The sequence below is a fragment of the Pelophylax lessonae genome (genome assembly GCF_965119305.1).
Source record: "Pelophylax lessonae genome assembly, chromosome: 7".
NCBI lineage: Eukaryota > Metazoa > Chordata > Amphibia > Anura > Ranidae > Pelophylax > Pelophylax lessonae.
The window spans coordinates 198,649,303-198,721,391 of record NC_138774.1 but is presented as its reverse complement, the minus strand read 5'-3'; the positions used below and the strand labels follow the sequence as shown (position 1 = coordinate 198,721,391).

General features: G+C 44.2%; 1 protein-coding gene across 1 annotated transcript; it reads left to right on the top strand.

The window, feature by feature from the left end:
- Positions 1-18,363: 18,363 nt before the first annotated feature.
- On the top strand, positions 18,364-47,741 carry LOC309560571 (beta-1,4-galactosyltransferase galt-1-like; the record flags this gene model as incomplete). The annotated part of the gene is made up of 2 exons (XM_082264196.1): positions 18,364-18,446; positions 46,320-47,741. Exon 2 carries the CDS (start codon positions 46,380-46,382, stop codon positions 47,739-47,741), a length of 1,362 nt encoding a protein of 453 aa, XP_082120322.1. The 5' UTR covers positions 18,364-18,446; positions 46,320-46,379.
- Positions 47,742-72,089: the final 24,348 nt, after the last annotated feature.

Sequence of the window (72,089 nt, the reverse complement as noted above, 5' to 3'; positions counted from 1 at the left end):
GCAGGAGGGCCAGGGCCAGGGCCATGTGGCCCATGAGCAGGGTGGCCAGGATCATGGGGGAGCAGACAGGAGTGAAGAGGAGGAGGAGGACAGCTGCCCTCAAATGGAAGGTAAGTACTCTACATGTGTTTGTGTCTTCAAGGGGTCCTTGTAATTGTAAGTGCTGGAATGTATGTTTTTGTCTTTGTTTGGGGTTAGGTAGCAGCAGACATCTATGATGTTTGTTGTGGAGGACAGAGGAAGAGGGGCCACTGCTTACCCAGTCCACTGTAACTACTACCTTCAATGTTTAGGGCCTACTTGCTGCGTCCCTTTTGAAAATAGCTGTTGTTAAATGATTGTATTATTGTCTTTGTGTTTCTAGGATCTACATCATCACCCAGTGCAGGGTGTGCACAATTGTCACCCTGTGCAGGGGTGGAGGAGGATAATTCTCTGGCAGTGTTGCCCGGCTCCCCTGAACCACACTGTAAGTACATTGAACGTGATTCTCACATGTATTGTGTGTGCTAGGGTGATGTGTATCTGTGCTAATCTAAGTTGTAGGCAAATCGAGTGCAGTTTAGCTAGATGTGACAGGAAGGTTGATTTGGAGTTAGCATGGAGGATTGGGAAGGTCAAGGAGGGAGAATATACCATAATGGTCAATGTAAGGCTGGCCATCTTCTTTTTTGGGATCTTCTAAGACTGACCAATATTTGCAAGGTTATTTAGCACAACACTGTCAGCGGTCAGCGTGGAGAGACTAGTGCTTAGCTTTCACATCTGGAAGGTGGTATTGGGGAGCATTACTGGAAATTTTAGTCTTTATTCACTTTCTGAGGCCACACTCCTCTAATTTTGTGTTCTTTTCACTACAAAGGACATGGCGTGGTTTGTAATTTTATTGTCTTTGGGGCCATGTTAATTTAATCTTGTCCTGATCTTTAGAACATTTAAAATGGGGTTGACTTGGCTTGAACATTGTGTATGTTGTTCAAAATGTACAAAATGCTCAAACCCCTGGAATGTCACAAATTGGAGTTCACATTTTGGTATGTTTTTTTGGCAGCTTCAGATGACCAAAGGCCATCCTCTTTGGAGGCCCAACGCCAATTTGTTCATGGTAAGTAATGTGTGCTTTTGCTCTAATGTGTCAAATTTGTTAGAGTAGCAATTCAAAATGTGTATGGCCTAGAGCAGACTTAAAGTAGTTGTAAAAGCAGCAGGTTCTTTATGTAAATGCATTCTAGGCACTAGGATTACAAGTCTGTGGTGTTCATCTGCCCCCTTATACTTGCCAGGGCCCTTTCATACTCCAGAAATGTAGCATGAGACACTTGTCTGGTCCTGACTCCCCCTCCTCCTTAGCTGAGATGACAGCATGCCAATATTGCCTCCTGATGCTGTCAGTCCAAATCATTGAGACTATCGGAAGAGAGGGGTACCAGCCTGGCTCACAGCCTAGTGCCTGAACAGACACAGGGTGCTTGGCTTCATCTCAGGTTCTTCCGTAGCAAGCTGCCTGCTGTGGGGGCAATCAACAGGAGGGAGGTGCCCAGAGGGGTGTAGAGGGACCACGTGAAGAGGAGGATCAGGAATGCTCAGTGCAAAACCACTAAACAGGCAACAGCAGGTAAGTCTAACCTGATCCTTTTTTCCATGCATCGAAAAAGAGATGGTCCAAACACTTTGAAAAGGCAGGGCTGAGGCACCAACAACATCTGAGAAACACCCTCAGCACGAAAGCATGGAGTACTTATCTTTAAGGCTACAAGCTTCACCCAGAAGTACAAAGCTTGCAGTGTAGAAATCAGCCTCACCACATAAAACATTCAAAAAACACCCTTTCAGGGGAGTGTGGAGGGGGAAGGAGTGGGTGTTTGAGGTTTTTCCTGACTGCCTAACCTACATTTTGTGTTTGTAAATTCCTAACCTTTTTACTCTCTCTTAACACAGTTGTGCTGGACAGAAGTGGGTCTGGGGAGGAGAGGGATCAACCCCTGCCACCACTTGCCGTCTGTGACAGGAGTCACTTTGGGCATGAGGGTTGTGGACCCCAAATTTCTTTAAAGAGGCTGGGAGACACCATGTCCAGCCTTGTGTGGCTTTTTTATGTTTAAGTCACCCTGCATCTTTTATGGATGCAGGGTGACCGGGAGGGTGGTGTACACTGAGAATATGGTTTGGACTATTTAAAATGGGACAGTAATATGCATTACCCATATCTCTCAGGAAATATGGAGATCTACCTTATTCCTGTACACTGTAAGGCACAGGAAGTACAACGCCTAATTTGGGCGTCCAGGAAATAGGAGAGACACCGTGTCTGCTAATACATGTGTATTAGCTGCAGAGAGAGGGGGGGATTGTTTCCAGCAGCCCCTCCTAAAGAATGTGCTTTTGTCTAAAATAGGACAGTATGTTAATTGGGTCTGAGACTATTGATAAGCATGTTAATGAGCTCACCTGGCTGACTACTAAGGGAGGTAATTACACAGTCATTGTTCATGTGGTATTCTCAAAGTATATATAAATGCTGTGTTTTTTTAATAAAGGAGAAGAGAGTTACTCTTGATCGAACCTCACTACAGAGCCTTGTCTCGTACTTGGGGGGGAATTAATGATGGGCTTCATGTATGGCGGATTGGAGTGTTCGATAGCTGTCCTGGTGTTCGGGAGCGGATTATCCTAGACGACTGTAACCCCTGTTATATATGGGGTGTCGTAACACCGTCCATCTTCCAAGGGGTGAGTCTCTACAATGTGTCTTTTTCGATATATAGACAGTAAGAGGGAGAGAGAACGCAATCCAAATTCTGATGTGATAGAGAGAGATATGTGCACATGTATCCTGGGAAGCAATTGAACACACCTTACATTGTTCCAAATGTTTGGTTGTGTTGACATGGAAAGCCTTTTACATTGCTTTGGTGGAACTGCTACTAACATTCCATGGCATCTTGTGGAACCTTTTGAACAATTTGCCATGGAAGTTTGAGTTCAAGGTTTAGGTCCTCTTAAAGCTGGAGCACCTAGGAATTATCTGTTAACACCAACAAAGTGCTTCCTCCACTGTAATCTCTACCATCTTCAGGCTTCAATGATAAGAGATGAAAGACCACACCTAAGCTTGCTAGGAGCTAGGCCTCCTCCCTTCCCAAACGTGTGATTACTCAAACCATCAGCCCAATAGGGAAGCTCTGTTCCTGTGTGTATGCAATTGGATAGCATTCCCAAAAAAGCTATATCCAAAGAGGGTGAAGTAAAAAATATCTTCTGGTGGACCATGGAATTCACCTTACAGCTGCCCAAAACATGTTTGTGTATTAAGCTTTTGAGTGTAACTATGTAGACCAGCAATCTATCATATTTGCTCTAGAATGTCGAGAAAAGCCGGCCAATATACTCCAATGCATATTTGTTGATGCACGTTTTCTACAATCCTTGTTTGCATCATTTTGCCTCAAGGTAATTATCCTGTCTTTTTCTACCTAGGGCACACACACCTCACAATGGAGGTGGCCATTTGTTACCTTCGGTGGTGCGGGGCTCGGCTAGCCATCTTGGAGCGGAGGTTTGGGGTTGATCCCGACCCTGAAGACCCCTTTATTTGGGAGTATTCCCCATTGGAATATGTTTTTTATTTTATTTTTTTTTATTGTTTTAACTTCAAATTTTAAAAGTTGCACATTGCAACAAAAACTGTTTTAACTTTGCAAAAAAATATAAATATTTTAATTCCGAAAAAAAATTCATACAAAATAAATATTTATGTTTTCTAGAAAAAATTGTTTGTGAGTTTTTCCACATTTAATCTGTTGTGTGTTGTATTTGTTTGGTTTATTCTGAGTGGTGTGGTCTGTAATTTTTTGCATGTTGGCTTTGGTTTCTATTCTCTATGAGAACTGAATTCTGGTTAAATTTCAAGGGAGAACGTTTTGTATTTCATTATGTGAAGATTGAGTTTAGCAATTAGAAATGTAACCATATGTTTGGAGATAGAGAAGCACCTGTGTAGAAAGACCTACATTAACTAGGCAGGGCCATTACTTGTCCAACATCACTCAGAAAATACAAGAGATCAAAAACAAAGAAATCAATTGTAAACTACATTTATTAAATATCAATATCCATATGATAAACACAAATGGGAAACAAATATACACCCCCCCCCAAAAAAAAATAAATAAAATAAAAAGGGTCAAAACATTTTGGCCATTTCCAGAAAAAAAAGAACAAAAAAGAACAAAAAAGAAAAGATACAAATAAACGTAAAAGAAAATAACATGAAATTAAACTTAAGGTGGTGGCTCAGCAGGTGCGGGGGGACCCTGCTGATGAAGTGCCATCAAATCTTGTAAGATTGCAAGATCTGTGGATTATCCTGCAGCATCTGCAGGACCAATGTCAGGTAAGGCTGCTGTGGCTGCTGGTGGTGGTGCTACTGCTGTGGCTGCTGTTGCTGCTGTGGCTGCTGTTGCTGTTGCGGCTGCTGTGGCTGCGGCTGTGGGTGCTGTGGCTGTGGGTGCTGCTGCTGTGGCTGCTGCAGCCAGGGGGACATTCTGCTGCTGCTGGGGGTGCGAAGTGAGTGAAGAAGAGTGAGGGTTTGTGAGGTGTAGTTTTGAGGTGCGGGGCAAGGTGGAGGGTTGACATAGGAGGGGCTGTGTTGGGTAAGAATGGAAACGGGCTGGGGAGGAGTGGTGAGAGGAAGCTGAGGAAGGCGTGGAGTGAATGGGGCTGTTTGGAAGGGGGAGTGTGGAACCAGAGGAATAGGTATATGGGATTGGGGGTTGTGAGTAAGTGGTGGGGAAGGAGTCTTGCTGGTTGAGGGGTGGAGGATTGGGAAGGGTCTGTGAAGTGCTGGGAGCGGCTATATGAGAAGGCGTCACCTCCCCAGCTGGCTGCCCAGTGGGCAACACTGCCATTCCCCTCCCACTAACACTACCCGCAGGGGCAACTGATTGTGCTGGTTGGGAGGGCTGTGAAAAGTGGCATCTTGAGCTCCAAACAGGCGGCGGCGGATGACCAGCAGCTGAGTATCGACATGTCCCTGATCCCGCTGTTGCTGGTCTCCCAAGATGATCAGGCTGTCACGCACATCCTGTTGAACCTGTAGCAAAGCGTTGTGGCTAGTAATCAGAATGTCCTGATTATGAATTACTTCAGCCTGATTATTTGCCAAAGTTGCTACAGATTCCTGTATGAGCCCCAGCAACCGTACCAACTCACTTGATTCAGCAAGCCTCCTTGTCTCATTTCGGATCTCAAGCTGGGCATCCAGCCTCTCTGCCACATCATGCAGAGATGGACGAGGTGGGAGAGGTGACAATCCAGCTGCACCCCGTGCTTGCTAAAAGACAAACATAAAGAACATCTTTAGAAAGCTTCATTCAAAAAGAATGAAAGATAAGTTACACAGCATAAACACCCCAAGCAGACATAGGAACAGTTGGATGTCCTTCTAATAAGCACTTGCTTAACTTAGCTTGTTAACTTAGATCACATACCCCAGCATCGGATGCAGATTCCTCGCCAGCTCCTGTTCCAGCTCCAGCTGCTCCGTCACTAGGGGCCAGATGTTCTTTAAAAAAGAAAAAGCTTAGGAAGTAACCTCATGCTGTAAGGATTTGGGGCCAGTTTCAATCCTAGCTTTGTGGATTAGGCAGTGAGGCCAAACATTCCCAACTGTTTCCCCGGCTCATAGGACACTTGCTAGCACCCTCCCAAAGGCTAAGGCGGCATGGTCTGAATCCAAAATAGGGCACCCAGGAATGACATCTCCTGTCTTTTTTTTTGGGTTATACATATAAAGGCAAAACTATTTCCAAAGAAATGACATTTGCTTCATCTGCATTTACAATAAGATTCCAAAATATACACATTAGCAATACATACCAACACCTTCCTCTGGGCCTTGCTGCAGTGGGGGTGTTTGCTGCTCCTGATGATGTTCTTCTGTAAAGAGGACATAGCAACATTTGTCAAGAAGAGACTAGTCTTCTACATTGTTTAGCACAGGAAGAATTTGGACTTACCAGGAGGAGGCTCAAACACAATGTCGCCAGCCGTGAGGCTGATCGTGCCGGCAAAATCCATGGGCTGCGGAGGGGCTGAGGCTACTGCTGTAGAGGACTAAATAGTGGGTGGGGGGAAAGAGGCAAATCAAAGTTGCAGACAAAGTCAAAAAGTATAGTCACGTCACATATAGGGTACTAGTTAATAATTTCAAAACAACACACAAGTAACAACCAAGTTAGTTACTTACCTCTCTGCAAATCATCTGTATCAACTCCTGCCATTGCAAGGATGGTGTCAGGGCCGATGATTGATAGAAACATGCGCTGGTAAGCAGGCAGTAACCGCACTTGCTCAGGATCCAGACCGCGTTCCCGGGTATAAAGCCCCTCCGCAGCCATGAACGTAGCCTTTTCCGGACGGCCCCACAGATGTCATTGAGCCTCTTGTTGATACTTGTCTGGGAGCATGGGTGGGTATCATCCACTGCATTTACAGCATCCCGGATTTCACCCCACAGGCGTTTCCTCTCCGTGTCACATGGGCCCTGGTCCCTGCTATCTGCTGATAGCGTGCTACGTAAGCCTGGACCAGGACCCGGTTCTGCCTGTTGGTGAAACGGGGAAGCCAGGAGACAGTAGACACACTGCTTCTCCTCGAAGGGCCCTCTTCCACCCCCGGGCTGGAGGGAGTTGACTCCCTTCTGGGAACAGCTGGAGCCTCCCTCACACCCGAGCCAGACAACATGCCCATCTGGGCCCCCCTAGCTGCTCCCCTTCCCCTTCTCCTTCTACCTCGGGGTCGGGCCATGGGAGAACTAGGTGGGCCGGTAGTCTGGCTGTCTAGCAGCAGCAAAGTTCCCCAAGGCAGCAATCTGCAAAGGAAAGAGAGAAAACGCAATAAGTTGCAGAATTCTAAAGGCTACAGTGCAAGTCGAGAACAATTATAGAAGAGACACTTACCCAAACTAGCCACTGATTAAGCTTCAAGCCACTTTGGTGGTGGTGGTGGAGGTGGTGGGCCAAAGGAAGGCTGAAACAGGAAAAACACACAAGAGAAATCGCATCAGATAGCCACATGCACATGGGGACAACCAACACTTACCAAAGCAGATTCAAAGTGGTGTTGGTGGTGGTAGAGCAAAGGAAGGCTGAAAAGGAAAAACATACATGAGAAATCGCATCAGATAACCACATTCACATGGGGACAACCAACACTTACCAAAGCAGACTCAAAGTGGTGGTTCTGGTGGTGGTGGTGGGCCAAAGGAAGTCTGAAAAGGAAAAACATACATGAGAAATCACATCAGATAGCAACATGCACATGGGGCCAAGCGACACTTACCAAAGCAGACTAGGAGGGATTCTTGATGGTAGGGAGATGGGGTGGCCGACCTAGGCCAAATAGCAGCTGCAAAGGAAGACTAAACATGAGAAATCGCATCAGATAGCAACATGCACATGGGGCCAAGCAACACTTACCAAAGCAGACTAGGGGGGATTCTTGGTGGTAGGGAGGTGGCCGGCCAACCTAGGCCAAATAGCAGCTGCAAAGAAAGACCAAACATCAGAAATCGCATCAGATAGCAACATGCACATGGGGTCAAGCGACACTTACCTAAGCAGACTAGGGGGGATTCTTGGTGGTTGGGAGGTGGGGCGGCCGACCGAGGCCAAATAGCAGCTGCAAAGAAAGACCAAACATGAAAAATTGCATCAGATAGCAACATGCACATGGGGCCAAATGACAATGACCAAACTACTCAAGTGGGGTTTCTAAAGGTGGTGGGGGTGGGAGTGGATTTCCCAGAGACAATTGAAGCACACCGAGAGCATTTAAAAGTGCCAAAGGGCAGACTTATGTAAGCAATAAGGGTAGACCAGAACACATATATAGATAGATTGCCTTACCCGAAGATAATGTGCAGACAACTCCAAACTCCAACTTCCTCTTTCTCTCTCTCTGCCATATAGCACACAGCAGTCATCTTGGCCATGTGCTCTATTTATAGCTGGCTCAGGCTGCGCTAATTGGCACGAATGTGTATATATATATATATATACCTGCGCCAGTGCGCTGGCCAAATCCCTTTCTCAAAATGGCGGATGATGGGGAAGTGATGAGGTTAGCCATATTAGCATTTGTCGGTGCCCTCTATGAGGAGACTGCATTACAGTAGGCAGCAGCACTGGACATATCAGCAAAGGGAGCAGCTGAAGCAGCAGGGGGAGCAGCATCTCCAGTCCCTGTGCATTTACTGCGCCAGCCACGAATCTTTGCTGCATGGCTATATTTGGACAAGATGCGGGATTCGGGTATCAGGAGCAAGTTCCGCCTAGAGCGGGAAGCAATTCTACCCCTCAACCAGCTCATAGAGGAAAAAATAGCACCTGAGACACAGCGCTGCCATGCGGTGCCCGGCATGGTCAGGTTGCTGGTTACTTTGTACATCTCAGGGCGTGGCAGCTTCCAAGCCACTTCTGCAAATATCATGGGCATTAGCCAGCCCACAGTGTCCAGGGTGTTTATGTCGGTGATTGACGCCATTGGGGAGTTTGCGGCTCAATTTATCCACTGGCCACAAAATGAAGTCGAGTGGAATGTCGTTATGGTAAGTTTCTACCAGCGGGCCCAGATGCTCCAAATCCTAGGGGCAATAGACTGCACCCATGTGGCAATCAGGCCACCCAGGAGCCATGAAATGAACTATCACAACCGCAAGCAGTTCCACTCCCTTAACATCCAATTGGTGTGTGACGCAAGATAGCGCATTATGAGTGCCCACACAGGTTTCCCCGGGTCGTGCCATGATTCCATGATTTTGGAGGAAAGCGACCTCTACAGAAAGTTTGAAAGTGGCCAAATACCCCCCGGGTGGCCTATTGGTAAAGCATTATTTGCGGGGGACAACATAAATTGTAAAGTTACATACAGACATGGTTTTTTACGTTAGTGTTTAGAGAGGGGGGAGACATATTTCTAATCAACATATGTCCACCCTGCTTAAATACAAGCCTAGATGAGAATGTGCTTGTGTGCACCCAACCTGCCAGCTCCCAACAGAAACATTATAGAGGTTAGCTAAAGCACGCCAAATTAAGGTGGGTACACAATCTGAAAATGCTCTACTAACACCACACCAGCTAAATACACAAGTAATTCCAATGGTTTGAACATATCAACAAAGAGTCCTTTTCATAAGTGACTCAATATTTGTTGCCTCAACATAGTGTAAGATATCTTCCAGAAGTAATGCCTATGCTAATATACAGGTCCCTCTCAAAAAATTAGCATATTGTGATAAAGTTCATTATTTTCTGTAATGTACTGATAAACATTAGACTTTCATATATTTTAGATTCATTACACACAACTGAAGAAGTGCAAGCCTTTTATTGTTTTAATATTGACGATTTTGGCATACAGCTCATGAAAACCCAAAATTCCTATCTCAAAAAATTAGCATATTTCCTCCGACCAATAAAAAAAAAAGGGTTTTTAATCCAAAAAAAGTCAACCTTCAAATAATTATGTTCAGTTATGCACTCAATATTTGGTCGGGAATCCTTTTGCAGAAATAACTGCTTCAATGCGGCGTGGCATGAAGGCAATCAGCCTGTGGCACTGCTGAGGTGTTATGGAGGCCCAGGATGCTTGGATAGCGGCCTTGAGCTCATCCAGAGTGTTGGGTCTTGCGTCTCTCAACTTTCTCTTCACAACATCCCACAGATTCTCTATGGGGTTCAGGTCAGGAGAGTTGACAGGCCAATTGAGCACAGAAATACCATGGTCAGTAAACCATTTACCAGTGGTTTTGGCACTGTGAGCAGGTGCCAGGTCGTGCTGAAAAATGAAATCTTCATCTCCATAAAGCTTTTCAGCAGATGGAAGCATGAAGTGCTCCAAAATCTCCTGATAGCTAGCTGCTTTGACCCTGCCCTTGATAAAACACAGTGGACCAACACCAGCAGCTGACATGGCACCCCAGACCATCACTGACTGTGGGTACTTGACACTGGACTTCAGGCATTTTGGCATTTCCCTCTCCCCAGTCTTCCTCCAGACTCTAGCACCTTGATTTCCGAATGACATGCAAAATTTGCTTTCATCCGAAAAAAGTACTTTGGACCACTGAGCAACAGTCCAGTGCTGCTTCTCTGTAGCCCAGGTCAGGCGCTTCTGCCGCTGTTTCTGGTTCAAAAGTGGCTTGACCTGGGGAATGCGGCACCTGTAGCCCATTTCCTGCACACGCCTGTACACGGTGGCTGTAGATGTTTCTACTCCAGACTCAGTCCACTGCTTCCGCAGGTCCCCCAAGGTCTGGAATCGGTCCTTCTCCACAATCTTCCTCAGGGTCCGGTCACCTCTTCTCGTTGTGCAGCGTTTTCTGACACATTTTCCTTCCCACAGACTTCCCACTGAGGTGCCTTGATACAGCACTCTGGGAACAGCCTATTCGTTCAGAAATTTCTTTCTGTGTCTTACCCTCTTGCTTGAGGGTGTCAATGATGGCCTTCTGGACAGCAGTCAGGTCTGCAGTCTTACCCATGATTTCGGTTTTGAGTAATGAACCAGGCTGGGAGTTTTTAAAAGCCTCAGGAATCTTTTGCTGGTGTTTAGAGTTAATTAGTTGATTCAGATGATTAGGTTAATAGCTCGTTTAGAGAACCTTTTCATGATATGCTAATTTTTTGAGATAGGAATTTTGGTTTTTCATGAGCTGTATGCCAAAATCATCAATATTAAAACAATAAAAGGCTTGCACTACTTCAGTTGTGTGTAATGAATCTAAAATATATGAAAGTCTAATGTTTATCAGTACATTACAGAAAATAATGACCTTTATCACAATATGCTAATTTTTTGAGAGGGACCTGTAAGCACACACATAGACACACAGATGACTAGGTTGGGCCCAAAAATTCCTCATTGCCTGCTCAAGTCCCTGTTTCTCTGCTTGGCCCATCCCTGGGGGGGAACTCCTGTACTCTCCACTGAAGGCTTCCAGGATCATCCTGGCGTGCTGCGTGTTGCATAACATGTGCATTGTTCGGGATGAATCCTGGGAGCTGACAGAGGAGAGGGAGCCAGAGGTCCGTCAGCTGGTGGTCCCCAGGCCGCGGAGCACCGCTGCAGGGATGGCCACTCCAAATCAACTGGTCGCTAGCCACTTTACATGTACATACTGGAACCGCTCGAGATACAGAATGTGTAGTAACTTGCTACTTTGTAGAGTTGTCACTCACAGGGAGACAGATGGCAATTAACATCTGCCAATTACACTTGACATTCTAGCCAACGTGTAGTCAACATTCCAAAACTGTTTACTTGACCAATAACACTAACCTCAAATCCAAAACGTGTTGATATTTGAAACAGTGGAGAGGGATGAGAACACCTGGCAGGTGTTTAGTTGTGTCTGTGCCACCTGTGTAGTTATTTTCAACATGAAAGCTTGCTTGGTATCTTATGGTGTATGTATTCTTAAGAATATTCCCATCTTGGATGGGAATCATGGCACGTACTCTGGGAAGCCTGTGGTGATGGGCTGTCTTGCGTCACAGGTGTGTATTCAAATCTTTGCGTAAATGTTTTATGGTTTGTGTAAGTTGTGGCAAAATGTGTAATTTCACTCCTGATGTAGAAAAGATTGAAAGAAAAACTCAAGCTAGCGTGCAGTAAGATGTGATTGTCATCATGAAATGGCTTATCCTTTGATGTCATTTTACAGGAGTGGTACTGCTTGCGGTTGAAACTGGTAGAAACATACCTTCATGGCCTCCACTCATCTTCATTTGTGGCCAGTGGATATTTTGGGAGGCACAAGCCCAGAACTGGCCTCGACCACCAACATGAACACCCTGGCACATCAGAAGTGGCTTGGAAGCTGAACAGCAACCTGGCCATGGCTGTCCTCTATGAGCTGGTAGAGGTGCAGAATTGCTTCTCGACTCTGCAAGAACCTGCTCAAGATATCCGTGTCCTGCATCTTTGCCAAATCTTGCCATGGAGCAAAGATCGTGGGCTGGCGCAGTAAAGGCACAGGGACTGGAGACTGTAAATATGACCTTGCTGCATCCCTCCATACCTCCATATGCTGTAATAAAATAAAAGCTGATACATTTGCTAAGGAACATGTATTTCATGTCTTTCTTGTGCTTCAGACTTAAGCTGCCAATGCCGGGGCCTTGCACTTTACATGGTGCTTCTGCTGGTGATGTGAGGGGTTTGAATATAGGGTAGGGATGGGACAGTGTTGTGTTGAGGTGTGAGGCACAGTGGAGTGTTGGACTATGAGGGGCTGTGTTGGTAAAATATGTAGAGGGTCCAATACCAGACACATATTTGCTTGGTGTTCATCAAATTATCCAACCATTGTAATCTGTGAATGATTGCAGCTCAACAAAAATATGACCACACTCCTACGTTTAAAATTGGGGTTGTGCCATCTGCTCTGCATATTTATCTAGGGCCTGCCCCCACACAAAAAAAAAAAAACAAAACAAAACAAAAACAAAGTTTGATAGGGCAAATTCATTCAAGTGTTGTCACTTGAAACCATGACCTTGATGGCTCTGGGTAAGTTGCTAAGCAGTAAGCTATTATGCAGAATCCAGTTCTTTTGGGAACAGAAAGGAGTAGCATGAGGCAAAAATGCACTTCTAGCTAAGGTATCCAACATTCTAGGGAATCTAGGAAGAAGACCATTCAAAAAGTGCAAACTTTTAATGTTGAGCTCTGTGGTGTAGTGGTTATAATTGCGTGCTATGCACTGTGCAACAATGAGTTCAAATCCAGACAAAGAGGAGATAATTAAATAGCTGCACATGATGTCACTTTGCAAACGCTTCACAGGGTATGTGCAATCATGTTATCTGCATGTACTTGTCATAAGTTTTACCCCCTGCAAAATACTCCAAGGTGAAAACATTCAACCCCCTCCCCAACACAACTTAGGTGGTGATGGTCAGACTAGAACCTACGGTTGAGTAAGATCAATCAGTCAGATGATATGTGCAAGATACCACTACACCACTGTTCTGAGTGCAGTTAATGCCTTTCAATATCACATAAGACTGTGAACCCCTTATAGCACAATGAAAAAAACAAGTGAATAGGCCATACTTGATAGGTTTATATCAGTACCCCAATAGTTTCCATGGAGTTAGTGGTCATCACCTGGCTTTAAAACATGTACAGAAAAAAGAATGAAGGATATAGTTGCAAAGGTGAAGCTGTAATTAACACCACAGCCACATGAATTTGAGGGGAGCAGAATAGCATGAAACAGTATAATTGGCAAAAAATACCATTTGGATGACATTTTCCTGAGCATTGTTGTGAGATGGACCTGTGAAATGTCTTCTGCGGTTACATATTGTGAGTGACAGGTTGCACAATTTCATAGGTGCACCTGGTATGGCACACACAGGGCCAGATTAACGTAGGGGCTATTGGAGCTGCAGCTCCAGGCCCCTACCTTTATATAGGCCCCGGGTTGGCCATATTCACTGTTACCGCTCTTCTGTCACTTGTAAACACAGAAGTCTGGCTTCTATGCTCACTTCCCCAGGCAGCTCCCTCAGAACCTCCCCACACAGCACGAAGGCCGGACAAGGAGGGACAGTTGTTGATGCATGGATGTGTTTATGGGCTTCAGAGACAGCATCCCATGTGGAATTAGGCATGCATGGCTGCACCCTTCCTCCTCTGGGTGCATGCCAAGACACGGCCCTTAAGGCCCTTCAAAATCCTCAGCACCAAGCCCATGATGCTCTTAATCCGGCCCTGGGCACACATCAGTGCTCGGTCTGTGGTGTAGTGGTTATGACTGCGTGCTATGCACCATGCAACAATGAGTTCAAATCCAGACAAAGAGGAGATAATTAAATACCTGTGTATGATGTCACTTTGCAAATGTTTCATAGGGTATGTGCAATCATGTTATCTGCTTGTACTTGTCATAAATTTTAAACCCACAAAAAGGATCCAATATGTCAAGGTAAAACCAAAAAAATATCTCTTCCCCAACACAACTTAGGTAGGGATGGTCAGACTAGAACCTACAGCAGAGTGAAATGAATGAATGAGAGGATATGTGCAAGATACCACTACACCACAGTGCTGTGTGCAAGTGCTGCCTTCAGATTCACAAAAGCATGGAATTTGAGAAGCCGCGATCGCCATTCAGCTTCCAAAGCGGAATTCACTGTTGGCTTAACGCTCTCCAATTCGCCCCAGCGCAAGTTCATTGATTTTAACGCAGAGAGAAAAAAAAAAGCCAGAGCAGAGTTAGGCTGGATGTTTGGTGAATTAGGACCTTAGTGAGATAATTTAAGTCACAGTATCTACATGTTTTAAAGTTGCATGGAAAACTTCCAGGGTAAGACAGCCAGGTAGGTTGGTAGGTTTCTGTGATGTAAATATATTAGGGGACAGAAAAGAACCCAAAGTGGGGGCCCTCCGCCTGAAAAAACGACAAAAAAATCATTAGGTTAATTGGGAATCTCTGCAATCAATGAAGGAGGAGGGTGTTTTTACATTATATATGTTGTGCTGTTTTTATACATAACTGTTGTGAACAAGGCCATTACTAAAACGCGTTAACTTCTGCTGTACATATTTATCTTTTATGGAGTTACAATAAAATTGGACTTATTGAAGAGCACGTATATAGCTGCAGATTGTCTTCTATCCCAGCCTTTTTCAACCAGGGTGCCTTGAGGTTTATTAAGGGGTGCCTTGGCCAAATTCCTAAAAATTGCCCAAAAATGTATACAAGCCAGCAGGTGGACCCACGTTTTAAGTACACAAAGCCACAGGTTTTTATTGTGCACCATTTCAACCTTCCAGCCAACTTACAACCAGTGATGTCATCAGTGTTGATAAGAAGGGTGTTGATCGCCTGCACAGCATCCTTGTTTGACCCTCCCCTGCCCCTCTCAGGTAACTCTGGGGTCATATTAGCTAACTGATGGAGAGAAACTGAGGGAGATGAAAAAAATGGAATAGTAGTCTGTACTAGTGTGCAAAAGTGTATTTGCTTTGGAAGAATAAATCACCTCTAATGTTGGGTGTCCTACACAGTGCTGTATTTCGGCCCAGGCCTAGGGTGGCACTTTGCGCGCGTGGTGGCAAAATAGCCGCCCCTGCCTCCGTCTGAGACTCTGTTGGCCACTGGTTGCTAGAGCCGTCTGTCGTCTAGCAACCATCGACGTCACGGCCATGTCTCCCTGGCCCCGCCCATAATTCAAAGTGGAGGAGGATTTACCTTCCTCCTCCTCCTCTGCACCTAGTGCTCGTGGGGCCCAAAGAGTCCCGCCAGTCTGGTGACAGCAGGGTGCAGGGCAATGGAGCAAAATCCACCAATCTGCCATCGTCAGCAGCCGCTGACGAGTGGCGTCTTCACACGTTGCAAGGACAGCCAGCCGGCCCTGGAAGACCAAGAGCCCGGGAGGGAGAAGACCTCCACTGCCACTGTGCCACCCTGTCCTGAGCAGCAGTGGGTGCAGAATCCCTGCCGCCTCCCATAGCCTGCACTCCTCAAACTTCCTCTGCTCCCAGCTGGGACATCAACTCTCTCTCTCATCCCCTCCTCTCTCATTCGCCCCTCTCTCTCTCACCCCCTCCTCTCTTACCCCCCCTCTCTCTCACATTCCTCTCTCTCTCTCTCTCTCTCTCATCCCCCTCTATCTCATTTCCTCTCTCTCTCCCCCTCTCTTTCATCCCCCTCTCTCTATCTCATCCCCCTCTCTCTCTCCCCCCTCTCTCTCACTCCCCCCTCTCTTCCATCCCCCCTCTCTATCTCTCATCCCCTCTCTCTCTTTCGTCCCCCCTCTCTCTCTCTCATCCCCCCTCTCTCTCTCGTCCCCCCTCTCTCTCTTGTTCCCCCCTCTCTCTCTCTCTAGCCCCCCCCCCCTCTCTCCCATCCCCCCTCTCTCTCTTTCTCATTCCCCCTCTCTCTCTGTCACTCCCCTCTCTCTTTCATTGACCCCCTCTCTCTCATTCCCCTCTCTCTCTCTCTCATCCCCCCCTCTCTCTCTCTTTCCCCCTCTCTCTCTCTCTCTCTCTCTCTCTCTTCCTCCCTCTCTCTCTCTCATCCCCCCTCTCTCTCTCACCCCCTCTCTCTCACCCCCTCTCTCTCTCATTGCTCCCTCTCTCATTCCCTCCTCTCTCTCTCTCTCTCTCTCTCATTCCCCCCTCTCTCTCTCATTCCCCCTCTCTCTCTCTCGCTCTCTCTCTCATTCCCCCTCTCTTACTCATCCCCCCTCTCTCTCTTTTGCATCTCTCTCTCTCTCATTCGTCTCTATCTCTCTCATTCCCCCTCTCTCTCCCCCTTCTCTCTCTCACCCCCTCTCTCTCTCTCATCCCCCCTCTCACTCTCTCTCACCCCCCTCTCTCACTCTCTCTCATCCCCCTCTCTCTCTCATCCCCCTTCTCTCTCTCCCCCTCTCTTCCATCCCCCCTCTCTCTCTCATCCCCCCTCTCTCTCACCCCCCTCTCTTCCATCCCCCCCTCTCTCTCATCCCCCCTCTCTTTCTCTTTCATTGCCCCCTCTCTCTCTCATTCCCCCTCTCTCTCTCATTCCCCCCTCTCATCCCCCCTCTCTCTCATTGCCCCCTCTCTCTCTCTCATTCCCCCCTCTCTCTCTCATTCTCCCCTCTCTCTCATTGCCCCCTCTCTCTCTCATTCCCCCCTCTCTCTCTCTCATTCCCCCTCTCTCTCTCTCTCATTCCCCCCTCTCGCTCTCTCTCATCCTCCCTCTCTCTCTCTCATCCCCCTCTCTCTCGTCCCCCCTCTCTCTCTTGTCACCCCTCTCTCTCTCTCATCCCCCTCTCTCTCTCTCTCTCATTGCTCCCTCTCTCATTCCCTTCTCTCTCTCTCATCCCCCCTCTCTCTTTCTCACCTATCCCCCTACTCTCTCTCTTATTCCCCCCTCTCTCTCATTCTCCCCTCTCTCTCTCATTCCCCGTCTTTCTCTCTCATTCCTCCTCTCTCTCTCATCCCCCTCTCTCTCTCTCTTTTGCCTCTCTCTCTCATCCGCCTCTCTCTCTCATTCCCCCCTCTCTCTCTCTCATTCCCCCACTCTCACCCCCCTCTCTCTCTCATTCCCCCCCTCTCACTCTCTCTCACCCCCTCTCTCTCTCATCCCCCATCTCTCTCTCACCCCCTCTCCCCTATCCCCCTCTCTCTCTCATCCCCCTTCTCTCTCTCATCCCCCCTCTCTCTCTCTCTTTCTCTCTCGTCCCCCCTCTCTCTCTCATCCTCCCTCACTCCCTCCCTCTCTCTCTCTCTCTCTCCCTCTCTCTCTCTCTCTCTCTTTCATCCCCCCCTCTCTCTCTCTTTTATTTCCCACCCTCTCTCTCTCTCACACTCATTTTCATTCCCCCTCTCTCTTTCATTCCCCCCTCCCTCTCTCACCCCCCTCTCTCTCTCACCATCTCACTCAATCCTCCCTAATATGCAGAGTGCTGGCCACAAGACTGCATAATACACAGAGCGCTGGGCATAGGACTACATAATACACAGAGCGCTGGGCACAAGACTACATAATATACAGGAGGGTGTTAGGCATAGAGTACAGGGTTTAGGGGTTTGCTATGCACAGAGGACACTTCTGCCCCCACAACCATAGCTCACCTCTGCACCCTTCTCTCCCATAGACAGTAGCTACCTCTTAGCCCATCCCCCACAACAGCTAAACTCTCCATCTCTCCATGCAGCTGCATTAGCTCTGACCCCTGCTCTCCCATTGCCCTCATCTGTATACAAACAGACCCCCCCCCCCCATCTACTCATCTCCCGTTCTCAGCCCTCCACACAGTCACTGAACAGCAGCAGGAGCGGCAGTGAGATCGTCCAGCAGAGGGCGTTGGCATCCAAGCCACCAGGCTGTTTCTTAGCCAGCATGGGATGCCCTGTCTACATTAATTCGCGCCTGAATCCAGGGACAAAGCCGGGGACAGACTTGGACCGGTGACAGTGTCCTCAATCCGGAGACTATCCCCTGTAACCGGGGACGTCTGGTCACCCTAACCTAGGGCAGCACAAAACCAAAATCACACCATTGGTCCTATGGGTGTCGATGCTGCCGCATCATGAGAAAATATTAGAATAGTTTTTTTACATTTTAGAATGCGGTGCCTTGAGACTGTTCATAATTCTAAATGGTGCCTTAAGCCTGTTCATAATTCTAAAGGATGCCTTGACTGAAAAAAGTCGGAGAAACAATGTTCTATCCAGTTGGTCCAGTGTCAGTTCTGCCCCCCTGTGGTGGGTCCCAATCAGTGCTGCTTTCCCCGGGTGGAGTCTGGTCCTCCACGTGGCTGGCAGTGATGTTCGGACTGAAGATCACTGCTGACATGGAGAAATCCCAGCTGGTGATGAGCACATAAAGGTCGGATCTGTTCTCCTGGACTCTGGGGATCTGTTGTCTTCCTTGTGCTGAGGTTGGTATCTGGGTTTGGTGGTGGGATGCTCAGTGTGGGGATTAGGAGTCTAGGTGTGGGGGGGGGAGAAAGGATGCTCTGAGTGTGGGGATTAGAAATCTGGGGGGGTTGGGAGGGAGAGATGCTCTTAGTGTAGGAATTAGGAGTAAGTCTTGTGCTTCACTGCCCAGACACAAGAGCGCTCCCCTGGGGGACCAGCGCTGATTTTCCCTGACAGACACGTGTGGTGCTCCCTCCGGGCAGCGGGGCTCTGGAGTAAATCTTGCCCGGTCAGAGTGATGGGATGGGAAATCACTGCATGTCTGGTGCTGATATTGATCAGGGCTGTGATTACACTAGTGAGGTTCAATCAGTAACAGTAATATTGTGTGATGCTCTGTGTACTCTGTATATACAGTAGATACAACAAGTCTACACACCCCTGTTAAAATGTCAGGTTTCTGTGCTGTAAAAAAATGAGACAAATATAAATAATTTCAGAACGTTTTCCTTCTTTAATGTGACCTATAAACTGTACAACTCAGTTGAACTACAAACTGAAATCTTTTAGGTGGAGGGAAGTAAAAAGAAAAAACTAAAATAATATGGTTGCATAAGTGTGCACACCCTTAAATTAATACTTTGTTGAAGTACCTTTTATTAATTTTTTTTTTGGGGGTATAAGTCTATCAGCATGGCACATCTTGACTTGACAATATTTGCCCATTCTTCTTTGCAAAAACACTCCAAATCTGTCAGATTGTGAGGGCATCTCATGTGCACAGCCCTCTTCAGATCACCCCACAGATCTTCAATCGGATTCAGGTCTGGGCTCTGGTTGGGCCAATACAAAACTTTATTCTTCTTCTGGTGAAACCATTCCTATGTTGATTTGGATGCATGCTTTGGGTCATGCTGAAAGATGAATCTAGCAGAAGTCTGAAGGTTTTGTGCCAATGCAAACTGGTATTTGAAACTGTTCATAATTCTCTCTATCTTGACTAAGGTGTTTGAAGAAAAACAGCCCCAAAGCATGATGCCACCACTATGCTTCACTGTGGGTATGGTGTTCTTTTGGTGATGTGCAGTGTATCTTTTGGAATTGTGGCCAAAAAGTTCAACCCTGGTTTCTTCAGACCATAACAAATTTTCCCACATGCTTTTTGGAGACTTCAGATGTGTTTTTGCAAAATTTGGCTGGGCTTGGATGTTTTCCTTTGCAAGAAAAGGCTTTTGTCTTGCCACTCTACCCCATAGCCCAGACATATGAAGAATACAGGAGATTGTTGTCACATGTACCACACAGCCATTAGTTGCCAGATATTCCTGCAGCACCTTTAACGTTGCTGTAGGCCTCTTGGCAGCCGCCCTGACCAGTTTTCTTCTCGTCCTTTTCATCAATTTTGGAGGGACGTCCAGTTCTTGGTAAGGTCACTGTTGTGCCATATTTTCTCCACTTGATGATGACTGTCTTCACTGTGTTCCATGGTATATCTAATCCCTTGGAAATTATTTTGTACCCTTTTCCTGACTGATACCTTTTAACCATGAGATCCCTCTGATGCTCTCTGCAGACCATGGCTTTTGCTGTAGGATGCAACTAAGAAAATATCAGGAAAGACCTACTAGAACAGCTGAACTTTACTTGGGGTTAATATCAGAGGCACTTTAATTGAAGGCAGGTGTGTACTGATTCCTATTTAACACGAGTTTGAATGTGATTGCCTAATTCTGAACACAGCTACATCCCCATTTAGAAGAGGGTTTGCACACTTAAGAAACCACATTATTTTAGGTTTTTTTATTTTTACTCCCCCCCCCCCCCCCACTAAAAACCTGACATTTTAACAATGTGTGTAGACTTTTTATATCCACTGTACATCCTGGAGAGTAATCCTTTCCTGTTATCAATTAAGGGGTCAATTTGGAATAAATCATTTACTGATTTCTCTATGGGAGAACACTTTTAGGCGTTCTATAGAGATACCTGAAATAAATTCAGGTCTGCTTTTTGTGAATTCTGTAAATTGGTTTTCTATAGCCTGATCACTCTAGAATTAACCCTGGGGGGTAACTCTAAAATAAATAGCGTTCTGTGTTCTGTAGACAAAGTCACTCTGGAATAACTGGTATACTGAGATCTCAGTCCCGGACATAAATTCTGCAGTCATCTTGGAATAAATATATCCAAACTAGAGTTACTCTGAAAGCATGCTGCTCACATTACTACTATTGGTATTGTTATTATGCTATTTTTCTACCATTTTCCTCTAGATTGAGTCACTCTGGAATAAACTAGACTCTCTTTACTCTGGGTTTGGTCACTCTGGAAAAAATGCTGTCATGTTTTTGAGGGACCACCATCGCACACATTCCAGCAGTTTTTGTCTAGAGGAAAGCAGAACAATTCCCCCATCAGCTTAAAGTGATTGTAAAATCTCGTATTTAAAAAAAAAAATATATAACAAACTTGTTATACTTACCTGCTCTGTACAATGGTTTTGCACAGAGCAGCCTGGATCCTCCTCTTCTCAGGTCCCTCTTCGGCTCTCCTGGCCCCTCCCTCCTTTTGAGTGCCCCCACAGCAAGCAGCTTGATTTGGGGGCACCTGAGCCAAGTCACTGCTCCCTGTGTCCATTCAGACATGGAGCCACGACCCAGCCTCGCCCCCTCTTTCTCCTGAATGGCTGAATGATTTTAATTGACAGCAACGGGTGCCAATCGCACTGCGCTGCTGTCTCAGCCAATGAGGATGGGAGTCTCAGGCAGATTAAACCCTCCTGCAACATCACTGGATAAAGGTGGGCTCAGGTAAGTATTAGGGGGGCTGAAGGGGGCTGCTGCAAACAGAAGGTTTTCTTATCTTAAGATAAAAAAAAAAACCTTCTGCCTTTACAGTGCCTTTAAGTTTTCCCTGACAGAGCAAGTAGTTCAGACCCCAAAAAGGCAGTAAAATTACTTTTGGGTCATAATATGTTTATCTATGCTGCCCTTTAATAAAAATTATAAATATGAGGAAGAGGATGCGTTCCCGAAACGCGCCAGCCTGCTGACATCGCCAACTGCTCGTCATCTGTTGCCACGTTGATTGACCATCAGAGAGTATAATGCATATTCCTTCTGTCTTTTATGATTATTTATTTGGCTCTTTGGTTTCCTTTTATAAAAGGTGGGTAATGCACTAGGCGTTTGCGCCCCCTGTGTGTTCTTTTGCAGACATTGTCCTGAGAACAAAGGGCACAAATGTAATTGTATATCCTTGAAGAAGTCATTCCATTGTTAGGATCTGCCATGATTTGGCACACTAAAGGAAGGTTGTAGCTTTCTGTCTTAGCCACTTAAGACCCGGAGGATTTGGCTGCTCAAAGACCAGGCCCTATTTTGCGATTCGGCACTGTGTGATTTTAACGGATAATTGCACGGTCGTGCAATGCTGTACCCAAATGAAATTGATGTCCTTTTTCTTCCCACAAACAGAGCTTTCTTTTGGTGGTATTTGATCACCTGTGCGATTTTTACTTTTTGCGCTATAAACAAAAAAAGAGTGACAATTTTGAAAAAAATAACAATATTTTTCACATTTTTTTATATGAAATTCCCCAAAAAAATGTAAAAATCAAAATTTTTTAACATTTTAGGCCAATTTGTTTTCTGCTACCTATGTTTGGTAAAAAAAATTGCAATAAGCGCATTTTGATTGGTTTGCGCAAAAGTTATTGCGTTTACTAACTAAGGGAAAGATTTTTGGCAGTTTTATTGTTTTTATTAACGAGTAATGGCGGCGATCTGCGATTTATTTTTGCGGGACTGCGACATTGCAGCGGACAGATCGGACCCTTGACTGACATTTTTGACACTTTTGGGGGTACCAGTGACATTACTACAGTAATTAGTGCTATACATATGCACTGTTACTGTAAAAATGACACTGGCAGGGAAGGGGTAAACTTTATTGATGATCAGTGGGTTAAATGTATCCCTAGGGGCTTGATTCTAACTGGGGGGCGTGGCTTGTGATGTAACCACAGAGACATCCGATCCTACATAGCAGGACAGTTACACAAGGGAGAATGACAGGCGGCTTTGTTTACATTAGCCGTCTGCCTTTCTCCCTCTCCAGCGGGAGATCGCGAGTGACCGGCGGACATCGGAGCCGCCGGTCACTCGCGCAGGGAAGGCAGGGAACAAGCGGGGGCGGGAGCGCGCCTCCAGCAGCGCGCGCTTGCCCCCAAGAGGCTCGTGGGCGAGCGACGTAGCCCTACGTCGCTTTGCCTGTATGGGGCTGACTGCCGCAGTAAATAGTCGTGCGGCGGTCGGCAAGCGGTTAATTTTCATGGCAAAGAGGGACTTTTCAATTAATTGTAATTCATCTGATCACTCTTCATAACATTCTGGAGTATATGCAAATTGAGACCAGAAAAACTGAGGCAAAAGACTATTGACTAATGAATATTTGTGTCATTCTCAAAACTTTTGGCTATGGCTATTAGTGAGGATGACAAGGGCCCACCCACAACCCAGAGTATCGGAAAGAAAGTACAAGTTAAGTATTACAGACTTTTCCTCTACCCCCTGCTTAAAGGAGAAGTACTGCCAAAGCTCATTTGTCTGTACTTCTCCTTTGGATCACAGGAGTGCAGTCCATTCTGCACTCCTGTGATCCGTTTTTAGCAGACAGCAGGCGGAAGCCCACTGTCAGCTGACATCATAGAGGCAGTCCAGGCTCAGGAAAGATTGTGACCATATGGTTGGGGTCCGCCCACATGCCTGGACTGGCACCTGGCTCAGCCTCTTAACAAGCCACTGAGAGCCTGAGCCGGCCGCTCCCACCCCTCCACAGCCCAGCACTCCAGTGAGTGCAGGAGTGCAGAGCAGAGAGCTGTGACTGTCATCAGCTCGCTGCTCAGGGAGCTCTGAGACCTGAGCCATTGGCAGAGTTTAATCGCTCGGTTGTCAGTGTTAGAGCCGGGGGGGGGGGGGGGACACACAGATGCAGCATTAGACCAATGCTGCTTCTAGCTAGGCAGATATGATTCTAAAAAAAACCTGATTCTCATATTTCTCTTTTAATGTGCAATTAACCCTTGCAGTGCAGGGTGTGGGGCATCACAAGGGCACGTTTTGTGCATGGTATTTTTGGCTTCACTGTTGATTCCTAAAAAAAAAAAACCTACCATTTATCAGGCACCTTTGCTGCCCATAAGGCTCCCTGAGAAGGAGAATCTTGAAGTCCTCAGCATCCGCTGCTGGAAAATGCATAAGGGCTCTTTCACACGGGCGATCCGATCAGATCCGCCTGTCAGTTTTTTAGGCGGATCTGATCGGATCCTAAATGCAGCTCTATGGGGCAGCGGGTGTCAGCGGAGACACCTCCGCTGACACCCGCTACCATCCGTATCCGATCCTGTCCGTGAAATCTGGACGGATGGAAACCCTATTTTTCCATCCGTTCAGTAATTGGATCGGATTGGATCTGAAGAGAGCAGACAGGCGGTCCGCTCTCATCCGATCCCCCATAGAGGGCAGCGGGGGCTGAGACACCTCCCTCTCCGCTCTGCAAGCGGAGACGGATCTGTCATCCGCCGGCTCAGCAGGGATCGCGGATCGATCCCCGCTGAGCAACACGGATCCGCCTACGGAGGATGAAAGAGCCCTTAGTAGACCAGTAAACAGGAACAAGTCAACCTCATTTCACAAATATTCCCCTTTGTATTGAGTTGTCACACAAAGGCTGGAAGTTGAAATCAGGCTTGCTTGGAGAGGGGTTCACTGAAAGGGTGATTTTTTTTTTTAATTCCTGGACTTTAATTCTTTCATTTTTTTATTCCTTTAATTTCTTTGGTGATTTTTTTATTTTTTATTTTTACATTTGTGTTTATTCATATTTGCAACTCAGAATTAAAAAAAAAAAAAATGCTTTGTTTCTTACTTTCTCAGTCCTGATGTTCAGACAGTGGCAATGACCAATCTATTATTGTACCAACAGTAAATTCTCCAGTCACATTGTAAATACTTCTGTTTCCTGTTCTGCAGAGAGTGTTCAGGCACTTGACGGATATGTATATGTTTCTCTGTTACAATGGGACTTATCCTCTACAGTTGGATACCACCTTCAATGACCAACATTGGTCAGGATACCACCTTCAATGACCAACATTGGTCAGGATACCACCTTCAATGACCAACATTGGTCAGGATACCACCTTCAATGACCAACATTGGTCAGGATACCACCTTCAATGACCAACATTGGTCAGGATACCACCTTCAATGACCAACATTGGTCAGGAAACCACCTTCAATGACCAACATTGGTCAGGATACCACCTTCAATGACCAACATTGGTCAGGATACCACCTTCAATGACCAACATTGGTCAGGATACCACCTTCAATGACCAACATTGGTCAGGATACCACCTTCAATGACCAACATTGGTCAGGAAACCACCTTCAATGACCAACATTGGTCAGGATACCACCTTCAATGACCAACATTGGTCAGGATACCACCTTCAATGACCAACATTGGTCAGGATACCACCTTCAATGACCAACATTGGTCAGTCACTTACAGAGTTATCATATTCCAAATGTATATAGCACTTCTCCATTTGCCTTCTCCGGGTGTTCGGATATGCGTTTCAGGGTTTGTAGTCATTCCTACAGCACTTACAAAAACTCCTTTTCAAGTCTGCGTGTTTATTGAAAAAGTTATCAGGTAACCGGTAAAAAAACTTTATACCAGTAACATGACTCTAGTACTGTTTAAAAAAACCAAAAGCAAACATTAATTAAATTGCAGCTTACTGGTTCTTAGTTGTACTGGCTGCATTAGGTTTCTTTTTTAGGCTTTCTTTCTTTTTTTTTTACCTCTGGTGATCCAGCCAGTAAATATGTTGTTTTTTTTCTTTTTTTTTAAAAAAAAAAGCAGTCCTGAGACAAACTTTTTTCTACTGACTAGGAATGCTTACAATGATAAACTTGTATCTATGCCTGTAAAACCTTTTTCCCAAAGAAAATAAACTGTTGCTGTAACTGCTTGTGTACCTGGAGCTGGAGTTTGGCTTCAATTTGTTAGTGTATCTAAATCTGATAGTACATCTAACACTCCTTTCCCCCAGGCAGGAATTGAAGGGAAATTTCTCCAGTGAAGACAGCAATAAAACTTGACATAAGCTCTGATTCCTACTCGTGCTTTCAAAAACATAAACACATTTTTTGGCTTCACATTCTAGTGGCAGTGCCAGCAGCGGGCAGCTTGGGAAGTGTAGCGTGGTTGGATGGAGGAAAGGATAGTGACAAAGCCCAGAGGGAACAAAGCCAAGAAATAAGCATGCTGCTATTGTTGGTGCCTGATTTTCTGCCCTGGTTTGCGATTCCAGATGAATTTGCTGTTCAGTATAAGCTGTAGGCTTTCCAGAAAATACTGATTATTGCTGTGAATCTCTTTCAGTAGTCTATCGGTTTTCAAAAACTCTCCCAGGTAAATGTGCTTGAATTAGGTTTCTGCTGATAATCATTTTGTGTTGCAGGTGTCAGGAGCAGTGGAAAGTCAATGGGGTTTATTTACCAAAGGGACATAGACTGTGCACTTTGCAAGTGCAGTTGCTCTAGAGATTAGTAAATGAGGTAAAGCTTCACTTTGCAAAGAATACCAAATCGCATGCAAGGAAAATAAAAAATACAGCATATTTGCTTGCACATGATTGGATAATGGAAGTCAGCAGAGCTTCCCCTCATTTACAAAGCTCTGGATCAACTGCTCTTGCAGAGTGCAACTGCACTTTGCAAAGTGCACAGTCGTCTTGCCTTTAGTAACTCAACCCTATAGTGTCAGCTATTACCAGCCCAGTAAAAATTCAAAATATAATACATGTGAGGTCCTGCCACAGCACACCATCCTTATCAATGTACGTGGTTATTAGCTGAAGGTTTAGACATATAGGTAACCACAGCACACACTTTTCCATTTTCTTTCTATATTTTACTGTAGCATATGTAGCTATATATATATATATATATATATATATATATATATATATATATATATATATATATATATATATACACACAGTATATATAGTCACTGCAAATTTTTGATAGAGGAAATATGCTTGTTCTTTTTTTTTTCTTTGTTTTCTTTATTTAGAGCAGTGGTCTCCAAACTGTGGCCCGGGGGCCAGATGTGGCCCCTTGCTTGCCTTTACCTGGCCCCTGGGGCACTATTACACCAACTGACACCAGTGATGGGGCACCATTCCCCCTACTGGGATGTGAGAAGGTGGAAATGCTTAAACACCTGTATTCATTCCCCCTACCGATGCCATCAATGGCACACTATTCCACCCATTAAAACCAATGATGGGGCATTTTCTACTCCCAATAGCCACAGTCTGGCCCCCCTAAAGCCTGAAGGACAGTAAACCAGCCCCTTGTTTGGAAAGTTTGGAGACCCCTGATTTAGAGGATGCTTAATTTGAAGACAGTATTTAAGGTTATTTCATTTCTTTTAGTGTTTTCTTTTTGTTTGCTTTTTCTTTTTTAAATTAAAAGTGGAACTATACTCCTCTTCAGTACAATGATTTGGCATCTTGGAGCTCCCTTCCAGCCGCTGACATCTTTGATCCTGACATCCAGGTCTCAGTCGCTGGCCACTTTTTATTGACTGAGATAACGTCACTCCTGTGCATGTGCTGAAGTTCAATTAGTTTTGGCATTGCTGAATATGTACACTGTACAGAAGGGGTGTCAAACACAAATTTATCGAGCTCCACATCAGCATTAGGGTCGCCCTCAGAGGGCCGGTTCTATCTGTAGCCCACCACCATCAGAAGTAAAGAGCCCCCACCCTCCCTTACTTAACAGTGCATCCCCCCTTACCATATGCTACTGCTGGTAAGAAGCTGGAGGCGGAGCTGGGAAGAAGAAACTGCAGGGTCTGGAGGTGGACCAGAGGGGAGCTGGAGACAGCTGCTGGAGTCTGCAGAATGCTGAGACCAGTGGAGGCAGAGAGGAGGAGGTGCTGCCACTGCACAGCGAGGTGCAGGATCTGTAGGAGGAGTTGTGTCATCCTCTCTGCTGCCAAATGCTGAGATGGGGGGTCCGTGGTAGAGACGAGCCTCTTTTGGGCTGCACGGGGAAGCACAGGATCTGGCAGAGGAGTTCTGTCCTCTCTGCTGCTATCTGCTGAGACAAGGTGGGGCAGAGATGAGGGAGGTGAAGCAGCTGCAGGAGAGATGCAAGGGCCACATGAATTGCCTTGGAGGGCTGGATTTGGCCCTCGGCATTGTGTTTGACACCTGTGCTGTAGAGGGGCAGACAGGCAGGTAAGTAACTTTAATGAAGAAGAGACAATGCATGTCTCTTCTGCATTACAAATCCTGTCTGCTAACCCATTTTTCAACTTTTCCCATAAAGTTCCACTTTTATTGTAATTTGCATTACAATTCTCATTTTTGTATTTCATTTTTTTCCCCATCATTGCTTTCTCTCTGTGAAAAGAAAAAAAAAAAAAAAAAAACTAAAATAATAACACTAATAAGGGGTGTTTTTTAGCCTAAAAACAGGTTTAGGATATTCTTGTTGGACTTTTTTCTCACACAATTGTATTAATTGTATATTTATTTTATTGTATTTGCAATATTCATGGTGATGTTTATTTGGGAGACAAAGTTGTTTATCCTAGGTTGAATATTTAAAGGGGAAGACCAACACAATTTTTTTCCATCAGATTTATTACCAATATTGAGGTAAAAGTGAGTGCAGTCTCCTCATCACTTTTATTTATTCAAAGTTTGATTCAGTGTCACTGAGCACAGAGTTTTACAATACCTATTCAGGTCCAGAATTGCTCAAAGTGATTTCTGTAGCCTTCGGGAGCTATGTAAAGCCAACTGCACCTTTAATACCCACCATAAATACCACAAAATTTACCTTTTCCGTTGATTTGTCAAAAATTGTACAATTTCAGGAAATTAAAACAATTAGTTTCGCTAACTTCTACTTGCTTCCAGATATTTCTGGGTTGAAAGCAGGTACAAGTGGTACTTTCAGTACATTTCAGTAAATCTTCCTATTGTCAGTTGTATTTAGATCGAATGTAATGCATTTCTACAAGTTACTGAGGGATTCGGTACATCTCGGTATGCATCAGATGTAGATGGTGAAAGCATTTATGTTTGGGTGAATGGTTGATTGGATTTTTTCAAAACTTGTGAACAGTAAGTGCAGCATTGTTCTTTTTTTCATATGGAACTTTGCCTGTTTGGTTAGAATATTTCTGATATGTTGGCCTGTCTCAAAGTGTTTTATAGTAGCTTGTTGTTACTTGTACCTTTTACTGCCTAGTTATGAGCGGTTAATGGCTAAGGACAAGTTATAAAACCGCTGTCAGACACTATTTATTCTGAATTAATCTGGAGAATGTTTGTATGCTAACAGAGCATGTGATTCCCCCAGCATTACCTTGACAGTTGGTGAGCTTCCATGGTGAGCATATTATATAAAAAGAGTGGTTAGTCCTATTAAAGAAGGAAGAAGCGAAGGGAAAAAATATTCCCATTCCCTCTTTTTTTTTTCCTCCTTTTTATTATATATACATACCGGTAATTACTTTTCAAATTTTGCTTGGGACTTTGCAATTAAACCTTTTTTGGTTTATGAAATATAACTTATTGGCTATTGCCTTTTTCAAATTTCTCTTTTCATTTGCTTATGCAAGGAGTATACTATCACTGCTAGGCGTATCACAACTCGAACAAGTATATTTTTATATTCTGCAAAGAACCTGTTATAGTTCTTATTTTTCTAAGGGTCCTTTCACACGGCCGCTCCGTGTGAAAGCTCCGCTGCGGGACTTTTTTTTTTTTTTTTTCCACGGAGCGGATGACATTTGTGTCATACGCTCCGTGTGCCCGCATATCATCCCATCCGTTTGCGGATGATATGCGGACATAATGTAAGTATATGGCACTGCAGATGTCAGCGGATGACATCGCTGACATCCGATCTTCCTTCCTTTCGGTTTTTTACACGGAAGAAAAAATGGGGTTCTGTTCCATTCGTAAAAACGGAACAGAACTGAAAGGAGGAAAATCGGATGTCAGCGGATGGTATTCCGCTGACACCCGCAGTGCCATTCACTTACATTATGTCCGCAAATCATCCGCAAACGGATGGGATGATTTTCGGACACACGGAGCGGCCGTGTGAAAGGACCCTTATTAAGTTGGCTTGGAACAGCCAACTTACTGATATTGTATTTAAACTTATTATTATTAAGTTGGCTTGGAAGAGCCAACTTACTGATATTGTATTTAAACTTATTATTATTCTTCTTCTTCTTATTATTATTTTTCTGGCCGGTAAATTTTTGGACACTATCTCCTCCTAGACCGTTCAAGCTACATACTCCAAACTCGGCACAGACCTTCATACTGTTCTGACTCGGTGTGCTATATCTTTTCAGACTGGTTTGAGTTACGGTTTTCCTAAAAATTCAAATTAAAAACCCAAAAAATGCCCATAGACTTTCATTGACAGGATGTTCAGATGACCCAAGCTCCAAATCCCACTAGACTCAATCAACATGCTAGTAACTTTGATAATCATGCTTGTCTTTAAAAAAACAAAAACAAATCCCATGACTTCTATTGCTGTCGCAAGGCAGACAGACAGACAGACAGACAGACAGACTGCGGGTGGGGGCGGTAAAAATTTTTTTGTTTTGATTTTTCTATTTAGCTTGTCTTTAAAAAAACAAAAACAAATCCGATGACTTCTATTGCTGTCGCAAGGCAGACAGACAGACAGACCGCGGGTGGGGGGCGGTAAAATTATTTTTTTTTTTTCTATTTAGCTTGTCTTTAAAAAAACAAAAACAAATTCGATGACTTCTATTGCTGTCGCAAGGCAGACAGACAGGCAGACAGACAGACCCCGCGGGTGGGGGGCGGTAAAAATTTTTTTTTTTTTCTATTTAGCTTGTCTTTAAAAAAACAAAAACAAATTCGATGACTTATATTGCTGTCGCAAGGCAGCCAGACCGACAGACAGACAGACCGCGGGTGGGGGGGCGGTAAAATTTTTTTTTTTTTTTTCTATTTAGCTTGTCTTTAACCGGTTGCCGACCGCCGCACGACTATATACTGCGGCGGTCAGCCCCGGCCAGGCAGAGTGACGTATCGGTACGTCACTCGCCTGTCACTGACTTGCGAGCCTATCGCGGGCGGGCGCGCGCCCGCCGAGGCGCGCGCCCGCCGCGGCTCGTTCACAGGCAAGTCAGTGCGTGTGACCGGCGGACTCGATGTCCGCCAGTCACACTGCGATCGCTCCTGTGAAGGGAGAAAGACAGAGCAGCTTGTGTAAACAAGCTGCCTGTCAGTTCTCCCTGTGTAAAAGTGGAGATCTGACCGTTCTACTATGTAGAACGGTTGATCTTTGCTTTTACACCAATAGGAATGTCCCTACACAGTTAGAATCACGCCCCTAGGACACACTTAACCCCTCCCTGTCCAATAAAGTTAACCCCTTCCCTGCCAGTGTCATTTTTGCAGTAACAGTGCATATGTATAGCACTGATTACTGCAGTAATGTCACTGGTAACCCCAAAAGTGTCAAAAATGTCAGTCAAGGGTCCGATCTGTCCGCCGCAATGTCGCAGTACCGAAAAAAAAATCGCAGATCGCCGCCATTACGCGTTAAAAAAAAAAAAAAAAAAAATGACAAAAATCTTTCCCTTTGTTAGTAAACGCGATAACTTTTGCGCAAACCAATCAAAATACGCTTTTTGCGATTTTTTTTACCAAACATAGGTAGCATAAAACAAATTGGCCGAAAAATGTTAAAAAATTTTGATTTTTACTTTTTTTTTGGGGAATTTCATATAAAAAAATGTGAAAAATATTGTTATTTTTGCAAAATTTACGCTCTTTTTTTGTTTATAGCGCGTGATCAAAAAATCGCACAGGTGATCAAATACCACCAAAAGAAAGCTCTGTTTGTGGGAAAAAAAGGGCGTCAAATTCGTTTAGGTACAGCGTCGCACGACCGCGCAATTGTCCGTTAAAGTCACGCAGTAAAAAAGCGCAAAAAAACCCCTGGTCCTTTAGCAGCCAAATCCTCCGGGGCTTAAGTGGTTAAAAAAAGCAAAAACAAATCCGATTACTTATATTGCTGTCGCAAGGCAGACAGACAGACCCCGCGGGTGGGGGCGGTAAAATTTTTTTTTTGTTTTTTCTATTTAGCTTGTATTTAAAAAAACAAAAACAAATTCGATGACTTATATTGCTGTCGCAAGGCAGCCAGACAGACAGACCGCGGGTGGGGGGGGCGGTAAAATTTTTTTTTTTTTGTTTTGTTTTGTTTTTTCTATTTAGCTTGTCTTTAAAAAAACAAAAACAAATTCGATGACTTATATTGCTGTCGCAAGGCAGACAGACAGGCAGACAGACAGACCCCGCGGGTGGGGGGCGGTAAAATTTTTTTTTTTTGTTTTTTTTTTTTTTTTCTTTTTAGCTTGTCTTTAAAAAAACAAAAACAAATCCGATGACTTCTATTGCTGTCGCAAGGCAGCCAGACAGACAGACCGTGGGTGGGGGGCGGTAAAAAAAATTTCAAACCTTTTCTATCTATCTATCTATCTATCTATCTATCTATCTATCTATCTATCTATCTATCTATCTATCTATCTATCTATCTATCTATCTATCTATCTATCTTCAAACCTTTTCTATCTATCGATCGATCGATCTAAACTTTTCAAACTTTCTGGTCAGGCTTTCTCAAGCCAACTTAAAGTTTGTCTCGACGAACTTTTTTTTCTAGTTCTTCTTCTTCTTATTATTTTTCTGGCCGGTAAATTTTTGGACACTATCTCCTCCTAGACCGTTCAAGCTACATACTCCAAACTCGGCACAGACCTTCATACTGTTCTGACTCGGTGTGCTATATCTTTTCAGACTGGTTTGAGTTACGGTTTTCCTAAAAATTCAAATTAAAAACCCAAAAAATGCCCATAGACTTTCATTGACAGGATGTTCAGATGACCCAAGCTCCAAATCCCACTAGACTCAATCAACATGCTAGTAACTTTGATAATCATGCTTGTCTTTAAAAAAACAAAAACAAATCCCATGACTTCTATTGCTGTCGCAAGGCAGACAGACAGACAGACAGACAGACAGACAGACCGCGGGTGGGGGGCGGTAAAATTTTTTTTTTTTTTTTTGTTTTTTCTATTTAGCTTGTCTTTAAAAAACAAAAACAAATCCGATGACTTATATTGCTGTCGCAAGGCAGACAGACAGGCAGACAGACAGACCGCGGGTGGGGGGCGGTAAAATTTTTTTATTTTTTTTTCTATTTAGCTTGTATTTAAAAAAAACAAAAACAAATCTGATGACTTATATTGCTGTCGCAAGGCAGACAGACAGGCAGACAGACAGACCGCGGGTGGGGGGCGGTAAAACATTTTTTTTTGTTTTGTTTTTTCTATTTAGCTTGTATTTAAAAAACAAAAACAAATCCGATGACTTCTATTCAGAGATGTATAGTAACGAAGTAGAACTACTTAAGTACTGTACTTAAGTACCGAAATGCGGTATCTGTACTTTCCTAGAGTAGAATTTTTTTCTCCTACTTCTACTTTTACTTCACTACATTTTTTCAATGATTTCGATACTTCTACTCAAGTATTTTTTTTTTGTGCTACATAGTTACTCGTTACTTTTAAAAAAATTACCACTGCCAGAACAGTAGATGGCAGGTTGCATAACGCTCAAAAAAATGTGTATAATGTCATTTGTAAATCAGCGCATACGAAAATAAAGGCTGTGTATAATAAAAGCTGCTATACCAAATCTTTCCAATAAAAAGAAAATATGAAACAAACAAATAAATGGTGCTACAGCGCTTAAAGTGCATCAAGAAACTACTAACAAACACAGGTTAATCATTTGAATAAATCATTTGAAATAATAAAAAACAATATGATGTTCAAACTTTTGACTTCTTTCTTTAATAACTACATAACACAGTACTTGTACTTCTACTTTCAGTACTTGAGTAGAATTTTTTTTCAAAACTACTGGTACTTTTTACTTTTAGTACTTAAGTAGCAAATTTTTTGAAAAAACTACTTGCAATACTTAAGTAAAAAAAATGTTGAATACTTTAGTACTTCTACTTAAGTAACTTTTTCTGCGAGCACTTCCACTTCTACTCAAGTCACTTTTTGATCGAGCACTTGTACTTTTACTCAAGTAGAAATTTCGAGTACTTTATACAAGTCTGCTTCTATTGCTGTCGCAAGGCAGCCAGACAGACAGACAGACAGACCGCGGGTGGGGGGCGGTAAAATTTTTTTTTTTTTTGTTTTTTTTTTCTATTTAGCTTGTCTTTAAAAAAACAAAAAAAAAATCCGATGACTTCTATTGCTGTCGCAAGGCAGACAGACAGACAGGCAGACAGACAGACCGTGGGTGGGGGGCGGTAAAATTTTTTATTTTTTTTTTTCTATTTAGCTTGTCTTTAAAAAAACAAAAACAAATCCGATGACTTCTATTGCTGTCGCAAGGCAGCCAGACAGACAGACAGACAGACCGCGGGTGGGGGGGCGGTAAAATTTTTTTTTTTTTTTTTTTTTCTATTTAGCTTGTATTTAAAAAAACAAAAACAAATCCGATGATTTCTATTGCTGTCGCAAGGCAGCCAGACAGACAGACAGACCGCGGGTGGGGGGCGGTAAAATTTTTTTTTGTTTTTTTTTGTTTTTTCTATTTAGCTTGTCTTTAAAAAAACAAAAACAAATCCGATGACTTCTATTGCTGTCGCAAGGCAGCCAGCCAGACAGGCAGACAGACAGACCGCGGGTGGGGGGCGGTAAAAAAAATTTCAAATCTTTTCTATCTATCTATCTTCAAACCTTATCTATCTATCTATCTATTTATCTATCTATCTATCTATCTTCAAACCTTTTCTATCTATCTATCGATCTTCAAACCTTTTCTATCTATCGATCGATCTTCAAATCTTTTCTATCTATCGATCGATCGATCTAAACTTTTCAAACTTTCTGGTCAGGCTTTCTCAAGCCAACTTAAAGTTTGTCTCGACGAACTTTTTTTTCTAGTTCTATTTGGTATACTTTTGAAACTTGCACCAGATTAGTTTTGTTACATGAGCAACAGGAGGCCCTGGCAGGAACTACCAGGGTTGCAGCAGTCGCACTTGCGACCGGGCCCTGGTGTTCTGCCACTGTGGGGGGGGCCGCTGACTTCTCTAGCTACATTCCGGTTGGAACAGGGACACTTACTGCAAGGCACAGCGGACTGCCCACACAGTCTCCACCTGGCCAGTGCAGCTGCAGGCTGATGATGGGGCATGCTGTCTGGGAGCCGGATCTAAAAGAGTCAGCTGACCCAGTACAGTGATGGGGGAGGAGCTGCAGGAGGTTGTGATCCCTGTATAAGGATGGATGTCAGTGGAGACAAGTGAAGCAGAGGGAGCCGAAAGAGGCAGCAATGCAGGGGGAACGGAGTGGACACTTACACCATTGGCACTTTTCCACTGCAAGTACCGGCTAGTACCGGCTCGGCTCTACTCGGCCCTGCTTGGCCCGGTTTGCTTTTCCACTGCGGTACCGCATGGTATAGTGTCGGAACGGTTCGGTACGGTACGGTATAGGTTTGCTTTTCCACTAAAGTAGTACTAAAGTTAAGTGGGTGGGATAACAACGGGGTGGGTGTGATTCTCTGACCAATCAGTGGCTAGTAGTGACTGCATGCAAAGGATTGTGGGATATGGTACCAGTTTGGTACCTGTTGGAACCACAATCGAGTAGGTACTGTTTTTTCAGAGCCGTACCGTACCGTTTGGTTCCATGCAGTGGAAAAGCAAACCTATACCGTACCGTACCGAACCGTTCCGACCCTATACCATGCGGTACCGCAGTGGAAAAGCACAAAAGCGTGCCGAACCGGTACGGTTCCATGCAGTGGAAAAGCGCCATAAGTACAGTGGGTACGGAAAGTATTCAGACCCCCTTAAATTTTTCACTCTTTGTTATGTTGCAGCCATTTGCTAAAATCATTTAAGTTCATTCTTCTTCCTCATGAATGTACACATAGCACCCCATACTGACAGAAAAACACAGAATTGTTGACATTGTTGCAGATTTATTAAAAAAGAAAAACTGAAATATCACATGGTCCTAAGTATTCAGACCCTTTGCTGTGACACTCATATATTTAACTCAGGTGTTTTCCATTTCTTCTGATCATCCTTGAGATGGTTCCACGCCTTCATTTGAGTCCAGCTGTGTTTGATTATACTGATTGGACTTGATTAGGAAAGCCACACACCTGTCTATATAAGACCTTCCAGATCACAATGCACGTCAGAGCAAATGAGAATCATGAGGTCAAAGGAACTGCCTGAAGAGCTCAGAGACAGAATTGTGGCAAGGCACAGATCTGGCCAAGGTTACAAAAAGATTTCTGCTGCACTTAAGGTTCCTAAGAGCACAGTGGCCTCCATAATCCTCAAATGGAAGACGTTTGGGACGACCAGAACCCTTCCTAGAGCTGGCCGTCCGGCCAAACTGAGCTATCGGGGGAGAAGAGCCTTGGTGAGAGAGGTAAAGAAGAACCCAAAGATCACTGTGGCTGAGCTCCAGAGATGCAGTCAGGAGATGGGAGAAAGTTGTAGAAAGTCAACCATCACTGCAGCCCTCCACCAGTCGGGGCTTTATGGCAGAGTGGCCCGACGGAAGCCTCTCCTCAGTGTAAGACACATGAAAGCCCGCATGGAGTTTGCTAAAAAAAAACACCTGAAGGACTCCAAGATGGTGAGAAATAAGATTCTCTGGTCTGATGAGACAAAAATAGAACTTTTTGGCCATAATTCTAAGCGGTATGTGTGGAGAAAACCAGGCACTGCTCATCACCTGTCCAATACAGTCCCAACAGTGAAGCATGTTGGTGGCAGCATCATGCTGTGGGGGTGTTTTTCAGCTGCAGGGACTGGACGACTGGTTGCAATCGAGGGAAAGATGAATGCGGCCAAGTACAGGGATATCCTGGACAAAAACCTTCTCCAGAGTGCTCTGGACCTCAGACTGGGCCGAAGGTTTACCATCCAACAAGACAATGACCCTAAGCACACAGCTAAAATAACGAAGGAGTGGCTTCACAACAACTCCGTGACTGTTCTTGAATGGCCCAGCCAGAGCCCTGACTTAAACCCAATTGAGCATCTCTGGAGAGACCTAAAAATGGCTGTCCACCAACGTTTACCATCCAACCTGACAGAACTGGAGAGGATCTGCAAGGAGGAATGGCAGAGGATCCCCAAATCGAGGTGTGAAAGACTTGTTGCATCTTTCCCAAAAAGACTCCTGGCTGTATTAGATCAAAAGGGGGCTTCTACTAAATACTGAGCAAAGGGTCTGAATACTTAGGACCATGTGATATTTCAGTTTTTCTTTTTTAATAAATCTGCAACAATGTCAACAATTCTGTGTTTTTCTGTCAGTATGGGGTGCTATGTGTACATTCATGAGGAAGAAGAATGAACTTAAATGATTTTAGCAAATGGCTGCAATATAACAAAGAGTGAAAAATTTAAGGGGGTCTGAATACTTTCCGTACCCACTGTAAGTGTCACTGAATCCAGTCCCCCCACCACTGCTGATTCAATCCCTCCCTAGCACTGCAACTCACCCCCCCCCCCCCCAGCATTGCCACTCACCCCCCCACCAGCACTGCCACTCATCCATCCCTCCCCCAGCACTGCCACTCATCCCATCCCTCCCCCAGCACTGTTCCCTCCCTAGCAGACTCTAGGGGGGATGAGTGTCAGTGCTGGGGGAGGGAGAGGAGGGGAATGAGTGTCACTCACCCCCCCAAGCACTGCCACTCATCCCCCCAGCACTGCCACTCATCCCATGCCTCCCTAGCACTGCCACTCATCCCATCCCTCTCTACCACTGCCACTTATCCCACCCCCCTCCCCCAGCACTGACACTCATCCTTACCCCCCCCACCACTGCCCCTCACCCCCCCCCCCCCCATAGCAGTGACACTCATCTACCCCCCTTCCCCAGCACTGACACTCAATTCATCCCAACCCCCCCAGCAATGCCACTCATCCCATACCCCCCCCACCCCCAGCACTGCCACTCATCCACTCATCCCACCCCCCCTGAAAATGCCACTCATCCAACCCCCCCTGCAAATGCCACTCATCCCATCCTCCCTAGCACTGCCACTCATCCCACCCCCCCTAGCACTGGTACTCACCCCCCCCCCCCAGCACTCGCACTCATCCCATCTCCCCTAGAACTGCCACCCATCCTATCCCCCCCCCCATCCCCAGCACTGTCACTCACCTTATCCCTCCAGCAGGAGCGTATGTACAGGATTCCCAATGGGTCACAATTGCATGCTCCAGGGTTCCATTCAGCTGCTGCATTAGGAAAATAAAGGGGACTATTCCTCTATTTGCTGCCCCTCCTATCCACCGCATTGTTGCCCCAAGCTCTTGTGTACTTCTCCCCCCCCCCCCATCCTCCACAGTGCTGCCAGGTTCCCCCCTCCAGCCAGCTGCTGCGGGGGATGCTTTGTGGATGGAAAGCAGGGAAGGGGCCAGTGAATGTGTAATTTATCGGCCCCTCTCTTGTCTTAATGAATAGAGTCAGTGATCCGTAGTGATCACTGACCCAGTTCCTTTATAACTGAGGCATAGTAAACTGTGTTTACTATGTTTCAATTTGTAAATGAACAGGAAGCCTCTGTACAGAGCTATTCCTGTCCATTCATTCTATGCAGTTGAGGCGGCAGAGATGGAGATTGGAGGCTGTGTCCTCAAACTCCTTTCCCAGTTAGAAGTCTGTTTAGACCCCTGATATCTCACCCACAGTTTATATTCCCATCACACATGTTCATGGAATGAACTCTTAAGGTACTAGGTGCCGTAGCGACTGCCAGCTGGATACTGGAACCTGCACGATATGTAGATATTCACCAGCACACCAAGGATCATCAATTTCGCCCAAACGTTTTTTTACTCAAGAAACATCACATCACAAAATGGTGTAGCGCAAAGTTTCGGAGCCACGCAGGACCCCTTCATCAGGCCTTTTTTTTTGGATGAAATTGATGATCCTTGGTGTGCTGGTGAATATCTACATATGATATCTCACCCAAGCCCCCCCAAGGGGCTCCTAAAAAAAATGTAAAAAATAAAAAAAAATTGTGAAAAAATAAATAAATTAAACTAGTAAAAAAGAAAATAACTAAAATAAAGAAATACCGACACCAGTGGCCGAACTATCAGGGTCCCAAAAGTTGCACAGGGTCCTAGCGTTTTCGCCACCGGCTGGGGGTCAGGGGGGCTCTTTATGAATTCTTGCACCCGGGCCCGGAAGGTTCTAGTTACGCCTCTGCCATATATGCAACTGTTTTGTTTGCAAAGATAATAGTATATTCCTCCCATGCTTCTGTAGATATTGAGCAATTGTGTTTTAAATGAGTGGGAGATTCTTCATAAGCATATGCTCAGAGCTGGAGTTATAGAAAACCTTGGTCTTGCAGGACATGGAATGTGAAAAAACTGAAAATGCAATATCTTGTCACAACTGTAGTAAAGCTTTCTAATGAACTCAGCTTCTGAAACCCAATCACACCATTACTCTGTGAAAGCCACCACAAAATACCCAGGATACGGAGTACAGACCTGAATGCCCAATTACCAGGCCCATACATTGTCACATAATTGAGGGGTTGATATACTATTTTTACAAGAAACTTACACTTCTGCAGAGGAGGGGATTGTGGAGAAGGTGTGTATAAACTCATTGAAAGGGAGGACTTACCCTGAATAGTCCTCCCTAAATAAATCACAAGAAGGTAGAGTTTTATAGCAGAGGATACTTGCAAAGTCTGTTTTGCCAAAAAAAAACATTTTCACCTGTGCCTGGTAATTCGTTTTTTGTCTTCTGTGTACACTGCATGGTGCATGGATTCCATCTCTATTCTTGGAATGCTGAGAACAGAGCCAGGTGCCAGGGACAATGTAACTTCTGTGCAAGAGATATCCTCATTGCCATCCGGAGGCCAAGGAGGATTGCCACAGGACCTGGAAGAAGTGGTGGTGGAGATGGTGGCAGCAGGTACCTCAACTCCTTATCCTTAGATGGATAGCATAGTGGGAAGGAGATGTGCCATAATGTGATGTGCATGCTTGCATATTATGGTGAGAACCTAACCTCACCAGCCAGTGTGCGTCTACTTTAAGTGTTTTGGAATAATAGGATTTGTTTGACTCTTATATGGCACCTTCAGATTTTCCATGTTTTTCCTCAGACTGGTCAGTGCCTTTGTTGATCGATGGGAGGAGGGATGTGAAAAAAACACTTGAAAGAAAGTTCTGAGGGAGAAAAGTGCTGAAGCTCTAAAGAGTCATCCGTACAAAGAAGAACTAAGAACTAAACAAAAGCACACTCTAAAGGGCCATACACGCTATAAGATTTTATGAAGACTTTTTCCTTCATATTTACCTTTTTCTATGTAGTGCAAGGGCCTGCCAGATTGCATACAAATTGAAAGTGTTTAGGTTTGACCTCATATTATATGGTTTTGGTAAATCTAAAGGAAAAAGTCTTCAGAAAATCTTATAGTGTGTATGGTCCATTACAGATTTGTGGGGGGTGAGGGGGTGGGGTGGGGTTGGGTTAAAACAGGAAACGACCATTTAATTGCTATGTCCTTTTAAATGGCAAATTTGTATTGAGGGTAGCGGGTAGTTTACAATGCTGACTGTATACCATGCTACTTTGATGGAATAAAACACCCATAGATTAGCAGAATAAAGCTGAATATTCCTTGTGTCTGTGTGTATTTGGTTGCTGGTAGGGGTTAAAGCTGGTTACTGTTTTTTTTTTTTTTTTTTGTTTTTGCCTTTCTCATTGTAACTCATTTGCCATTTTTTTTTTTCAGCAAATAAATGCAATACACGTCTTTTTTTCGGTACCATTTATGGTCAAATTTTTAGGCAAAACTTTCATCTTTAGACACGTCTATATAATGTATTCTGTTGTTCCAAACAAAAAGAAACATGTATGATTCTAAAAAGAAGATATTTTACAATTACAGATATGACAAAACCACCAATAAAAGAAAACAGAAAAGGCAAAACAAATATATATATACAAATCACCAAATGTATCAAGCTAACAGTAGCCCAGAAAAGCAGGTACCTAAAGTGGACCTCTCAGTTCTTTTATGAATTCCTTATATACAGAAACAGTATAACAGCCATTTCTTTATTCTTGCTGTAGGATGTGCTACAGCAAACATGACATTGAAAAGAAAAAAAAATGAAAACATTGCCAGCTTTTTATTAAAAAATAAAATAAATAAAAGCAGACAAAGCCCTCCAAAGGCTACCACAAATACATAGAAGAACCCTAGAGGGTTCTCTGCATTTTTTTTAAACCAAAGAAGCTGGCAATGACAGCCTTCAAAGTCATTTGCCGGCATTTCCTTTGAATCCACTGAATTTTTTTTCTTGTTCAAGAAGTTTTATTGACACATTTGAGTACAGTACAAAAAATGGGTAAATAAGACCCACGCAGAGTAATCTATTTCAGCCAGTCCTCCGCACATGAAGGGTGGACAGGTCATACAGAAGCATAAGAGGGAATATTCTATAAAGACATAACCTCTCCTTCTATCATTCATCATTTTGTCAAAGCTAGGAGAGCTATTACTGTACAAACCTTAGTTGGAAGCATTAAAAAGAAAAAGGAATGGGGACATGACACAATTGAAAAATTAGACGTAAGAAAAGAGAGGGGGAAGGAGGTGAGCAGGATGGGGAAGGACCCAAGAGAGAAAAGAGAAGAGGAGGAAAGAGAATCCCAGTAGACGTAGAAGCCTTGGTTTGCAGCATTCGCAACCACACAAATTACTGCCGCAGGAGGTCAAGGTTTGAGAAGTGAGGAGTCAAAATAGAGGGGGAGAAACCAGCCAGGGCTGCAAAACATTCCTATTTATACGTACTCTGTCCTGTCGAGTAGCTTGTCCAGGCTCTGGCTATCTTTTTTTTTTAGAAGATGTAGTGATTTGGAGTAATAATTTGAATTGCGTTGAAGTCAGCTCTGGTGAGTGCATGTGTAGCAAGCCATCCGAGGATCCACTGCATATTATTTTTTTTTTACTTTTCTTTTATTTTTTCATTGGAATATGTTCCCAGGGCAGTACCCTCCCCTGCTATTTTGTGGACACCCTTTTGTATATTAGCCCAGAAAATGGGTATTTTAAATTTGAAAGATTAGACTCTCATTGATTTTGGTTTTGGTTCGGCAACTGAACTTCTTTTAAGCTGTTCAGCTCATCACTATTCATCAGGACCCAACCAAAATTCACTCTATGTATAGCCATCTTGGGTATTGATTGACTTTTACTATATGTGGACATGCTTATTGGTTCAATCTGATCAGTAACAACATGGTGACACACTATACATTCCTCCTATTGTTTCATGCACTGAAGGTTTGTGCCTTTTTCGTGTTCAGGAAATGGTTCTAAAGGTTCTTTAAGGAAAAGTTGCTCTGAACTGAAGGAAACAGATGACGGTCTTGTATACATCAAAAGAATGGCCTTGCAGAAATAAACTCTTCTTGGTCAAAAGTTACATCCTTATTTAGTACATGAAGGAGAGTAAAAAAAATAAAATAAACTAAAGAAACAGCTGTGTTATTTAGCAGCTTCCTCTCCTTGATTATTAACCCAAGAAAAACTGGGTCCCTCTTGTTCATCCAAAGCATGCTTACTTGTACCTTTTTACCTATTCATAAACGCTGACAATCCACTTCAGCCATCTGTAGGAAAAGATCATTTTTTTTTCCAAATAAAGGATCTTGCCGACTACTGTAATCTGGATGTAGCAAACTTAATCTCCACTTGTGCAGGATATCCCTGTTTCCCCCTAGTGATGGGCTCCGATCATCTGCATCATGTTTCATGAGCCCAGAGGAGAGCATAGTGGGAATTGTAGTCCTCTGCGCAGTCATCGCTGGTTTTTCTGAATCCCTTGCAGACTACACCTCCCAGCAGGCCAACCTCTCCATGGGAGAATTATGGGAGAAGATATAAAAGAATCCTCTCAGCAGGCCCACACTCTCTGCTTCCGGGATCCATCGAGTGAGCACCGGCCTCGCCGCCCAGCTGTAGTAGTTGTGGCCTACCGCGGCGCCGGTTGTCACCACTGTTCCTGCCCAAGAGGACCAGCCACGCATCGTCATGCCAGAGACTCCCTCTGCCCCTTGCTGATGAATGAGAGACAGCACAGATCGCTGAATCCACTGACCGAATCACCTTATCCGACTCCCTGCTGGATGGTGAACAGACCTGCATTGCTTCCTGAGTCAATGCCAGCTATCGTTAGGATCTGGCGAGCGGGCATGCTTACAGCATACCATGGATTGTCAAGAGGATCTGTCACTTTGTTATACTTAACATTTTCCTTGCAGAATTTTGAACCCTCTGAGGATTCCCTTTTCACATCTGAGTTTCACTGCTGCTGGTGAGGACAGACCTCAGGCCTAACATTTGGACTACTACTCTTCTTGCCTTCAAAGAGAAGTGGGCTCTACACTATATACAGGAAAGCTATGATTTCAAAGGTATAAACAATGTTAAGCTATGTGAAGGACGACGGACGGACGTCATCCTTCACATAGTTTATACCTTTGAAATCATAGCTTTCCTGTATAAGTGTAGAGCCCACTTCCCTTTAAAGGCAAGAAGAGTAGTAGTCCAAATGTTAGGATTGAGGTCTGCCCTCACCAGCAGCATTGAAACTCAGATGTGAAAAGGGAATCCTCAGAGAAACATAGAAACATAGAATGTGTCGGCAGATAAGAACCATTTGGCCCATCTAGTCTGCCCAATATATCTGAATCCTATGAATAGTCCCTGGCCCTATCTTATATGAAGGATAGCCTTATGCCTATCCCATGCATGCTTAAACTCCTTCACTGTATTTGCAGCTACCACTTCTGCAGGAAGGTTATTCCATGCATCCACTACTCTCTCAGTAAAGTAATACTTCCTCATATTACTTTTAAACCTTTGCCCCTCTAATTTAAAACTGTGTCCTCTTGTGGTAGTTTTTCTTCTTTTAAATATGCTCTCCTCCTTTACCGAGTTGATTCCCTTTATGTATTTAAAAATTTCTATCATATCCCCTCTGTCTCAGAGGGTTCAAAAATTAAGAAAGGAAAATGTTAAGTGTAGCACCCTCCAAGGTAGGTGCTAGGTAAATTATAGTGGGGCTTTGCCTGCTTAACAGCAGGGCCATATTGTCAGTTAGGCTGACATGTGCTCCCAGGTGTGCCTGTAGTGCTGGGGAGTCTCCCCACTGTATCCCAATGAGGGCTCGCATTGGGCAGTGGAGGAAACCTGGCCAATAGCACACCAGGGCTTGTATCCATCCTGGAAGGGCAGATTCTGCCGCACAGCATTCTGGGAGGGGGTATAAGTCTGTAGGATGCGCATGACAGATTGTATTTGGCGGGAAGCAGAGTCCCAGGAGGGAGGTTATGGCTGTCTCTCCTCCTGTCAAGAGGAATCAGGTATCCCAGGCGGCTTGCCTGAGGGGATACAGGGATGAGCTGAGCTGCAGAGAAGGATCCAGTGTGCTGAGGACCAGCAGAGCTGTAGGGGGATGAGTTTCAGGAAAGCATTCTGAGTCGTGAGTACTGCAAACTGCCCCTGGGGTCTGCCTAGGAGAGGGGACCACTCCGGAGAAGGTCACAGGGATCCAGGAGCTAGCTAGCCGGGCAGTGATGACAGTAAAGGAGGTGCCAGAGTTAACCCTGAAGAGTAAAGGGGGTGCCAGCGGTTGGGCCCTGAAGTGTAAAGTGTTAAGTGTTGCAGCAGTAATTGCAAGTGGCTATCTCAGTCAGGGAGGACTGGAGGAAGCAGTAAAAAAGGACTTTGAGCTAAAAGGAGTGTTAGAAGTCAGTTTCAGTTCAGTGACAGCAAGTCAGTGTTCACAAGCGCCAGTAAGCGTTGGTCGACATTCAAGTCGTCGCTAGAAGGCATTTTCTTCTCAATTGTCTCATTCATGTACCTAGTTGAGCAAGAGGAGTATCCCACTCGTTCCCTTCTCCCATCCAAGTTCCTAAAATAAAACTAAAAACCAAAGATGCCGGACTGGTCATTGTCTCAGTATTCACACTTGGGCAACGAGCTTAAATGTGCTGTTGGTGTTAGCAGTAGCCATGGCATACCCATATCAGGCCCTGATAATCCTGCTACATAAGATGACAAAGTGACAGACAGACAGACAGACCCTTCATCCGGAGGTGTTCCAGCAGTTGTGCCTTTGTTGTGGCACTCCTGACGTGGACCTGTTGGTGTCACATCTACTGGATAGTGCAGAGATTTGTGGCCCACTCCCAGGACCCTCTGGTGGGTGCAATGGTGGCACCATGGGTTCTGTCATAGGCAGAACATTTGCTAAGTTCAACATGAATGATGTTGAGAAGTTTAGAATGGTTGCCTGCACAAGGCTGACGCCAGCGTGGTCGTGTGAGAGTGCTCACGGATAGGCCAGGGTCAGTATCAGCTGCTGTCTGCCTTTCCTCCTCTCAAGTTGCTAAAGAATTCTGCGCAGGATCAAGGCAGAAGGGATTCCGGTCATTCTTGTGGCTCTGGACTGGCCTCGCCGAGCTGGTACGCTGTCCTGGTCAGACTAGCCACCGACGCTTCTTGGAGGCTTCCTCTAAGGGAGGATTTATTGTCTCCAGAGCCAATCTTCCATCCAGCTTTACGGTCACTGGCCTTGCCAGCTTGGCTGTTGAAAGCCGAGTGCTGAAGGACTGTCTGCTTTGGTGATTCCCACCCTGCTTAAAGTGTGGGAATCGACTTCTAGGATGATTTTTTCTTCATATGAGAAAGTCGTATATTGTGTGGTGTGAGTCTCTTTGGATCCCTGCTCGCTCTTACGCAGGGAGTTGCTCACAAGTTGGCCTTGAATACTGTCAAGGGTCAGGTTTTGGCTTTGGCAGTTTTCTTCCAAAGGCCACTGGCCGCCCATTCCCTGGTGCGTAACTTCTTCCAGGGAGTGCGACACTTGGTACTTCCGGTGCAACCTCCATCACCAACTGGGGCTCTTGTTTTGGTGCAGTCGGTTCTTACAGAACCTCCTTTTGCAAGTATTTGAGGGTCTCCCCAGCCTACCTTTTACAGAAGGTGGCCTTCTGGTTGCTGTCACTCTGCCTGCAGGGTGTGGGCACTGGCGACATTGTCCTGTCATTCTCCCTAAATTTTGGTTCATGGAAACAAGTGGTACTTCGTCCGGATCCGTCCTTCCCTCCGAGGGTGGTTTCTAGTGTTCACTTGAACGAGAACATTCTATTACCTACTTTGTACATTGTATTGCCTACTGATATGGATCAGAGAACTGCGTCCGTCAATGAACGATAGAGAAAACTGAATTTTTGACTTACCGTAAAATAATTTTCTCTTAAGTTCATTGACTGACGCAGTACCCGCCCCTCTATTTTAAGTTTTTTCTGCCTAGTGTCCTACTCCTGTAGGGGGCAGTATAACCCACAAATAGAGCTTTCTTTTGGTGGTATTAGAGATCACCTCTGTAGTTTTTATTTTTTGCGCTATAAAAGCGAAAATTCTGAAACAATTTTTTTTTTCCGCTATAAAACACAGCCAATAAAAAAAAAAGCATATATCAGTGACCACACACAGTCTCGACTTTCAGAGCAATGCAGTAATGTATAGTGGGAGACAGTGCTAGTAGAGCAGAATCTTTGAAGTCTAGGAATGTAATGACCAACTCATTCTGCTTTTTTCATTTTTTCTTTAGACTGTGCGTGTTTCGTGGCGTGGAGAAGGTAATGTGTCATATCTCATCCTCCAGCCAGGAATGAAGCCATGTGCCTCTATCAATAAACTTTGCAAAGTTTTCTCTCTCATTTTCTCCATCTTCACTGTATTGTATTTGATCTACATTGTGGTGTTGATGAAAATTGCCTTGCCTGATAGCTCTTCTACCTTCCCACTTCTGAGGTTGACAGAATCAGAAGAGCCAGTATGTAAACACAATGTGACTCGGGACACTATCATCAAGGTCAAGAACAGCAGGATGTACCTGATTGCGGCCTACTTGGACTTACAAAGTCGCAGAACTGTCCGCATCTTAGGAATCGCCAACCGCTATGAACAAGATGTGTTGCTTTGTGACTTCTGTTTGTCAGGAACTAATAATACAGCCTTTGTGGAGTTTCAGGTCCATACTGACCACTTTGATTTTCCCTATGGGACCACAGACCTTCTCTGCAAGCTACCTGACGAGAGGATTCCAAACTATATTTCCATCTACCGAATGGATGATTCTCCAGAAACTTTTCTAAAGATCCAGAACACTAAAAAACAGGACCATGAGATACCTATTAAATTTCAGTATGATTTTCTTGTATGTGTTTCCACCATGTTTGGCTCATACAACAACATTTTGCAGTTTATCCAGTCCATGGAAATGTACCAAATATTGGGGGCCAAGAAGGTGGTTATTTATCACACAGATTCCAGCATACTCATAAACAAAGTTTTGTCCTACTACAAGAAATTAAAATTACTAGAACTTGTTCCATGGCCAATCACCTCTTTTTTAAATGTTTCTACTGGTTGGCATTACCCTGAGCATCCAGGAGATCTCCATTACTATGGTCAAACGGCAGCTTTGAATGACTGTATTTATCGAAACAGGTACAGAACCAAATATATTGCACTGAATGACATAGATGAGCTAATTTTACCCATTGTGCACAAAGACTGGCCAGAAATGATTGACTCTCTTTTGAGGATTGATTCAACCACAAGCGTCTTTATCTTTGAAAATCATGTCTTCCCTACTACCTTACGAGACAAGACTAATTCATTAACACCACCTCAATGGGCCTCAGTTCCAGGACTTAACATTCTCCAGCACTTCTATCGAGAGCCCAACAGACCCAGCAAAATCAACCCAACAAAGATGATACTGAATCCCAGGAATGTTGTACAGACCTCTGTCCATGTTCCTCTAGAATTTGTAGGAGAACAGTACAAGGTCCCTGGTGATATTGCTAAACTCTGCCATTATCGACAGCCGAAACAAAAAGATCTGGAAAAGGATCATCTCATTGAGGACAAAGTCATGTCAAAATATGAAGCAGTTTTGGTAGAGAGGGTTAACCGGTTATTAAGCAAGCTTAGATTGATCAAAAAATATCATTATAAAAAATAACAGCCAAGGACAGTAGTCACTTTTACCTCTATGCACTATAAAATTACAACTGGTTAATCATAGTAGGATTTAATTTTGGTCTGAAGAGCACAAAAAGTGCAGCTATACAGTAGATATATATTGATCGTTCATTGTCTCCCAAGAGGAAATATGCATTAGCTAAGTGCCTCTAGATTCAAAGTCAATATTTTATTGCCAGTAATGGGCTTTTAAGTCTTTTGGAAAAAAAGGTAGAAGGAAGCTATTGCTGTTTGGGGTTCGATCATATTTGTTCATTAAAGAGGAACTCTAGTTAAAAGGCAAGTGTTTCTTTTAACCACTTGCCTTCTGGGCACCTTTACCCCCTTCTTGCCCAGGCCAATTTTTAGCATTTTGAATGACAATTGTGTGGCAATGCAACACTGTACCCATATGAAAATGTTATCATTTTTTTTCACACAAATAGAGCTTTCTTTTGGTGGCATTTAATCATCGCTGGGTTTTGAGAAAAAAAAAGGTTTTCATAGTTTGTTAGAAAATTTTGCAAGCTGGTAATTTTTTTCCTTCACTGATGTGCGCTGATGAGGCTGCACTGTTGAACACTGATGAGGGTGCACTGATAGGTAGCACTGATAGGCAGCATTAAAGGGCACTGATAAGCCGCACTAATGGGCAGTAAGAGGCAGCACTGATAGGTGACACTGATGAGGAAGCACTGATGGGTACTGATTGGCAGCACTGTTGGGCACTGATTGGCAGCACTGGTGGGCACTATTGGGACTGCACTTATAATCAGGACACTGATAATCAGTGCCCTGATTATGGGTGTAGTTTATCCTTTTACACAAGACGGATATCGGCTCTCCTCTCTCCTCTCAGCAAGGAATGCTGATAACTGGCTTGTGTTTACATCGTGATCAGCTGTGATTGGACACAACTGATCACGTTGTAAAGAGCCATTGATTGGCTCTTTTCCCCCGATCTGTGATCAGCTGTGTCCCAGGGACACAATGATCACAGAGCGTGCCACCCTTGTCATATGATACCCTCCCAGAAATGTCCGAATGGGCTGTAGCCATCATTCGGCTATAGCACGGTAGGCACATGGTTATAAATGCCATGCTTAACTAGAAAACAGCACCCTAGAAAAGTTTATCTTTGTTACCTGAATAACATGAAGGCTAGGTTTACACTAGCTGTGACTTAATCCAATATTTGGAGTGATTTTTTTTTTTAGTGCATTTTGATGCATTTTTCCTGCTTCATGCATTTTTTTTTGTAGGAGAAGACGACTGGATTTTATACACAATTTACCAGTGCTTTTGGTGGGTTTCCATTGAAGTCTATAGGGCAAAAATTTTGCTGCAGCCGCCCCAAAGTAGCACATGTACCTTTCCCAAAAACGCTCTGCTCTGCATTCATGTGAATGGGCACCATTGAAAATATTGTGATTTCCATTATCCTGCAATTCTCTGCGACTAAAGTAACATCTGATATCACACTAGTGTGAACTAGACAAGATATATGAGTTTTTTGCATGTGTGATTTCAGTTAGGATGTTTAAAGGGCGGAGTCATCATTTGCACAAACAAAATTTACATTTTTGCACATATACATGACAATTAGAGAAATAACTACACCACAATTGTTTCACTTTAGCCACATTTACATTCTATCTTTGTACAGAGTGGAGAAGGCTTATTTTTTATTGCTGTCTGAGTCCCTAATGGTTCCTCCCACTTTCTCTGTGATATTTAGGACAACAAGTGGGGTTAGATCTGCCCCAATAGGGGCATATACACAATTAAAACCTGACAAAGGATTTAATTCTTCTCCACTGCACTCTAAGCTACAACAAATGTGCTTTAATCTTGCCTGAAACCAGAAAATGGCCATTTTGGATACAAAAGTAGTACTCAACAGAACTCTTTTATATCTCTATATGTCTTTCCTAGCATTTCATTAGAAGCAGAATTACCTACTAGTGGAGTCATTAAAATTGCTGCTGAAGCTGTTGCCCTTTTATATTAATTACCAGTTTTTATGGCAAATTGGCAGACCTGTAGATCAGTGTGGCAGATAACCAAAGCGATATGTTCCAGTTTTTAAAACAAAATATATCCAAAGCTAAAACCCTTTCTTTCTTTCTTTCTTTCTAATTTTTTGGTGGTGTATTGGTTTGGTGTATTTTTAAATGTTTGCTGACTGTGTTCCTGCGAGAAAATACTTCCTTCACTTCCATTCCCAGAGAAACGAAAAACAACCACACCCATCATGGTTGTTGTTTTTTCCTACAGAATAAGTGGCAGTTCTCATGGCTACTGAGAGAGAATAGATTGTGATTCTGCTGTTCCTTCAGTGCTGGAACCTCAGAAATGTCAAAACGTAACATAGCAGGGTGCTGAGACAGACTATAGAAGACTATCAGTGCTGCAACTCCTGGTTGAGGGTTAAGAACATGGCATTGGACAGGACCACATCAAGCCCACCTGGCTTTTAGATTCTATGCACTTCATACAATTCTTTAAGAACCTTAAAACCTGTAATTGAGTCATTTGTTTTTAATCTTACATTGATTGATTGTAAATGCTATAAATGGTGATAGCCGCGCTAAATATTATCAAACACATAAACTTAGAAAACATATATAAAGTACATTAGTGTAACATAAAAAAGTGATTGTGAAAGTTCCTTCGTTACTCAAAAATCCAATGCGGTGCTGTGCACACTGATCCACACCTCTGTGCCACTATCCACTACCAACTATTATGCTCACTCACCAGAACCCCAGCAATATTGGGCATTATAATCCACTTCTCAGGGATATTGGATACACTGTATTACTAAACTTGTCCCTAATATCTCATCCAGAGCTAGTGTATGTTATATTCCTTTTCCACTCCTCACCAGAATGCTTATTCAATAATACAATAAAGAAGATGCTATCATTGCGCAACATGTTTATTCCATAAAATGTACAAATAAAAATGTTTTTAAATTATTAAAAGTGCCAACTCACATTTACTAGTGCCCTCCGACCGGCACTAAATCTATCCAGCAACCCAAGTCTGAAAATGTGCCACCGCTCCGATAGCTGGGACCGGCGTGCGTTCCAGTTCACAGCTGTGTAGTGCATAAACCAAAAGTTTAACGCGTATCATTGCATCACTATGCCTCGACATGTTTCCTGCCCAGGTAATTTTTAAGTTTTCAGTGCTGTCACACTTTGAATAAAAATTACATAGTCATGCAAAACTGTACCTAAAATTGTTTTCATTTTGAAAAATACAGACTATGTTTATATTAAAAAGCAAGTTTTTCTTTGTTTCTGTATTTCTGTTATAACGTGGCAAAAAAATAATTTTGTTTCATAAATTTAGGTCAACATTTCTTTGGTAAAAAAAATAAATAGCCAAAATCATTGTATAATATTTTGTCTGTGTTAAAGACCACAAACTATCTTAAGTATATTTAAAAATTGATCAGTCCTGATATACTGACTGTCATCTAATTTCATGAGACTCTAAAATGCCAGGACATTATAAATGCCCCCCAAATTAAACCCTTTTTGGAAAATAGACAGTCCAAAGTATTTAGTAAGAGGCATGGTGAGTTTTTTTAAGTTGTAGTTTTTTTTTAAAAATTAAGAAATTAAGGAAAATGTATTTTTGTCATTTTACCAAGTTATGTGTCACATACCTTGTTAGAGGCCAAAGTGATGAGGGGGCTTCCCTTGCGGCTGAGTGCAGCGCAACCCTGAAGGTGGAGACAGGGAATACTACACATAAAGAAGAATGGTTTGCTGAAGAGTTGCCTGAGGATCAAAGTAGATGAGGCACCTGCCAGGGTGCCAAGAAACCAGACCACACGGGGGATGCAGGTAAAATAAAGCAGTATATTGGAGCAAACAACAATAAACTCAAGGCAAGAGTGAGGAAGTGGGAGCAGGAACAAGCAGGGGTTAAGTCCAGAAGCGGTTAGTCTGCCTAAACCAGGTAGTCTGCCGATGCCAGGTCGAAAGCCAGGGGAGTCTTCAGCCAAGCCAGGTCACACACGGAGGAACACGGAGAACAGAAGACTGCTAGCAGAGATGCACCTTACATAGTTACATAGTAGTTGAAGATGAATAAAGACAATAGTCCATCCAGTTCAACCTGTGTAGGTGTGTGTGGCCGTAATCATCTCTCATACCCCTTAATGTTCTGATCCTTGAGATGTATGCCCAAGAGTCGTTTGAAAGTAGCCATACTTCCCACAGAAACTACCTCTTGTGGTAGAGAATTCCACAATCTTGTAGCCCTAACAGTAAAGAACACCCTGCGTTGCCTGAGGTTAAAACGCTTCTCCTCTAATCGCATTATATGTCCTTGCGTTCGCATTCAATCCTTGCGACTGAATAGCTTTTTTTCTATGCTGAGATCATCATTGAGGTATTTGTAAATTGCTATCATGTCCCCTCTCAGGCGTCTCTTCTCCAGTGAGAATAAATTAAGTGATTGTAGACGCTCTTCATAATTAAGGTCCTCCACTCTCCTAATTAGTTTAGTTGCCCTTCTCTGGACTCTCTCCAGCTCCAACACATCCCTCCTGAGGACTGGCGACCAGAACTGGACAGAATACTCTAGATGCCCTTGCGTTTGAAGCGCAAACGCAAGGGCAAGGACTGCAACCCATTAGGTGATAGATATAGTCAGGTGCGCAGCATCATCACTGTGCAACACCCAGGCAGCAGGCAAGTGATGATGCAATCAGTGTTTACAGGAGGCAGCAGTCTGCACATGTCCAAGATGGCTGCTAACAGTAGGGTGAGGTAAAACCTTAAAATTGCCCTCCCCTCAAGGGCCCCTCCTTCGAGGAGAAAAAAAACGGTTTCTGAGGAAAGCAAGCATGGAAAGCGCTGAGAAGGGTGGAGGGAACCCAGGAGCATGCCTGAGGACCATAACTCTTCCAGTGCACCAGGTACTGAACCTGACCTTGGAACAGACAAGAATCCAAGATGCTGCTAACCTCATAAGCCTCATGATTGCCCACAGGAATGGGATGAGGGCAAGGAAGTGAAATAGCGATTGCAAACCAGTGGCTTCAAAAGTGACATGTGAAAGACATTGGAGATATACATGCCAGGGGGAAGACCAATGGCATAGGCCACTGGGTTCACCTTACGGAGGATGCAAAAAAGCCCAACAAAACGGGATGTCAGTTTTGGAGTGGGCACCCTGAGGTTTAGATTACAGGTCGACAACCACACCCTCTCCCTGACCTGGTATGAAGGAACAGATAAATGTCTCCAGTCTGCCTGGAGCTTCTCACGCTGTGCAGAGACCCGTAAAGACTCTTGAATCTGTACCCAAGAGGAACGGAGGGCACAAAGGTGATCCTCCACAGCCGGGATGTCCTGTGGCAAGAACGACTTGGGCAACACAGCGGGTTGGAATCCATAATTGGCCATAAATGGAGACATTCCGGAAGATGAGTTGATGGCAGAGTTCCTGGCAAACTCTGCCCAGGGTAGCAGATCAACCCAATTGTCCTGATGGCCAGAGATATAGCAGCGGAGAAATTGCTCCAGAGCTTGGTTGGAACAATAAGCAGCACCATTGGACTGCGGATGGTAGCCTGAAGAGAATGAGAATCGAATACCTAACTGGGAGCAAAGGCGCACCAGAACCTGGAGACAAATTGGCTCCCACGGTCCGAGACAATCTTCTTAGGCAACCCATGTAAACAGAAGACCTCCCTGGCAAACACTGAGGCAAGCTCCTGAGCAGTAGTCAGCTACGTAAATGGAACACAGTGGCACATTTTGGAGAGCCCGTCGACAACCATGAGGATACCCGTGTACCCTTGAGATGCGGGAAGTTCCCCAATAAAATCCATGGCCAGGTGAGACCAGGGACACTCCCCATTGAGAATGGGATGCAGTAGGCCCAAGGGAAGGTGCCAAGGAGATTTGCTCTGGGCACAGACTGAACAAGCAACCACATAAGCAGCAACATCAGTGCGGAGAGATGGCCACCAGAACTGACAGGAAATAGCCCAGGATATCTGGTTCTTACCAGGAGATGACAACTGCAATTAGCGGTTTATCTTTAAGGGAAACCAGGGACGAGGAAGATCCACCCCCGACAGGACCTAATGCCCCGTACACACGTGCAGATTATCTGAAGACTTTTGTCTGCAGACTTACCAAAACCATATAATATGAGGTCAAACCTAAACACTTTCAATTTGTATGCAATCCGGCAGGCCCTTGCACTACATAGAAAAGGTAAGTCTGCAGACAAAAGTCTTCAGATAATCTGCACGTGTGTATGGGGCATTAGGTGCAAGCGTTTTTTCTGGAAGGGTCAGACAAGAATTCAGGAAATGCCCACCAAAACCGCAATACATGCAACCTTAGCTGCATGGGTTCACAGCCAGACGCACCCTCCCCATGAAGCGTGGGATGTGAGGGAGGAATGAGTGGGAAAGAAAACGTAGGAGCCAATCTGTTAGGAGGTCTCCGCAGGCGCTCCTTAACCACTTTGGCTCCAGAAGGTTTTACCCCCTAATGACCAGGCCATTTTTTGTGATTCGGCACTGTGTTATTTTAACTAACAATTGTGCGGTAATGCGACGCTGTACCCAAATACAATTGATGTCCTTTTTTCCCACCAATATAGCTTTCTTCTGGTGGTATTTGATCACCTCTACAGTTTTTAGATTTTGTGCTATAAACAAAAAAAGAGTGACAATTTTGAAAAAAAAAAAAAAACTATTTTTTTCTTTCTGCTATAAAACATTCCTAATAAAAAAATTTTAAAAATCAAATTTTTTTTATCAGTTTAGGTCAATTTGTATTCTGCTACATATATACACACAAAGGTGTATATTAATTGGTTTGCACAAAAGTTAAAGCATTTATAAACTATGGGATTGATTTTTGAAAAAAAAAATTCTTATTAGTAATGGCGGCAATCAGCGATTTTTAGCGGGATTGCGACATTGCAGCAGACAAATCTGACACTAAGTGACACTTTTTGGGGACCAGTGACACCAATACAGTGATCAGTGCTAAATAATATGCACTGTTACTGTATAAATGACACTGGCAGGGAAGAGGTTAATACTGGGGGTGATCAAGGGGTGTGAGCCTAATTGTGGTCACTAACTGTGGGGGAGGGGGGGAGGCCTCTGTGAAAGGCACACAGAGATTGGTGTTTCAGCTTAGCTGAGACACATGATCTCACTGTGCCTGTCTGACAGGAGAGCCGTCTGTTTTGTTTACATTGGCAGGCGGCTCTCCTGTCAGTTTCCCTGAAGATCGCAGGAGGCCGGCGGCTATCGAGCCTGCTCCTCCCGCGGTCTGGCTCCCCCTGTGTCTAATCACATGACCGCGTGTATATAATCACGTAGATCTACATGATTATGCGCAGCCGAGCCGCCCTGCCACAGTAAATCTGCGTGGAGCAGTCGGCAAATGGTTAAACAATGGTCTGTCCCTGAGCCTGGTATCAATCAAAATCAAAAAGGAAATGAAAGCCTCAAGCTCGACAGGGAGGTCCATGGCTGCAATCTTGTCTTTCAATGCATCTGAGAGATCATGAGAGAAGACAGCCACCAGAGCCTCATTATTCCAGCCCACCTCTGGTGCCAGGGTACGAAATTCGATGGCATACTCAGCAACGGTTCGTATACCCTGTTGAATGGACAAGAGCAGCTTAGCAGCAGAGTCAGAGTGAGCAGGCACATCGAATACCCTACGAAAGGAGGCAACAAAACTCGGGTAATCGAGCAAAGTCTGCAACACCTGAGTGAACTGACCAAAAAGATGATCTTATTGATCGAGCCTGTTAACTAGCAGCATGGGGATCATAGGAGCACCTGCATCATCAGGATTCATGGCTTTTGTGTACTGTCAGGGTACCAGGAAACCAGACCACACGGGGATGCAGGTAAAATAAAGCAGTTTATTGAAGCAAACAAAAATAAACGCACAGCAAGAGTGAGGAAGTGGGAGCAGGAACAAGCCGTCAAGTTCATAAATGGGTAGTCATCCAAGCTGGGGTCGAGTTCAGAGGCAGGTAGTCTGCCGAAGTCGGGTCTTCTGCCAATGCCGGGTCGTCTGCCGATGCGGGGTCGAGAGCCTGGAGAGTCGTCAGCCAAGCCAGGTCATATATGGAGGAACACAGAGGACAGAAGACAGCTAGCAGAGATGCACCTTGGAGCACAACAACAAGGGCAAGGTGAACCACGCCCCAGACGACGTCATATCTGACGAAACCGGTCGGGCGGTACCGGACACCACGCTCGTCACGCCCCTCTGAACGCCGGCCTCATACATTCCCGCGGGACGCCGCGGTTTTACTACTGTCTGCCTGCATTTGTCCACATTTGTGTAAGTGTAACCTTTAATAAATATCTTGACTATCTTATGCTGGATTTGTAATGTTCTGGTACCTCTGGTACCCTTATTCCACTTTCCAGTTCAGTGTATGCGTCCCACCATTCTCTTCTGGTAGGTGCGCATACACCTTTAAGACCGATGCTGTCATCACTGAGCGCCGCAGAGCGGCTATTTCAACCGCCGGCGTTCTCACTCACATGTTCGTTCAACCTGCCTTGAAGCTCATATGCTTACAAGCGTACCTCGCTGTCGGAACCTCGCTACTGATCCCTGTATCCCGCTACCCGATCACTCGCTCATACCGAACCTCTCTACTACTGCTTGCTATTAGTGATAAGTACCCCGCAGGGGAATCCTCCATAACCTTCCTACTAAGCTTACACTATCTAGCTCTGCATATTAAGGACTGTTACTATCATCTGCACTATTATTTAGATTGCTAGCTCTTGAGCCTACTAACATCTATCCTTGCACTGGGTTAGTCTCTCCTGTATGTCATCTGCTATCCTACCACCTACTACCATACATGATTGCTAACCTATCTGCATCCTACCTGTTACCATCTATACTCTCATGAACATTTCTCTCAAGTGCTGTTCACCTATTGTCACTGTTCATACCTGTCTCTTCAGCTCATCACCACTATACTGCTATATACATCTATCACTCCAGGAACATCTTATTGAGTGTGTATATTTGTATGCTGAATCAGACAGACCACAGTGATGAGTCTTGGGAGTTGGAATTGGTATTTCAACGTATCTCTACATGACTGCTGAGTGGAGTTTTTCTGCAGCTGCAAATCCATCTTGTTTCAGAAAACGCAGGAGCGTTACAGATTGAACGAACCTAAAATGGATTCAGCAGATTTACCCACTCAAGTGACACAATTAAAACAACAAGTGACTGCGTTAATACACGCTCTTACTGAATTAAAAGAAGACAATCAGGCTCTGAAGCAGCAGGTAACCCGTCTATCACAACTTGCCGCTGCTCAGCTTCCTGAACCCAAAATAAATCCTCCTCTTTACAGGTGATCGCAAAAAATTTAGTGAATTCAAAAACGCCTGTCAGTTACTTTTCTTGCTAAAACCTCGTACCTACCTTACTGATCATATCAAAGTCTGTACTATTATTTCATACCTAACGGGTGATCCACGGGCCTGGGCAGACTCTCTCTTTGAGAAAAATGATCAGCTTCTCAACTCCTATGCTTTATTCCTAGCGGAACTCGCTAGTCTATATGATGACCCCAATAGGCAGAGTACTGCCGATATTCAATTGAGGTCCTTGAAACAAGGTAGGAGACCTGTAGAAGACTTTGTAGCAGAGTTCAAAAGATGGACCCTTGATTCAGGGTGGAATGATACATCTCTGAGAACTCAATTTAGACTCGGCCTATCAGAAGCCGTTAAAGACGAGCTCGCCCGAGCGGATTTACCGGACACCCTGGATGCTTTGATACAACTCAGTATCAACATAGACAGGAGGCTGCGAGAAAGAAAGGCTGAAAAAATGGGAATGCCATTGTCCAGTCCTTCTCGGATTTCGGCCGTTGACCCTACTCCTATGGAGGTAGGAACCATACGCCCACCTTTATCAACTACTGAAAGAGCCAGGAGACGATCCAGTAATCTTTGCTTGTACTGCGCATCCCCGAATCACATGATAAGCGTCTGTCCCCTTGTCCGCAAAAAAGAGGGTGAGTGTTCACATGTCCTCCTAGGGGGATTGACAACTTCATTTACTAACCCTTATCTTTTTGTTCGTTTGACATTGCAGTGGGACCAGACTAGGATTACCACTAAGGCTATGATCGACACAGGATCTTGCGGAAATTATATTGATATACGTTTTGCTACTTTAAATAAAGTACCTATTATTTCAAAACCTAAGCCTGTCTCTGTGAGTCTTATTAACGGTATTCCGTTATCTTCTGGCCCAATCACTAATCAGACACAAGCACTCCTAGTCACCACTAACGAGTCTCATACGGAGACCACTACCTTCGACCTATTATCTTCGCCCCACTTTCCCATTGTTTTGGGACTTCCCTGGTTACACACACATCAACCAACCATAGATTGGAAGAAACGGACCCTAACCTTCCTCTCTTACTATTGCGAGAGTACGTGTAACCTCCCGTCTTATGGAAAGATCCTGTCTGTGGTGTCAGATGAGATTGCACCACTATGCTATCAGGATCTGTCCGAAGTTTATCTTGAGAAAAATGCTCAAGTACTGCCTCCCCATAGGGATTATGATTGCACTATTGATCTACTCCCAAATAGTAAATTGCCTTTTGGTCATGTTTATCCTCTTTCGCAGGATGAACTTTCCCATCTCAAGGAATACTTGGATGAGAATTTGACAAAAGGTTTTATTAGACCTTCCACTTCTTCCACAGCTGCAGGACTTTTTTTTGTCCGCAATAAAGACTCAAGTCTCAGGCCTATTATCGACTATAGGCAATTGAACGCCATTACAGTAAAAGATCGCTATCCTTTGCCGCTTATCCCTGAACTCATTGAACAAGTGCGTGGAGCTACCTACTTTTCAAAATTGGACCTGAAAGGGGCATACAATCTAATCCGAATCCGTGATGGAGATGAGTGGAAGACAGCATTCAGAACCAGATACGGATTGTTCGAATATCTTGTAATGCCATCTGGGCTATGTAACGCTCCCGCAGCCTTCCAACGATTCATAAACGATATCTTTAGAGACTTACTTGATGTCTGTGTTGTGGTATATCTGGACGATATACTCAGGGCCGCCATCAGGGGGATACAGGCAGTACTGGTGTAAGGGGCCCGAGCCTCTACAGGGGCCCGGGGACCGCTTCCCCCTTACACACTTTAAAAACAATGGCTCCCGATCTTCACCGCCGCAAGCCGACATCCCCCCGTACACACGAGCGGGGGGGGGGTTGGTCGAGCTGATATGTGCTATTGCTGTCTCTAGGGGCCCGGGCAGGGATCGCTTCTCTGGGCACATTCCCCGCATATTCTCTGAGGACCGGGGCCGCTATGAACCCCTCTGTGACAGGTCCCGGCTGCTTATCACAACAGCACAACTAGCCAACGGAGTCTGGGCTCTTCCTCCATTCTGACCAGGGGCGGACTGAGGGTCCAGGGTAAGTGGAGGGCGAGGGGGGGGGATATACTTGCCACTGTGGGGACAGCAGCAGTGTTATTGCTTCTAAATACATACACTGTTTGCACCGCGGTGTATGTATTTAGAATCTCCACAGCTCCTTTCTCTTCTCCACTCCCTTGTCTCCCGCACTGATCTTTGACTCAAACCCCTCCCCATCCCCCTCCTCCAATCAACAGTGCGGTATGCTGAAGAAGGGCGGTGTTCACTGTAGCTACTGCTGGCTGGGATGGCTGCTAAAACTACAGGGAGAAGGTGACCACTGACCTGAAATTTTTCTGAGCAAAGGCTCCTTGGATGAAAAGCTGCCAAAGTTTCTGCTAGGATTTGTCTTGTAGGTATTGCAGGGATAAGGAGAGGAGGAGAATCAAGAAGAGACAGGGAGTGTGACAGATCTCTCCCAAGCTGGCACACAGCCCTATCTACATAAAGACATCCCCCAACCACTCAGTCCAGATAATGTGTGATCGTTCATTTAACCCTTTGTTTATGTGGTTAGTTTACACTTCTGATTGTACAGACTCAGAACTTGGATAACACAGGGTTAAATTAATTTTCATAAATTAATTTCATATCATCTGGACATGAACAGAGTGCTGGAGGTGGATTATATAGCTATATATTTACAGCTTATAAAAGGAGGATTTTTTCTTTGGGTACCAATTTTGTATTATGTATTGTTGTATATTATTAGTGAGTGAGCACAATAGTTTATTTTTTTATTCTAAACACCACATCTCAGCCCCCTACTCCCCCCAGCTTGCATCACCCACATACCACTTCATACATCCAGCTGAAAGACACTTGGACCCTTATCTGCCCAACATCACTCCCTAGTCACCCCACAGACTGCCATTAAAATAAACTCTTCCCCATTCTGCCACTTTCATACCCTCCACACTCTTCTCTACATACTGGAGGGATTACACTGGACTGGATCTGGGCTGTACTGAGAGCGCAGAAGGGATAGAACGAACGACTACAGTGGGAGGACAATGCGAGAGGACTATCATAGAAGGGAGATGAGACTGGAGAAGGACGACATGGGATGGAGGAGGACATGGGATGGAAGAGGAGGACATGGGATGGAAGAGGAGGACATGGGATGGAAGAGGACATGGGATGGAAGAGGACATGGGATGGAGAAGGACATGGGATGGAAGAGGAGGACATGGGATGGAAGAGGAGGACATGGGATGGAAGAGGAGGACATGGGATGGAAGAGGACATGGGATGGAAGAGGACATAGGATGGAAGAGGACATGGGATGGAGAAGGACATGGGATGGAAGAGGAGGACATGGGATGGAGAAGGACATGGGATGGAAGAGGAGGACATGGGATGGAAGAGGAGGACATGGGATGGAAGAGGACATGGGATGGAGAAGGACATGGGATGGAAGAGGAGGACATGGGATGGAAGAGGAGGACATGGGATGGAGAAGGACATCGGATTGAAGAGGAGGAGGATGTGGGATGGAGGAGATGGGACTGGGGAAAGAAGACATGGGATGGTGAAGATGGGACTGCAGAAGGAGGAGGATGTGGAAGATGGGACTGTAGGAGCAGGAAGACATGGGATGGAGGAGGAGGACATGGGATGGGGGAGATGGGACTGGAAGAGGAAGAGAAGCACATGGAATGGGGAAGGAGGAGGACATGGGATGGAGGATATATTAGGTTGTAAAAGTATTAAAATAAAAGTGGGTGCAGTGAAGGACATGGTGGGATGGCCAGTGGGTGGATTTGGTGGGAGAGCCAGTGGGTGGGCCTTGAGGAATGTTTGTGGTCAGCCCCGGGGGGCCCAGACCTAAAGCTGTGTAAGGGGCCCCAAAATTTCTGATGGCTGCCCTGGATATACTTATTTATTCACGATCCTTGTCTGAACATATAAAACATGTAAGACTTGTGTTATCCAGATTACTCACACACAATCTATACGTGAAACTAAAAAAATGCTTATTTCATAAAGAAGAAGTATTATTCCTAGGATACATCATATCCAAAACAGGAATCAAGATGGATATGAGTAAGATATCCTGTATTCAGGATTGGCCTATACCAACCACCCGCAAAGCACTACAGCGATTCCTTGGATTTTCAAACTTCTATAGGAAGTTCATCAAGAACTTCTCTGCCATTGTGAGACCTCTCACACAACTCACAAGCATTAAGAAACCATTTAAATGGTCAGATGAAGCAAATGAAGCTTTTCGCTTGTTAAAAACAAGCTTTACCTCTGCTCCCATACTACGCCATCCAGACCCATCCCTCCAATACATTCTGGAAATAGATGCGTCAAATATGGCAGTAGGAGCAGTACTCTCCCAACGACCAACGAATACTTCACCACTCCATCCAGTCGCCTTCTTCTCTAAATCTCTAAGCAGCCCAGAGGTGAATTACCCAGTGGGTGAAAAGGAACTGCTTGCTATAAAACTGGCTCTGGAGAATTGGCGACATCTACTTGAAGGCACCCGATTACCAATACTCATATTTACAGATCATAAAAATCTTCAATATCTTCAGACTAACAAAACCCTCTCCCACCGGCAGGTACGATGGTCACTATTCTTCCTAAGATTTAACTTCCTAGTGACCTACACACCTGCAGACAAGAATAAAAAAGCGGATGCGCTATCACGATTAACTGAAGATAATTGCTCCGAAATCCCTTCCGTTCCTATAATACCCTACAAGCGTATTATTGGGGTTGTCCGTTCCTTGAAGGAAGAGATTCTGCACAGTATAGGTTTGGATTCACCTCCACCACAACTAAGTGCTGATGCAGAAGGCTTCCTCTACTACAACGACAAACTCTACATACCCCCTACTATGCCCACCAACTTGGAATTGTCACATGATGTGCCTATGGCAGGACATATGGGTATGACAAAGACCCTTAATTTGCTTGCCAGGCAGTTATGGTGGCCTGATATGAAGACATCTATACAAAAATTTGTCTCTTCATGCAACGTCTGTGCCAGGTCCAAAATTGACACTACAAAACCATCCGGTCTACTATGCAGTCTACCAATACCCCAGACTCCATGGGAAGTTGAATCCTTGGACTTTATAGTAGAACTACCACCTTCCAAAGGATTTAATACCATTTTAGTGTCAGTGGACCATCTGACAAAGATGGCACATTTCGTTGCTATTCGCAGACTACCTTCGTCCAAACAAACAGCGGAACTACTGATGAAACATGTCTTTAAGTTACATGGAATTCCAAAAACTCTTTTGTCTGACCGTGGATCACAATTCATCTCCAAGTTTTGGCAAGAACTATGTCACATACTACGAATTGAGCGAAAGCTCACTTCTCCCTACCATCCTCAGACCAACGGACAGACTGAAAGAGTCAACCAGTGCATCGAGCAATATTTACTTTGCTACACATCATACCTACAGGATGATTGGGTGGATCTCCTCCCTCTGGCAGAATTTGCCTACAACAACGCAACCCACAGTACGACCAAACAGAGTCCGTTCTACTTGAACTATGGGTTTCATCCCACTATTCTTCCACCACGCATCCTTCCATCAAGTAACCCAGTAGCCTCAGACTATCTTACCCAAATAAAAGACTCTCTGGGTTTACTTAATACTACCATCTCACACGCTCATAGTCAACAAAAAAAGTACTATGACCTTCGTAGAAGACCTTCTCCTCAGTATGCTATTAGGGACCTCGTTTGGCTATCAACAAAAAACTTAAGATTAAAGATCCCTAGCAAAAAGCTTGGGCCTCTATTCTTGGGACCCTTCCCAATCAGGAAACTTATTGGAAAAGCTGCAGTACAGCTCACATTACCAACAGACCTCAAGATACATCCCATCTTCCATGTGTCGCTACTGAAGCCCCATGTTCCTGACCAAGGAATAAGGCCTACCATCCCACCTCCACCTCCTGTACAAGTTGAAGGCGGAGAAGAATATGAGATAAAGGAGATTCTGTATTCTCGTATCCACAGACTCCAATATCTAGTACGATGGAAGAACTATGGGCCCCAAGACGACACCTGGCTGGATACCTCTGATATACATGCCCCTAGGCTGATTCGCAATTTTCACGCAAAATACCCGGAAAAACCCGTTCTAGAGGCCTTCCGGAGCCGGCCTTAAGGGGGGGGGTACTGTAATGTTCTGGTACCTCTGGTACCCTTATTCCACTTTCCAGTTCAGTGTATGCGTCCCACCATTCTCTTCTGGTAGGTGCGCATACACCTTTAAGACCGATGCTGTCATCACTGAGCGCCGCAGAGTGGCTATTTCAACCGCCGGCGTTCTCACTCACATGTTCGTTCAACCTGCCTTGAAGCTCATATGCTTACAAGCGTACCTCGCTGTCGGAACCTCGCTACTGATCCCTGTATCCCGCTACCGGATCACTCGCTCATACCGAACCTCTCTACTACTGCTTGCTATTAGTGATAAGTACCCCGCAGGGGAATCCTCCATAACCTTCCTACTAAGCTTACACTATCTAGCTCTGCATATTAAGGACTGTTACTATCATCTGCACTATTATTTAGATTGCTAGCTCTTGAGCCTACTAACATCTATCCTTGCACTGGGTTAGTCTCTCCTGTATGTCATCTGCTATCCTACCACCTACTACCATACATGATTGCTAACCTATCTGCATCCTACCTGTTACCATCTATACTCTCATGAACATTTCTCTCAAGTGCTGTTCACCTATTGTCACTGTTCATACCTGTCTCTTCAGCTCATCACCACTATACTGCTATATACATCTATCACTCCAGGAACATCTTATTGAGTGTGTATATTTGTATGCTGAATCAGACAGACCACAGTGATGAGTCTTGGGAGTTGGAATTGGTATTTCAACGTATCTCTACATGACTGCTGAGTGGAGTTTTTCTGCAGCTGCAAATCCATCTTGTTTCAGAAAACGCAGGAGCGTTACAGGATTACGCTATGGTTTCCTTTTATCCTCCTTCTCATGTGTTTGGCACCCCGTATTGGAGTTATATGTGAGCATATCGCTTCATCCTGCTACACTGTTGGAAGCTGAGATTGGCACCAGTGCAATTATCCTTATCCATGTCCTTATGATTTGTGGAGGCAAGAGTACATGCTGAGTTTTTTACCAAGCCTGTGTGGCCTGTCCATTAAGTTGGGGGCCCATTTATTCTGGTAAGCAGCCATCTTACATCACTTATCACGGGTGTTTTCCTCCTGCCTCACCATCTTCTGGGACTCCACCTTTGGATCACTACTCTCCATATAGTATGCATTCCTAGGACTTACGACCCTTATGGACTTTGGTTTTCCTTGTTTATATCACCGCACTGGTTTTTATGACTTTTGTGGTATCTGATTATATGACTTTGGTTATTATTAGTGCTACACTATTTTGATACACATTCTGTTTGGATTTCTATAGGTCCTGTGTTTAGCCGCTATTATTTTAAGACCAGTCTATCAATTGTCTTTGTTTAACACCTAGCGCAGAGTTCCCCCTCCCTCTTTTTCTATGTGTTCCTATCCTGTTGGTTCTTGTGTGAGCTTCCATTGCTATAGCAACTGGTCTTCGAGCCTGGCCCCTGATCTTGACAGAATATTCTGGCCCAAACATGGAGGCTGCTATAGCAAGCGTCAGGACTCCTCTTTGGCAACAAATTGCTGAGCTGCAGGAATTTGGTGTTACCTACCAAGAAAAAGTTCCTAAACTAGAAAGTCTATTTGAAAGGCAACAGGAGGAGATTTATACTCTTCAGAGACAACTACTCAATAGGGATGATCGAACGGTTCGGGTCGACCATCGGTTCGGCCCGAACATTGGGTGTACAAGGTTCGGCTGAATTTAGAACTTTTTGCCCAAAAAGTTCGGAATTCGGCAACCAGAACCGACCAAAATGCAATGGGACAGGAAATGGGCTTTAAAAGCCTGTGATTGGACCAGAACCATTAGCAAAAGCCAATTGATGGGCAGGAGAATGCTAGGAATGTGATTGGAGTGACTAGGGGGTCCCTAGACCAATCATTAGTGAATACGCCCCCCAGTATATAAGATCGCCCCCGCCAAACTCCTAGCATTCTTGTACGGGACATGAAAGAGAGTGGAATGCTGTTCTGTTCTAATGTGTTACAAAGTGTCATTTAGCTATTTATTAGTGTGAGGAAAGGGATATCTAGTGTAGTTAGAGTGCTCCTTTTACACTTTAGTTAGCTTCAAACATTTAGTTTCTGTAGGGAAAGTGTTAAGTGTAAGGGGACCGTAGTGTAGTGTAGGGTTAACTGATAGTGACTGCTATGGAAGGGTGACAAAACCCTTCCATAGCAGGGTGACCGCTATAGAGAAATGATCATTTCTCTGAGTTGCTTCGGCACAGGAGTATGGCTTCTCACCAGCCAAGCATTTTTTATGCTGCAGGGGCTGCCACTGCCAGTGCTTTTTTGAGGACCTGTTTGATGTCAGACATGACATCTGAACATGTCTATAGGGGGTATATATACACATATATGTCTGTATATATACCCCTAGACATATATAGGTGTGATAGTAGCAGAAATATATGCTTGCGCTAATGAAATCATTTACACTAATATATTTCTGCTACTATCACACCTATATAATAGCAGGCATTTTTTGGGTTCTTTGCAGTCAGGAAAAACATCTGAACTTGTGTATAGTGGTATTGTGCACAAGTTCAGATGTTTTGCCTGCCTCCAAAAACCCCCAAAAAATGCCAGCAAAAACACACCTGGGCATTTTTTTTTTTTGACGCTAGCATTTTTTTTGGCATTTTTTTGGGTTCTTTTGAGGCAGGCAAAACATCTGAACTTGTGTATAATGGTATATATACACACATACTTATATGTTTATACACACCTAGACATATATAGGTGTGATAGTAGCAGAAATATAGTAATGTAAATGATTTCATTAGCGCAAGCATATATTTCTGCTACTATCACACCTATATATGGCTAGGTGTGTTTATACATATAAGTATGTGTGTATATACACCACTATACACAAGTTCAGATGTTTTGCCTGCCTCAAAATAACCCAAAAAAATGCCAAAAAAAACGCTAGCGTCAAAAAAAAATGCCCAGGTGTGTTTTTGCTGGCATTTTTTTGGGGGTTTTTGGAGGCAGGCAAAACATCAGAACTTGTGCACAGTACCACTATACACAAGTTCAGATGTTTTTCCTAACTGCAAAGAACCCAAAAAAATGCCTGCTATTAAACCGGCAAGGTGTGGAAACCAAGAAGCCATATTCCTGTGCTGAAAGTGTTCAAATACAAACAATCTTTTTTTTTATGGTTTTGGACATGCTACAGAGCTGAAACTTCACATGTACACTTTTTAGACCCCCCAGATACGAAATCCAAAGTAAAAATTAAAAAATCTCTTTCTTTTTTTTTTTTTTCAATAATTGGCTTTTTTTTATCAAAAATGACAATTTTTAAGAACTTTTTTTGTGTGATTTTGTGTCTGGGGGGTCTAAAAGGTGTACCTGTGAAGTTTCAGCTCTGTAGCATGTCCAGAACCAGAAAAAAAGATCATATAGGTGTAAAAGGAGGGTCCCACATCCCTGTTCTACTGAAAAATTATCTTTTTTTTTCATGGTTCTGGACATGCTACAGAGCTGAAACTTCACATGCACACCTTTTAGACCCCCCAGATACTAAATCCAAAGTCAAAATCAAAAAATCTCTTTTTTTTTTTTAATTTTTTCAATAATTGGCTTTTTTTTATCAAAAATTACAATTTTTAAGAACTTTTTTTGTGTGATTAATAGTTAATGGGCATGACCCAGAACCCTAGGCACTTTTTAGGGGCATTTATTGGGTTTTAGGGCTTCAAAATTGTGTTTTTTGATTACCGAAGTTTGGGTCCCATTGATTTCAATGGGGTTCTGGAATCCGGGCCGAACTTTCGGGAAGTTCGGATGTTCTGGCCGAACCGAACTTTTCAAAAGTTCGATCATCCTTACTACTCAACCGAGGTGATACCAACACACATATGCCACAGCCTCTACCATCTAAGTTTAATGGAGACCACCATCATTACAGAGGTTTCCTAAATCAGTGTCGTTTATATTTCCAAATGCACCCTGCTGCATTTCCTTCTAAAAAAAAAAGGAAGGTAACCTTTATTCTCGAACTTCTGACTGGAGAAGCTCTAGCTTGGGCCTCCCCATTTATAGAACAAGATAGTGCCACTTTGAATAATCTTCAGACTTTTTTGACTACAATGAATCAGGTTTTTGATTATCCCAACCATTGTGCTACTGCCGAAGCAAAGCTGCATAGGCTGAGGAAGGGTAAACTCTGTCGCTGAGTATACAGCAGAATTCAGATGTTGGGTCGCATATACTACTTGGAACCCTGCAGCACAAAAAAGCCAGTTCCGCCAAGGGCTTTCTGAACAGGTAAAGGATGAGCTTGCCAGAGTTGAGGCTCCTAATAATCTTGATGCCTTCATCCAATTATGTATCAGAATTGATCAGAGACTTACAGAAAGGAGGAAGGAGAGGGTGGCATGCGTTTTTCTGAGGCTAACCATCGTGAGACCATCAGTTTTCAGCTAATTACATCACCTAAATTTCCTGTCATCTTGGGCCTTCTTTGGTTTTCCACCCATAGTCCTTTCATCAATTGGGAAGCACGGATTATAGATTTCAAATCCCCCCCTATTGCGAGGAATACTGTAGAGAGCCTTGACAAACAAGCTCTCCCCAATCAAGGAGTCACAGGTGGATGTAGTTACCACACAGTCCTATGACAACCTGCCTCCACAATATCATGAGTTTCGGGGTGTCTGTGATTAGAAAAATGACGACCAGTTACCTCCTCATCGCCCATATGATTACCCAATTGAGTGGCTCCCGGGGGCAGAAATACCTTTCGGCCGCCTTTTCAATCTGTCGGAACCTGAATTAAAGGTGCTCAGGGAGTAGCATGATGAAAATTTAGAGAAGGGGTTTATTAGATACTCTACATCTCCTGCAGGAGCAGACCTGTTCTTTATTGAAAAGAAAGACTTCACCTTGCGTCCATGCATTGATTACAGCCACATGAATAAAATTACTATAAAAACTTTTATCCTCTCCCTTTGATCTCTAAAATGTTGGAGTTCTGCCAAACTTTTTACAAACTTTACTTATGGGGGGCATATTACCTTGTTCGTATTCGTCAAGGAAATGAATGCTGCTATGCAGTTTATGTAATATGTGGGCACTTCACAAACATAACCTAGCCACTCTCCCCCCCCCCCCCGGGGACATGCGGGTTTAGACGTAAGCCGTAATCTGGTTTGGGGACGAGTGTGCGGTCTCCTCATAGGTTAATGTGTATTCCCTTCGGCATTCCATGTTGTCCTTTGGCTGTAGGAACAAGGGGCATCCCTTGTTTCCCTTTTTTAGCACTGCGCATGCGCCATCCATTTGGCGTATGCGCAGTTCGAGACCGGACCCGGCCGACGTCACTTCCGGCAGGAAGTACTAGGCTGGGTTGGAGCCTGTATTTAAACTGGCGCCGTCAATGGCGGTGTCAGTCCACGGGAATACCATACAGAGCAACACACACAGGCAAGTTTAAATTTTGTATCTTAGGTCCATCTACCTTATGGGCCATTAACATAGCCTAATAATCTTCTCTTTCATGTTTCCTGACGACATTTTCTGAACGATCCTTTTTGTATGTTTTCAGTATTACAATACTCTCTCAACCTTTGATCAGGGTTATACTCTCTGAAGGCAGTGTCAACTACTTCTCAAGCTTTCCCACAATGTCCTGCCCTGTGATCGTTTCAGATATATTCAACTAAAGTTACCGCTTGAAATGAATATGTAAGTGATTCTGTCACACATTGACATTTAATCCATATACCGGCCATTTCTCTTACATATATGTATATATATCTTTGCAGCTCTGGAACCTTGTAAACCGCCAGTACAGAGGCTCTGTTTATATACACCTCTTCCCGTGGTCTCTTTCCTATTTTTTAACGGTATCTGGATGTGTGTATATACAAATCAGTGATCTGACAAGGTGTCAAATAAGGTACAATATACATCTTCCTCTTAGTAGGTTTTACTATACGTGTGGGAAATATACTATTTAAAATCTTTCCTACACGGCACCATATCCTGTTATCCACAGATATTCTTTTGTATTGCATGTAATACAACACACCTACTTCTTTTTCCTTTTCTATTTAATACTGGCTCCCACACTCGTCCCCCCCAGAATGTCTGCAGCTTTCAGTCTCATCCCTGCACTGCACCCTGTGGGTGGTTTGGATCTTGGAGTGGAAACCTGAATTGGTGTGGTTGTGTTGGGCTTACACGGTGAAATGCTCACATAACTATTTCTTTGTATGTAAACTGCCTGTAACATATTTTTATGTCTTGATACAGTACCTCTATGACCATGTTTGCAGCAGCTATACGCCCCTGAAAAAGCTTTGGCGAAACATGTTGGGCGCTGTTTTGTGGACAATAGCTGGTATACCATGCGGACAAGTCATTTAAAAGCTACTTATGGCAAATTATGTTTATGGTCTATATACATTCATAAATACCTCTATGTAATATATTTATGTCCTTTCCTTTTCCCCTTTTTTTCCTTTTTGTATTTTGCTTGATTTTATATTTATATCGAATAAAATTTAAACGATTTTACATATATTTGCTAATTTTTTATCTCTATTCGGTACCTGTAAGGTCCCATCTTGGTCTCTTTAGCCCTCTCCTATCCTCGCCATGGCGAGAGCTCTGAGGTCTCACAGCAATGTCACTTTGAAGGAGATGAATGGAAAACTGCCTTTAGAACCAGATATGGACATTTCAAGTCCTTGGTTATGCCTTTTGGTCTTTGGTCTAACCTGGAGGAGCATCGCAAGCATGTTTGCACTGTCATTGAAAGATTAAGGCAGAATCGACTTTACATCAAACTGGAGAAATGTGTGTTTGAACCGGTTGGGTTTGCATCAGAACACAGCAAACGGGGGAAAATTTTGTTCAGACAATCAAACTCCATTGAAGTCTATGCGGCTCGAACGTCAAAAATCAAAAGTCCTCATTTTAAAGGCTTAAATGCAAGTTATTGCCCAAAAAAAGTGTATGGGGGTGCTGGTACTGGCCTGGGAGACATGTACCAATGCCAAATCTTTTTTTAAAAATGATTGTTTTTTAAAGGAGCAGTGATTTTAATGATGCTTAAAGTGAAACAATAAAACTGGAAAATTCCTTTAAATATTTTGCCTGGGGGATCCCCTTAATGTGCCTGCAAAGTGGCACATTTGTGCGATGTATAGCTCTTGCTACAACAATACTGACATTTCTAAAGGAAAAAAGTAATTTAAACTTGCTCGCGGCTGTAATGTATTGATGGCTCCCCGCAATACAGGTAAAAAAAAGAAAAAAAATGGCGTAGGGTCCCCCCAGTCCCTTTGGGTCTGGTATGGATTTGGATCTGGTATGCCAAAATTATAAAAAAAAAAAAACGCGCAGGGTGCAGGAACAAGCCCTGTTTTTGAAAAATTCCATACAAATTTGAAATTGCATGTACTTGTCATACAGGTGCAGAAAAATTGAACCTTGGTTGTTGGTGATGCCTGAACAACTAACCCCTCGTAGTTACTCTTGCTGGGCGCAGGAACGGGCCCTTCTGTTAAAAATTAGATACGAAATTGAAATTGCATGCACCTGTCTTTAAAGTGAAGAAAATTAATGCCTTGGGTGTTGGTGGTGCCCTAAACCAAAAACATTGTCGGAAGCTAGCATTATGAAGATTGAGGAACAGGATAGACAGCATATGCAGTCTTTAAGGAATGGCAGACCCCTAGCAAATTAAATCAGTTACATCAGTATCAGGGGCTTGATAGCTGCTGTTTATCCAGGACTGATTCATTTTAATAAAAGTCAGCTGGTCAATGGAGTCTGTGGACAGACACACTCTTTTGTCCATCACAAAACCTCCAGCAGCACAGAATGTCCATTCAGAAAGAATGCTGAAAGCAGGACAGGCCAGTAGCTCAATTGCATATTGAGCAAGTTCTGGCCAGTGGTCCATCCTCGTGACTCAGTAACCCAGTGGATGCTCAGTTGGAAAGGTCTCCAAGTCTGCTCTTGCCCCTAGATAATCCTGCACCATATGATGGAGAGGCTGCCGTTGGTTTCTTAAACCTAACAGCCCTAAGCGCTGAGGACTAAAGAATTGGTTAAAGGCATCGATCAGCCGGCCGCCTTCTCCACCTCTCCTCCTTTGGCTGAACGATGCCTCAGAAATACATCCAGAGAATGTTAACCTCCCAGTGTCTGGAAAGGTGTTACAAAAATTTTTCTTCAAGGCCTCCCTAAGATGTTTCATCCTCTTCTCCCTCTGTGAAGGCAGGATGAGCTCTGCAACTTTACCCTTGTAACGTGGATCAAGAAGGGTTGCCAACCAGTAATTATCCCTTTCCTTGATACCACAAATCCTCTGGTCCTTTCGCAGGCTTTGCAGAATCAGGGAGCTCATGCACCATAAGTTTGAGGAGGCATAAGATTCTGAGTCCCCTGGGTCATTAAGGATGACATTGTTAGGAGTAACCTCTCCCCAGCCACGTACAACTCCTGGGGTTTCTGGGAAATGACAACCATCCCTTGAAGACTGCTGTATGTTATCCTCTACATCCATGCTGCCACAATCCTCCTCCCCCTCTTCTTCCTCCTCTTGCTCCTGTGTGTTTTGTCGTCCCACAGGAATGACATCTGCAGAAAAGGGGCCTTGTGAGGAAAGGAAGTCCTCCTCTTCCACCTGCTGTTCTGCCTCAAGTGCCCTGTCCATGATTCGAC